Raw genomic sequence first — 72,089 nt, forward strand, 5'->3', positions numbered from 1 at the left:
CGCCAGAGGTAGCCTGACTGCCATTAGGTACCGAGATGAGATCCTCAGACCCCTTGTGAGACCATATGCTGGTGCGGTTGGCCCTGGGTTCCTCCTAATGCAAGACAATGCTAGACCTCATGTGGCTGGAGTGTGTCAGCAGTTCCTGCAATAGGAAGGCATTGATGCTATGGACTGGCCCGCCCGTTCCCCAGACCTGAATCCAATTGAGCACATCTGGGACATCATGTCTCACTCCATCCACCAACGCCACAGACTGTCCAGGAGTTGGCGGATGCTTTAGTCCAGGTCTGGGAGGAGATCCCTCAGGAGACCATCCGTCACCTCATCAGGAGCATGCCCAGGCGTTGTAGGGAGGTCATACAGGCACGTGGAGGCCACACACACTACTGAGCCTCATTTTGACTTGTTTTAAGGACATTACATCAAAGTTGGATCAGCCTGTAGTGTGGTTTTCCACTTTAATTTTGAGTGTGACTCCAAATCCAGACCTCCATGGGTTGATAAATTTGATTTCCATTGATAATTTTTGTGTGATTTTGTTGTCAGCACATTCAACTATGTAAAGAAAAAACTATTTAATAAGAATATTTCATTCATTCAGATCTAGGATATGTTATTTTAGTGTTCCCTTTATTTTTTTGAGCAGTGTATATTTTCTGCATGCCCCCCTTTGTCACGCCCTGACCTTAGAGATCCTTTTTATGTCTCAATTTGGTTTGGGCAGGGTGTGATTTGGGGTGGGTATTCTGTGTTCTATTATTTGTATTTCTATGTTTTGGCAGGGTAAGGTTCTCAATCAGGGTCAGCTGTCTATCGTTGTCTCTGAGAACCATACTTAGGTAGCCCTTTTTCCCACCTGTCTTTGTGGGAAGTTGACTTTGTTTATGGCACTTAGCCTTTAGCTTCACGGTTTGTTTTGTAGTGTTTATTGTTTTGTTCCGCGTCTTTTCTAATAAAAAGAGAATGTACGCTCACCACGCTGCGCCTTGGTCCTCTTCTTTCAATGGCCGTGACACCCTTTGTACCTGACGTGACACTAGCGCCATCATAACATAGACAAATTATATTTTCTGCATGCCCCCCTTTGTACCTGACGTGACACTAGCGCCATCATAACATAGACTAAGTACATTTTCTGTGCCAAGGCCAACCTTTGTTAGCTCGGTAAGAACAAGGTGTGTAAATGATAAAGAATCACAGTATTTTGTGGTTGCCATTGGCAGCAACCGCTCTCACATGTTGTTTTCATCCAGGTAATGAGTGACAATGGCTATATTTTCACATCCAGCAGGATCCTTGGTCCCGTCTACCTTCAGTGTGTACCAAGATTCTCTGATTTCTTTAACTATTTCCTCAGCGACAATCTCTCTCATGAGCGATGTCATTTTGAATATCATGTTACGTGCATGAGGCATTGTGGGGCATGGGGCTAAACACTGTGGCAAGTTCCTTGTCTTTCAGAGTATATACCATCATAGACAGAAAAACGTCTACTGCCTTCTTGACACTAACGCGTCCAATGTCCCCCTCAGTGGTTGCTGGTTTGAAATAAGGAACTCAATGATGACCACAATCGCCGACAAATACATGTGATTTCTTTCCAGCTGCCCATCATTAACAAGCGTTGATACCAATGTTCCCAAGCACTTCAAACTAGGTTTATCTTTCCGCAGTGCATTTCAAACGGTCCTTGCTTGATGCGTGCCTAGCGAATCCTTTGGTACAATCAATAGAATTCTTCCAGTTAGAATACCCAGCTTGGGTGAAGGCCTTGTCTGCATTAGCATTGGACCCAACACAGAACTTTCCACATGTGAAACGAAATGCAGCATATGCAGTATCCGAGTATTACTGCCACTTTCTTCCTATGAAGCAGTTTCTATTAAATGAGTGTTTTTGGACAGAACCTGCGGCTAGGGTATGATTCTAGGCCAACCTGGTCTGGCTCCTCTGTTCCAAGATAATCAGGAACAGTCGGAGGTGGAGGCTACTGTGAGCCATTATGGCGGCGTTTGTAAAAGGGTGGGTAGGCTCTGCACATGGAACTAGCTGGAGCTCGGCAGAATTATTACTGTTGGGCTTTGCAGCGGCCTCGGTGGCTGCTGCTGCTGCTGCTCGTTGCTCTCCTTCTCCTTTGTTTGATATCCATCGTGGCAGATTAGCTGGTTCGAGCTAGCTAATAACACTAAAACATTTTACAGCTATAGCTAAGAGGGAAGCAGCTTCAACTGTAAACTGGTGCATAAGAACAGCCCTTAGGCTTGGTATATTATATAAAGCAGAGCGTGTGTGGTATGTCGGCCATATACCACAACCCCTGAGGTGCCTTATTGCTATTATAAAGTGGTTACCAACATAAATAGAACAGTAAACAAGTATTTTTACGTCATACCCGTGGTGTCTGATACAGTAAACACATGGCTGAAATGCTGTTTCAGCCACTCAGCATCCAGGACCCAAACTACCTGGTTTTTAATCTGTATTACACAGAAGCTTTAGCCATTACTCTGTCATGTTTGCTCCCGCTCTTCCCTTCCCCTGGCGCTTGAGGGCGCCAGATTACCCTGCATCACACGCTCCTGCCATCCATCACCCACACCTGCCTTCTCTCGTCACTCGCATCAGCGTTAATGGACTCACCTGGACTCACTTATTACATGTTAATTTCCTCCCCTATATTTGTCTGTTCCCTTGCTCTGTTCCCTGCTGCTGCATTGATTGTTTCTTGTCTAAGTTTTTGTTTGCTGACGCTGTGCTTGTCTCGTTATATGTCCGTCATTTATTAAATGTTACTCCCCGTACCTGCTTCGTCTCTCCAGCGTCATTTTGCGTGACATACTCCCTGTCTATTCTGTTGTTTGTTACCAACATGGCACTTATCATACAGACACATTTATATATTTAGACTTATATTGGACAAGAAGGATTAGCTATGCAAATCACTGAATGTTTTGGTTTTTCTGTGTTCTTGGTCAGATTTGACATGTTTTGGTTTTTCTGTGTTTTTTGTCAGATTTGACATGTTTTGCCAGTCTAGTTCACAGCTTTGTAGAGGAGCACACCACTAGTGTGTGTATTGTATTATTCTGATTGACATTAGACACTGCTTACTCAACATCAGGTGCAGTAATTAGTTTATACTCTTTATTCATTCTTTATCTCATGGAGACGACACATTTTCACATGAGGGACCTACATGTAATATAGTTATTGTAGTTATTGTAGAATTACATTCCTAAATAAAACATCATTAAATGTGTATTGTGCACTAGGCTAGGTCATTTCTTTCACTGTTCAAATCCATATCTACTGAGGTTGAATTTCTCAAAAACACAGGTGTCTTCCAAGATTCAGTGTTGAGCTGATACATTGTACTGAGACAGTTGTATCTCTGATAAGACTGTGAGAACCAGGACTCAGAGTGTATGTGTGTCTTTGGTTGTGAACCAGATGACAGCACCAAACATCTGTGCGTGTGTGTCAGAGAGAGAGCTACTCACCTCTATCACAAGGACACTCAATAACCCATGTCATACACAACATTGCATCTTCAGAAAGGCAAAACACACACACACACACACACACACACACACACACACACACACACACACACACACACACACACACACACACACACACACACACACAGAGGTACTCACAGAAGACCATAGGATTACTGAAGAGTGGTACGAAATGATATAGTCCTTTAATTCCAGCAATTTAGAAAGTCCTGCAGAGAGAGAACCCCACTACAGTCATGGGGTTACAGAGAGAGAGAGAGGGGGGGGGGGGGGGGTATGAGTGTGTTTGTGTGTGTATATCTGCATGCATGTACAGTATGTATGGTATGTGTGTTATGCCTTTCTGAAGATACAGTGTAATGTATCACATGGGTATGGGTTATGGGGAAGGGTGGGGTTGATCAGTCCGTTATACTTTCTAAACCTCGGTGTCGTCCCACCACTGAGTCTGTTCCTAACCCAACCCAGAGTTGCCCTAGTCAGCACCTTCTATTTACAATATCCATCTATTCATTTATGTTCTAAATAGAAGATTCTGGCCCCAGTGATTCCCAAACACTGCAGCCTTTACAGCCATGCAGCCTCTCTCTTAGACTACTCATTCACCTATCAAATCAACACAATTCACAACATCAAATCAACATACATCAGTTATTACTCAAAGCTAATTAAAGAGATGCTACTCTGTGGTGAGCCTGGCTCCTGATTTGTTACTATGTCTTGAGCTTGGCTCTTGATTGGTTAAGGCCTCCTATGTTTGGGCCCCTGCCTGAGGGCAGGGGGTGTGAGGTGTGTGAGGTTCATGAGATATTAGGCACCACGCTGTTCTGTTCGTTAACTTAGCCGCTAATCTACCGCGGTTAGCGCTGAAGCTCTACTGGCCCGAGGCAAGAAAAAAGAATTAACAAAAAAAGAAAATAAAATGTGATAAACAATTACAAAAACAGCGAACTGAAACAAAATGAAATGAAAAATAAACACCTTATTTATAGAATAAATATAGTATGTACAATTTGCTTTGTGTGCATCTAAAAATAAATAGACAAAGCATTCCTTCCCCCCTGAAGAAGTATTCACAACCTCTGGCCCGTGCTGGGGCAGAAAGCTGGCACAGGTTCACTAACATCCAGGCTTCTGCTTTAAGAATCCAGAGGACTTTCTAGAATAGAATCTTGGATACAGGTTCTAGAATCCAGAGGGTATAGATTCTATAATCAAGGATACAGGTTTTAGAATTCAGAGGAAAGGTTCTAGAATAGAATCTTGGATACATTTTCTAGTATTCAGAAGGTATAGATTCTACAACCAAGGATAAAGGTTCTAGAATACCCAGGTTCTAGAAAAAAGAAGATACAAGTTCTAGAATCTAGAAAAAACAGGTCCTGGATAAGAATCTTGGATACAGGTTCTAGAATCTAGATGAAGGGAATGGTGAACAGAGAGGCGATCAGCACTGTCTCATATTCACACATGACAATCTCTCCATCTGGTGTCTATGTGTATACTACAGTACTTTCCACACAGTGACACTATAATCCACTTGGGCTGCCTCAATTATAGACATGGCATAATCATTCTCTATGACCAACACACAAGATGACAGAAGGATTAGGAAAAATAATCAAGTTAAAGAAAAATCTAACAGACTCAACTTTGTAAAATGGGTCACAAACCTAAGCAGGAAAAAATTATAATTTTAAAGAGAAGGAAACTTAATACATAACACACAAGTTTTGCATATTCATATTATGTGCCCTGCACATGCATTCTGCTGGCCCCTTAAAAACATAGAAATCTAACAAGCACCTGATAAGGAAACATCAGATGATAACACATGCATTTCACCATCAAGCTGGGCTCTGCTGCTTAGAGAATTAGTGTCTATACTGACAGTAGTAGGTTGGTGAGGGTTGGATAAGAGACCATTTTGAAGCATGGCGTCTATCTGGCAGATATTGTAGATCAGCTGCACATTGTGTGTGACGTTGTGTTTTTACCATGATAGAGAGATCGAGAGAGACATGACATTTTGTTACACGATATCCCTAACAGAGAGATCGAGAGAGACATGACATTTTGTTACACGATATCCCTAACAGAGAGATCGAGAGAGACATGACATTTTGTTACACGATATCCCTAACAGAGAGATCGAGAGAGACATGACATTTGTTACACGATATCCCTAACAGAGAGCGAGCGAGAGAGACATGAGATGTTGTTACACGATATCCCTAACAGAGAGCGAGCGAGAGAGACATGAGATGTTGTTACACGATATCCCTAACAGAGAGCGAGCGAGAGAGACATGAGATGTTGTTACACGATATCCCTAACAGAGAGCGAGCGAGAGAGACATGAGATGTTGTTACACGATATCCCTAACAGAGAGCGAGCGAGAGAGACATGAGATGTTGTTACATGATATCCATAATGGTGGGAATATTGGCTTGACAAATCATCCTTCAACAAACTGCAATTTTTGATAACGTTCATCTCACATCAGTTGACATCCTGTCTTTCCTCACTAACCATTGAAGCCCAGTTAAGCCTTCCAATCAGAACACACCAAACAAGTAAAGCCACCTTTTTACAGATTCTCCTAATTCCTTGCGCTGGAAAAAATGTCATACAATTTGGAGAGCAGATTTCACCTAGAATGGCCTCTTTCTCAATAAGAGCTGTCTCTACCCTCTCTGCCCTCTTTCTGGTCTCTCTCTGGCCTCTCAGTAAGGCTACTCTAACCTCGGTGAACCCTATGTGCGCATGGCCGCAGGAAGATGTTTTGGGGTGGGGGTGCTTGTTGACGGGGGGAGGAGGCAACGAATACACATTAACATTTAAAAAAAAATCTTATTTTAGTTTTCTCAGATTTATCAGGGGGTGCTGCAGCACCCTCAGCACCCCTACTTCCTGCAGCTATGTTTGTGCATAACCGTCATCCTGCCAGAAACTTCGGCAGGCCGGACAAACATAGAGACAGAATTTTGGGCTAAGTGTTTGTGTGGAAAAAAAGTAAACAAAGAAGAAACAACAATTTAATTGAAGACATTTCACTATCATAGCCCTTTAGGGGGTTTAGGGGAGAACAAGGAAGTGTTGACACTTAGTTGTGGAGCGCTGCCGCCTCAGGGACCACTAAGGACAGGGTTGACACTTAGTTGTGGAGCGCTGCCGCCTCAGGGACCACTAAGGAAGGGTTGACACTTAGTTGTGGAGCGCTGCCGCCTCAGGGACCACTAAGGACAGGGTTGACACTTAGTTGTGGAGCGCTGCCGCCTCAGGGACCACTAAGGACAGGGTTGGCAAGAACTGGGCTGACTTTAATTCAAGAAACAACCCTCCAACTGAGTGTGAAACATGATTGTATATAGAGGTTCCTGGCACCACGTTAGTGACCTCTGTCCACAGAATAGTTTGAAGTTGCCTCTCACTGCTGATACATGGTCAGGTATGTTTTCATCTCTCCCCAATGGTTCAGATTAGGATTTGGGAAGGGTAAGCTGATCCAAGTTCTGTGCTTAAAGGGCAACTTCTACCCAGAGATGTTAACACTTCCTGTTTCTGTTCAGGTTAGTGTTCAGATGTCTACTGACTGGGTTGGAAGGTTGTTACCTAAGTGGATTCAGGTCTCTACATTCTGGTCCGGGTCCCTGTGCAGCAGACCCCACTGAATCACTACTCTAAAGGCAAGGCAAATTGGGATGGTCATTTAAGGCCCTGTGCACTCCCCTTCATCAAACATTATTCACATAGGGACCGATTCCGACTTAGGAAATGAATGCCTTTGATACGCGCGCCTTTCCTACGCACTTCTCAGTAGTTGGTATTCAGACTTACCTTATGCAGGTAAGACAGACGTGGTTCCCTTGAGCGTGCTGAATACATTTAATTAAACTGCTAAAACCCTACCGCTAGCTGGCCAACAGATTTTCTTGTGCTGTTTTCAATCAACGCGGTTTCCAGTACATTTGTCTTAAGACATCCCTTAAATACGGTGTATTTGAAATTTGAATTTTGTCAACCGACTAATTAGAATACATCGGTTCAGAATAAAGGGATCAATGAAAGAAAGCCATCTAAATACACTACCTGTCAAAGGTTTTAGAACACTTACTCATCCAAGGTTTTTCTTTATTTTGACTATTTTCTAAATTGTAGAATAATAGTGAAGACATTAAAACTACGAAATAACACATATGGAATTATGTAGTAACCAAATAGGGCTATCTTCTGTATACCAACCCTACCTTGTCACAACACAATTGATTGGCTCAAACGCATTAAGAAGGAAATAAATTCCACAAATGAACTTTGAAAAAGGCACACCTGTTAATTGAAATGCATTCCAGGTGACTACCGCATGAAGCCTGTTGAGAGAATGCCAAGAGTGTGCAAAGCTGTGCCTTGACAGTTGGTATACAGAAGATAGCCCTATTTGGTAAAAGAGCAAGTCCATATTATGGCAAGAACGACTCAAATAAGCAAAGACAAACAACAGTCCATAATTACTTTAAGACATGAATGTCAGTCAACACGGAAAATGTAAGAACTTTAAACATTTCTTTAAATTCAGTCTCAGTCTCATTCTCTGAAGAATCTCAAATCTCAAATATGTTTTGTTTAACACTTTTTTGGTTACTATATGATTCCATATGTGCTATTTCCTAGTTGTGATGTCTTCACTATTATTCTACAATGTAGAAAATAGTAAAAAATAAAGAAAAACCCCTGAACGAGTAGGTCTTCTAAAACATTTGACCGGAAGTGTATATGCATATTCGTCTCCTTTTCAGCACCAACTGGTAGATTTAGAAATACTGTGATCATGTAGATTATTTGGGCACATTTTAGGGTTAGGAAAGTATGTATGAATCATAAGAAAAAAAATTTTTTGGAGAGCCTTTACACACTAAACATATTGATGAATCAAAAATACAGTAGTTTGATTTATCCTGAATCAAGTACAATCCATTAAATATTGGAAGGTGGCCTCCCGAGTGGCGTAGTGGTCTAAGGCAGTGCATCGCAATTCTAGCTGTGCCACTGGAGATCCTGGGTCGGGTCCAGGCTCTGTCGTAGCCGGCCGTGACCGGGAGACCCATGGGCCAGCGCACAATTGGCCCAGCATCGTCTGGGCTAGGGGAGGGTTTGGCCGGCAGGGATGTTCTTGTCCCATCGCGCTCTAGCGACTCCTGTGGCAGGCAGGGCGCAATGCACGCTGACACAGTTGCCAGGTGTACGGTGTTTCCTACGACACATTGGTGCGGCTGGATTCCCGGGTTAAGCGGGCATTGTGTCAAGGGTTGGCTTGTGTTTCGGAGGACGCACGGCTCTCGACCTTCGCCTCTCCCGAGTCTGTACGGGAGTTGCAGCAATGGGACAAGACTGTAAATATCAATTGGATACCACAAAATTGGGGAGAAAAAGGGGTAACAGAAAAATAAATTTAACATTTAATAACAAATATTGGAACTGGTCCGAGTTCGATAATGATTCAAATAGGCTACATGTCCCTAATTATTGGACAGCCTTAACCTAATATGATCCAGTAATGCTAGCGACCCTCAGGAACAACTTCACGGATGTGACGGAGGAAAGAAAGGTAAACGGAATGGAATGATGCAAAGGGTAAGGTACAAATTGAAGAACTAACACTAAAGTGACAGTTATAAATGTATGTGAGTATTACTGACTGTGGCTCCCGATAGTGGCTAATATTTAACATGATACAATTGTAAAATAAAATGGAGAAAAGCCGGGGCATATAATTAAAACATTTTAAAGCACTTATATCAACTGGGCAGGTTCAGCCCTACAGAAGCCTATAGCTTGGGTCTCCAAATTTAATCTACGCAAATTATGAGGGCACTGTCACGACTTCCGCCGAAGTCGGTCCCTCTCCTTGTTCGGGCGGTGTTCGGCGGTCAACGGTGGCCTTCTAGCCATCGCCGATCCACTTTTAATTTTCCATTTGTTTTGTCTTTGTTTTACACACCTGGTTTCAATTCCCCAATTACATGTTCATTATTTAACCCTCTGTTTTCCCCATGGTTTTTGTGCGTGATTGTTTTATGTATGTTCGGTCCGTTATTGTGGGCTCGGCATTACGGCATGTTATTGGAATATTTGAGTAAAGTTACTTGTGTTACTCATCTCTGCTGTCCTGCGCCTGACTCCTCTGCACCAGCTACATCCAGACCATTACAGACACACAATAAAACTGTGGAATAACTGCACATCTATTTATAGCCTACTTCACAGTGGAAAAGGGGCCACAATACATGTCATGTTGATATGATTTTCAGTTTGCTTCCATACGACTGGTTTCATATTCGTCTCCACGGATCATAAGGAAAAATCCTCTAAAACAATTGCTGTGTGTATTTACATTCCCCTTCTCCAAATGGATTACTCATTTATCTAGCTCTTATCAACAACTCGTATCAATGTATCAATTATAGTGCATGGAGAAAGCTGTTATTTCTATTGGAAAAAAGAAAGTAGACGCTTTTTCCACTTGGAACCGGCGGGTTCGCTCAACCTTACTGCTGGTTTCCTCGCGCGTAAAGGTGGTGAAATGATGAGGGAATTAAGTCAAGGTCAGAATACGGTGTAGACACCTCCACCACACCTTCATTTCTTAGATCTCCACCCTGAATGAATAGCGGGTGAATATCATGCTATTCTCATGCTTAAATTCAAGGTCAGAATACGCATACAGAGAAAAGTGCATAAAAAGGAAATTAACTTCCATTTACTAGCGCTTAACTCGGGTCGGAATCGGCCCCATATCTCATCATTAATTAATCTCTTTATATATATATAGCACTTGGTGATAAAGCATTCTAGGCTTGTGTGAGTTTTTTTGCTGTCTGTCTTCATTTCAAGCCCTAAAAATATATCTCATCTTTACAAATGCGGCCAACGTGACTGGCCCAAGGGAGAATGTCCCCATTGAAAATAATGAGGATTAATCTGCCCAATGATAAAACAGATATAGATTCATATCAAATTCACTATTACCAATAATAATCATAATCATTGTAGTAATAATAATAAAAAACAATAGTAGTAGAACTCTTATTTAGTCAAATAAAGAAAGAGTGGAGTAGTCTGAGACCCAGTGAGGGGAGGGGGGAGGAGGTTGGGGGTCAAAGGGTCAGGGGTTAGGTCTGGGTCTGAAAGTCATTCAGCTGGTCTGTGGTTCAGATGTCTAGAGGGAGATACTGTACAGTTCCGTTGTTCAGGTTGTTTCCGGTGTTCTGGCGTTGATGCCGTGTATGTATGCTGTCCAGGTGTGTGTGTGTTCAGTCTCCCACGTCGGTGTCTCTGTCTCCAATGAGCCAGAGGACATGGAAGCAGAGGGCCAGGAAGCCGGTCCCCAGCAGATCTCCCAGGGCCGTCAGGTAAGGAATAGAGAAGTTATCAGGGTTCATCCCCCTACTCCACATCCAGTGGACCATCCAGTCAGCCAGGTACAACAGGATCAACACCTAGAGACAGAGAGGGAGAGTGGTGAGGAGTGGTGTGTGTGTGTGTGTGTGCGTGAGTGGTGCGTGTGTGTGCGTGTACCTGCAGTAGAGCAGCTGCCATATAAAAGGCAATGAATGTGGATGTTAGAGTGGTGTGTCCTCCCTGCATGGAGTTGATGGTGTAGAGGAAGACCAGGTGACCTGGAGCAACCAGGAGGAAGAGCACCCGCGCTGAACGAGAGTTCACATCTGAGAGAGAGAGGGGCAAGAAACACGTGTTTACATAATAACACTCAACAAACCACCATTTTGATTACAATCTTGCATCAGTAAACATTTACCCTTAACATAAAACCAATCAATACTCACTGGATCCGAAGAAGGAGGTGCAGGGAGTGGGGCATTTCCTGGGGTTGGGGTCAGGTTCTCCCATTGGGATACCGTTCATGTGCAGATAGGTGGAGATTCTACTGGCCTGCACTGCAACCAGGTTACCTCCCACACCTGGCAGAGCACATCACAGTACACGTATGAGACAGACAGGCATAGTCTATGAGGGGTCTCGTATCAGTGGTTGTGTATGAGTGGTTATGTGCTGGGTATTTCAATGCCAGGAGTCTCACCATTGATAACAGGAGTGAAGACAGCCATACCAGCAAAGTTGGGGTTGGACACAGTCTTATCTAGGATCAGACCCCCAACACTAAGGAGAGTACAGAGGAGGGGAGGTGAGACACAGGACAGACACAGGTGAGACAGAAGAGATGAGAGGTAGGTGAGACAGGTTAGAGAACAGACACAGATGAGAGGTAGGTGAGACAGGTTAGAGAACAGACACAGATGAGAGGTAGGTGAGACAAGTTAGAGAACAGAGAAACAGATGAGAGGTGGGTGAGACAGGTTAGAGAACAGATACACAGATGAGAAGTGGGTGAGACAGGTTAGAGAACAGTGACACAGATGAGAGGAAAGTTAGGCACAGAGAGAGGAGAGAAGGGGCGAGACACATAAGAGACACAGGTGAGAGAGTGGCTCAACATAGGTCTTGTACCTGCTGATTGCCATGGCGATGATGACAGGTTCCCAGCCTGAGTAGAGCACCTCCCTGGTGGACGGGATCCTCCGAGCGATCAGCACCCACAGAGGGGTCATTGCCACAAACACAGCACACACCAACGGGTTGGCATAGTCGTTAAACTCTATAAGAGAACACACACACAGGGGTTAACATCATTGCTATGCTATATAACACACACTTCATCAGCTCAATATAGAAACTCAGACTGGGTGTGAATGGGAAATCGTGAGTGTTTCCATGTATTTATGTGTGGTCGTGGGGGGCAATAAAAAACACCTTATTCTGAATCACATGCCGCAGAGTGTGGTGATGAGCTAACACTAGACGGCATAGCTATGGGGTCACAGTCAGACATACATACATCCCCTACCACTGTGAGGTCAGTGGTGGAGTCAAACCTCAAGTAGGCCGATGTTAAAATAAGATCCTTACTTTAAGAGTCTAGCAGTTATGGGGTGAGTTAAAGTGTTTCTAATGGGACTTTTACTGCCACACTCACACCCTGGGGTGAGACAGATAGGTGTAAAGCAGGGGTGGGGAACTCCTCCAGGGCCTGATTGGTGTCACACTTTTTCTCCATCCCTAACAAACACAGCTGATTAATCAAACTGAATTCTAAACTGAAGATCATGATTAGGTGATTATTGGAGTCAGGTGTGTTAGCTGGGGCTGGGGCAAACCGGTGACACCAATCAGGCCCTCGAGGACTGGAATTGCCCACCCCTGGTGTAAGGCAAAGTGGGTGTTTGTGATGAGTGTGTTTGAGTGTGTGTGTATCTGTATCTCAAGCATAGAGATACTATGCACTATATATACATGTTCTATTTAATTCTGAGATCACAAGTGTGTGTTTGTGTGTCTGTGTTTGTATCTGTATCACAAGTGTGTGTGTGTGTTTGTTTCTGTATCTTTCGTGTGTGCGTGTGTGTGTGTGTGTGTGTGTGTGTGTGTGTGTGTGTGTGTGTGTGTGTGTGTGTGTGTGTGTGTGTGTGTGTGTGTGTGTGTGTGTGTGTCGTACCTAGCTCCTTGTACAATCCTGTGCTGATGCCAGCCAGCAGAGAGAGTGTGATCAGGTCTCCCAGACTGGCAGCGATGGGCGTGGCCACGTTGTCAGGGTTGATGCCAACCTTCCTGGCTGCAATGATCACACCGATCATAATGATCCCTGCAGACAGAAAGAGGGGCTTAATGTTAAACCCACCAATCATAATGATCCCTGCAGACAGAAAGAGGGGCTTAATGTTAAACCCACCAACCTTAATGATCCCTGCAGACAGAAAGAGGGGGTTAATGTTAAACCCACCAATCATTATGATCACTGCAGACAGAAAGAGGGGCTTAATGTTAAACCCACTAAATCAGTTTTATGGAATTTGTAACATAAACTCAGCAAAAAAAGAAAGATCTCTTTTTCAGGAGCCTATCTTTCAAAGATAATTCGTAAAAATCCAAATAACTTCACAGATCTTCATTGTAAAGGGTTTAAACTATGTTTCCCATGCTTGTTCAATGAACCATAAACAATTAATGAACATGCACCTGTGGAACGGTCGTTAAGACACTAACAGCTTACAGACGGTAGGCAATTAAGGTCACAGTTATGAAAACTTAGGACACTAAAGAAGCCTTTCTACTGACTCTGAAAAACACCAAAATAAAGATGCCCAGGGTCCCTGCTCATCTGCGTGAATGTGCCTTAGCATGCTGCAAGGAGGCATGAGGACTGCAGATGTGACCAGGGCAATAAATTGCAATGTCCGTACTGTGAGACGCCTAAGACAGCGCTACAGGGAGACAGGACGGACAGCTGATCGTCCTCGCAGTGGCAGACCACGTGTAACAACACCTGCACAGGATCGGTACATCCGAACATCACATCGGCGGGACAGGTACAGGATGGCAACAACAACTGCCCGAGTTACACCAGGAACGCACAATCCCTCCATCAGTGCTCAGACTGTCTGCAATAGGCTGAGAGAGGCTGGACTGAGGGCTTGTAGGCCTGTTGTAAGGTAGGTCCTCACCAGACATTACCGGCAACAACGTCGCCTATGGGTACAAACCCACCGTTGCTGGACCAGACAGGACTGGCAAAAAGTGCTCTTCACTGACGAGTTGCGGTTCTGTCTCACCAGGGGTGATGGTCGGATTGAGCGTTATACCGAGGCCTGTACTCTGGAGAGGGATCGATTGGTGGAGGTGGAGGGTCCGTCATGGTCTGGGGCGGTGTGTCACAGCATCATCGGACTGAGCTTGTTGTCATTGCAGGCAATCACAACGCTGTACGTTAGAGGGAAGACATCCTCCTCCCTCATGTGGTACCCTTACTGCAGGCTCATTCTGACATGGCCCTCCAGCATGACAATGCCACCAGCTATTCTGCTCGTTCTTTGCGTGATTTCCTGCAAGACAGGAATGTCAGTGTTCTGCCATGGCCAGCGAAGAGCCCGGATCTCAATCCCATTGAGCACGTCTGGGACCTGTTGGATCGGAGGGTGAGGGCTAGGGCCATTCCCCCTAGAAATGTCCGGGAACTTGCAGGTGCCTTGGTGGAATAGTGGGGTAACATCTCACAGCAAGAACTGGCAAATCTGGTGCAGTCCATGAGGAGGAGATGCACTGCAGTACTTAATGCAGCTGGTGGCCACACCAGATACTGACTGTTACTTTTGATTTTAACCCACCCTTTGTTCAGGGACTCATTATTCAATTTTTGTTAGTCACATGTCTGTGGAACTTGTTCAGTTTGTCTGTTGTTGAATCTTATGTTCATACAAATATTTACACATGTTAAGTTTGCTGATAATAAATGCAGTTGACAGTGAGAGGACGTTTCTTTTTTTGCTGAGTTGATATTATCAATTTTCCGCTGTCAAATCGTATCTAGGGTTACCATGTGCATATGAATAATTAGAGTATGAAAAAAGTGAATCAGTATTATTGATTATTGTCTCCTATCCTCCTAGTGGTACCTAGTATCAGAGAGGCGATGAATGCGGTAGCCACACTGGAGGCACACAGCAAGATAGCATGTCCCAGTCTAAAGTTCCCCTCTGGGATCCAGCCAAAGATCACTGCTGCGATGGATGCCAGGAACCCTACTACTGTGGCCTGGACCTAGGAGGCAGAGAAAGGGAGGGAAGGGTTACTGTAAACTGTACTGCACGTGTGTGTGTGTGTGTGTGTGTGTGTGTGTGTGTGTGTGTGTGTGTGTGTGTGTGTGTGTGTGTGTGTGTGTGTGTGTGTGTGTGTGTGTGTGTGTGTGTGTGTGTGTGTGTGTGTGTGTGTGTGTGTGTGTGTGTGTGTCAGTTTCCTGTAACCCCCTGGTGAGCTGACCCAGCACACAGTGATCCATCTAGCAGGTTATGTGACTGTCGGGGATCCAAAGTCTGGGGTTGAGAGGTTCCATGAACCACAGATTCAGCACTTTTACATCTGACACTGTCCATGTATGGTAACACAATGATAGGGCATATTTTGTTTTATATCTGTGCCCTGTTTTGTTTGGGAATATGTTGAATGTTGTTCTGTGTTCCCCAGTGTTCCATCCAGGTGTTGTGGGATGTTCCAGAGTGTTTCGTACCTGGATGAGGGCGAGGTTTCCAACGATCATCTTCCACATGTCCTTGGCTGAGTCCATCTGACCAACATTAGCCTGCACAGAGAGACACACACACAGAAGACCATAAGAGACCACGACCAGAACACAACTATAACACAACCACAACACAACCATAACACGACCACAACACAACTATAACACAACCACAACACAACTATAACACAGGAGACCATAAGAGACCATGACCACAACACAACCATAACACAGCAGACCATGAGACCATGAGTCCACGACCACAACACAACCATACCACGACTATAACACAGGAGACCATGAGCCCACAACCACAACACAACTATAACACAACTATAACACAGGAGACCATGAGTCCACGATCACGACCACAACACAACCATAACACAACTATAACACAGGAGACCATGAGACCACAACCACAACACAACTATAACACAACTATAACACAGGAGACCATGACACCATGAGTCCACGACCACGACCACAACACAACCATAACACAACTATAACACAGGAGACCATGAGTCCACGACCACGACCACAACACAACCATAACACAACTATAACACAGGAGACCGTGAGTCCACGACCACAACACAACCATAACACAACCACAACTCAACCATAACACAACTATAACACAGGAGACCATGAGTCCACGACCACGACCACAACACAACCATAACACAACTATAACACAGGAGACCATGAGTCCACGACCACACTACCATCTGACTGGCCACGGTTTGAATCCAGGAAAGGTAACCAGAATCATGATGTTTCAAAAACGTAGAATGTGTTCGACTGAGTGTGAACGTGTACATGAACACGTGTGTGTTTGAGTATGTGTGTGTGTCAATGTGTATGCTTTAGTGTGTGTGTGTGTGTGTGTGTGTGCGCGCTGTGCCATTGGCCCTGGCTTCTGTCAGAACAATCAGGGGTCAGTTCTCTGGACAAAGGAGCTCTGGAGTTCTGACCCCTTCACCCTGTGGCCGACTCCAATTATCTCATCTCTCTCTCTACACACACACACACACACACACACACACACACACACACACACACACACACACACACACACACACACACACACACACACACACACACACACACACACACACACACACACACACACACACACACACACACACTTGTACAGCTAACCTTGTGGGGACACACAATTCAGTCCCATTCAATATCCTATTTTACCTAACCCCTAACCCTAAACCTAAACCTAACCCATACTCTTACCCTAACCCTAACCTTAACCCTAACCCTAACCCAAAAACCTAACCTTAACCCTAGCTCCTAAGATTGGACTAAGAAGCATTATCAATGGAGGATCTCAAATGAAAATACTTCTCCGTCCAAGACTAGGCTTAATGTGTCGGGGAAAAGGCCCTTAGAGTTGTAGCAGGACAGGTGTTTGTGTAGCAGGACAGGTGTGTGTGTAGCAGGACAGGTGTGTAGCAGAGAGCTGATCGTGGAAGACTGAGTCAGTGGCTGTGTTTGAAACCCATCTCCCTCTACTTCCTCTCGTTCACTGATCCTTCCATTGATTACCCAGCTATGTAGGAAAAAAGATGACATGATGAAAAAGTGATCGTTACTGTAGATGCTCTTTACAGACTTGTTACACAACTATACATACAACTGGATGAGCTATGCAAATGAATGAATATCATATTAGATCTGTGATTAGGCTACTTCTCTGAAAGGCAGAAGGAAGGATGCTTTTTCTAAGTATTCAAACAGGGTGAAATGCTGAGTATCTTCCCCCCCACTCCCAACACTACATCAAGCTCTAGTGACTAGCCACATGACTGCCAAAAACAGAGAGAATGCTTTGGAAGGAGAGAAAAGAACATGTTTGAATGAGAGAGCAGAGAGCGAGAGTGAGAGTGAAAGTGAGTATAGAGAGAGAAAGAGAGAGAGAGAGAGAGAGAGAGAGAGAGAGAGAGAGAGAGAGAGAGAGAGAGAGAGAGAGAGAGAGAGAGAGAGAGAGAGAGAGGGGGGAGCGAGAGATGAAAGAGAGAGAGAGCGAGGGGGAGCGAGAGATGAAAGAGAGAGAGAGAGAGAGAGGGGGAGAAGGTTTGAATGGAGAAATTGGCTGAGAGCCAGACCACATTGGCATCTAGGTCTCAGCTTGAGCTTCTGTTCCCAATGTGAACACACATATGGGACTAGTACTAAACACTACTGCCACTCATGTGACCCTGATTCAGTTACAGAAACTCTGCCTCAGTATCAGCATGGCAGTATGTGTGTGTGCCTGTGAGTATCCGAGTGTGTGTGTGTGGCAGAGAGTTAAGAGGAAGACTGAGTCAGCAGCTGTTTTTGAAACCCATGTCTCCTTCCTTCCTCTCTTCCACTAATCCTTGCATTGATTACCCAGCTATGTAAAAAAAGACAAACAGATGACATGATGCAGTAAGCTGGCTCTCAACACTATGTGGTAGCTAATGCGATTATGCCTGCCTGCAGTCATTCACTAAATATGATTATTCCAAAACTTATAGTCAATTAGGGTCACAAACAAGGATCATAGAGAGTTACAAAAACAAATGTTTGTAAGAAGGAAAAAGAGAGAGGGAGCGAGATAGAGGGGCAGAAAGAGAGACAGAAAGAAAGAAAGAAAGAGAGAATTATACTAGCCTAATTTCCTCTCCTATTCTTTAAACAGAGATTACAAGTTACAGCAGACCAAAATAACAAGCCATTCAGGGAGAAGCGTGGTCATGTGTATGGCATTCTGCCTTAGCCCCTGGCAGTTCTTTTTTCTTTGATAAGTGCATTAGGAAACTTACAGTGGGCTTAATCTGCTGATAATTAGTAATGCCATGGAAAGAAACGTGGCCCACCGTGGCCAGCCAAGATCCTCAAAGAAAAATAATAACTCTGGGCGAACGGGGAGTATATCATACCATACACATTACATACTCAGGTCACCTGCCACACAATACACACTAAGCTCTCTTGTCATCAAGCCTCAGCAAAGAAACAGCCTCGACAAGGAAACAGCCAGGAAACGCAATGGAGAAGCTTCTCATCCTGGAACGGGGTACGTATGCCCACCACAGTAATATCAATAAACATATGGGGGGGGCATGATTTCTTAAGCAACCCTATAATGAATTGCGTACTACGTCATACTGTATATGTGCAGATATGTGCACCACATCATTGCTCTCTCTCTCTCACTCAACTGTTTGTGCATCTTGCTAGCTGTCACTCAAATGCAGATGGGCTGAACCTCATTGGCTGGAACTTCAAATGCTAGGGGGCTGGCCCACATGGGGGAAAATGTAGGGAAAATGGCGCTGTACAGCTTCCAGTAAACAGTCGCTTTCAAACTAGGGATTTTGTGGCTAATTGACATAAAACAGGAATTCTGCTCATAGAACTACACATTGACACATCCAGTCCAAAGCGGGAGGTTTAAAAATGACTCACTAGTCGCCAAAATTCCGGTGCATGTCTTTAATAATCAGGACAGGAAAGAACTTGAAAAGCTTATCACATTCTGCTGTGTTTGTCAGCCTGTTTTCCCACAAGCCAATGGAAGGAATGTGTGGATTGGTGTACTTAAGAGCAGCAGTGGGCTAATTCGCATTTAGCACCACATAGCTCCAGGGGTAGGAGGCTAGGCTAGCTAGCGCCTCCTGTTAACAACACCAGTGTCCCAATGACCCCTCTGCCTGCTGCCTACAATGGACAATAGTGTTGTGTTGTTCTAATGGTGTTGTTAGCTGAGTGTTAGCTCATGAGCTAAGAGCCTAATAGAGATTGAAACACTTGCCTGGTGTCAGGTACAACAGACCCAGGGCTTTGGTTAAACTTTGAGCAAAGTCAGAGAAATCAGTTTAAACCAGAGAAATAACAGGAAAGCTGGGATCTGTTAGGGTTAGTTAGCCAGTCAAATGTCTTACAAAACCAGACACATACAGTACAAAACTCAACTGACTGAAGTCTAGTGAGAAAATGCAAACAACACTTGGTTGGTAAGTGTTGTTGTTGATAAGGTGTATGTGTGAGATATTCAGCCTTTCTGAAAATATTTTCCCATTGACACAATCCTTCAGACGTTGTTACGTCTGGAGAGGAGACAGGTCAACAGGTGTCCAAACTGATTAGTGGAAAAGTACACCAAACTCAAACACACTCCCATACACCTAGGGCAGGTTGACGCTGGATCAGATAGCGGTGTTGGATCAGTAGAGCAGGGGAGTGGAATGTTGGCTTGAGGTCAGGTCACAACCCAAGATAAATAGGATTTATGGAGAAGCTTCCCATCCTGGAACGGGATACGTATGCCCACCACAGTAATATCAATAAACGTATGGGGGGGACATGATTTCTTAAGCAACCCTATAATGAGCTCTATACTCAATTCACCTGAAACACAAGAGATTCTCTGGTACTTTTGTGTACTTTCTAGCCAGTAGTTCTGAAAGTAGCGTTCACAAGCTAAAAGTGGTCCCCCAAAATTGCGTACTACGTCATACTGTATATGTGCAGATATGTGCACCACATCATTGCTCTCTCTCTCTCACTCAACTGTTTGTGCATCTTGCTAGCTGTCACTCAAATGCAGATGGGCTGAACCTCATTGGCTGGAACTCGAATTGCTAAGGGCCCATGTGGTGGAAAATGGCACTGTACAGCTTCTAGTAAACAGTTGCTTTCAAACTAGGGATTTTGTGGCTAATTGACATAAAACAGGAATTCTGCTCATAGATTATGCATGTATGAACTACACATTGACACATCCAGTCCAAAGCGGGCGGTTTAAAAATGACTCACTAGTCGCCAAAGTTCCGGTGCATGTCTTTAATAATCAGGACAGGAAAGAACTTGAAAAGCTTATCACATTCTGCTGTGTTTGTCAGCCTGTTTTCCCACAAGCCAATGGAAGGAATGTGTGGATTGGTGTACTTAAGAGCAGCAGTGGACTAATTCGCATTTAGCACCACATAGCTCCAGGGGTAGGAGGCTAGCTAGCGCCTCCTGTTAACAACACCAGTGTCCCAATGACCCCTCTGCCTGCTGCCTACAATGGACAATAGTGTTGGGTTGTTCTAATGGTGTTGTTAGCTGAGTGTTAGCTCATGAGCTAAGAGCCTAATAGAGATTGAAACACTTGCCTGGTGTCAGGTACAACAGACCCAGGGCTTTGGTTAAACTTTGAGCAAAGTCAGAGAAATCAGTTTAAACCAGAGAAATAACAGGAAAGCTGGGATCTGTTAGGGTTAGTTAGCCAGTCAAATGTCTTACAAAACCAGACACATACAGTACAAAACTCAACTGACTGAAGTCTAGTGAGAAAATGCAAACAACACTTGGTTGGTAAGTGTTGTTGTTGATAAGGTGTATGTGTGAGATATTCAGCCTTTCTGAAAATATTTTCCCATTGACACAATCCTTCAGACGTTGTTACGTCTGGAGAGGAGACAGGTCAACAGGTGTCCAAACTGATTAGTGGAAAAGTACACCAAACTCAAACACACTCCCATACACCTAGGGCAGGTTGACGCTGGATCAGATAGCGGTGTTGGATCAGTAGAGCAGGGGAGTGGAATGTTGGAATGTAGGATTTAGCAATCATGACCTCTGACTTTTGACTGTTGACCAACCAATTGAGAGATTCCAAGTGAGTGATAAAAATAACAAATGTTTCCCTGAATGAGTAAAAACCCTTTGGGAATCTAGTCACCACTGAGCATTATTTTGTTTTCCATGGGGTTCTAGATACATCAAACAGAATGGAACAATTCATTACGTTTCCATGACAACAAAGACAAAGCTCTTTCAGACACTGAGGTGAGCGTGAACCCCTGTCTCGTTAAGACACGTGATTAGTGCTTGTTCACCTGTAGCCCACCTGCAGGCCCCTGTTAGTCAAACACTCTACAGTCGTGGCCCAAAGTTTTGAGAATGACACAAATATTTATTTTCACAAAGTCTGCTGCCTCAGTTTGTATGATGGCAATTTGCATATACTCCAGAATGTTATGGAGAGTGATCAGATGAATTGAAATGAAATGAAGTCCCTCTTTGCCATGCAAATGAACTGAATCCCCCCCCCCCCAAATTCCACTGCATTTCAGCCCTGCCACAAAATGACCAACTGACATCATGTCAGTGATTCTCTCGTTAACACAGGTGTGAGTGTTGATGAGGACAAGGCTGGAGATCACTCTGTCATGCAGATTAGGTTCGAATAACAGACTGGAAGCTTCAAAAGGAGGGTGGTGCTTGGAATCATTGTTCTTCCTCTGTCAACCATGTTACCTGCAAGGAAACATGTGCCGTCATCATTGCTTTGCACAAAAAGGGCTTCACAGGCAAGGATATTGCTGCCAGTAAGATTGCACCTGAATCAACAATTTATCGGATCATCAAGAACTTCAAGGAGAGCGGTTCAATTGTTATGAAGAAGGCTTCAGGGCGACCAAGAAAGTCCAGCAAGCGCCAAGACCGTCTCCTAAAGTTGATTCAGCTGCGGGATCGGGGAACCACCAGTATAGAGCTTGCTCAGGAATGGCAGCAGGCAGGTGTGAGTGCATCTGCACGCACAGTGAGGTAAAGACTTTTGGAGGATGGCCTGGTGTCAAGAAGGGCAGCAAAGAAGCCACTTCTCTCCAGGAAAAACATCAGGGACATACTGATATTCTGCAAAAGGTACAGGGATTGGACTGCTGAGGACTGGGGTAAAGTCAGTTTCTCTGATGAATCACCTTTCCGATTGTTTGGGGGCATCCAGAAAAAAGCTTGTTCGGAGAAGACAAGGTGAGCGCTACCATCAGTCCTGTGTCATGCCAACAGTAAAGCATCCTGAGACTATTCATGTGTGGGGTTGATTCTCAGCCAAGGGAGTGGGCTCACTCACAATTTTGCCTAAGTACACAGCCATGAATAAAGAATGGTACCAACACATCCTCCGAGAGCAACTTCTCCCAACCATCCAGGAACAGTTTGGTGATGAACAATGCCTTTTCCAGCATAATGGAGCACCTTGCCATAAGGAAAAAGTGATAACTAAGTGGCTCGGGGAACAAAACATCGATATTTTGGGTCCATGGCCAGGAAACTCCCCAGACCTTAATCCCATTGAGAACTTGTGGTCAATCCTCAAGAGGCGGGTGGACAAACAAAACCCCACAAATTCTGACAAACTCCAAGCATTGATTATGCAAGAATGGTCTGCCATCAGTCAGGATGTGGCCCAGAAGTTAATTGACAGCATGCCAGGGCGGATTGCAGAGGTCTTGAAAAAGAAGGGTCAACACTGCAAATATTGACTCTTTGCATCAACTTCATGTAATTGTCAATAAAAGCCTTTGACACTTATGAAATGCTTGTAATTATACTTCAGTATTCCATAGTAACATCTGACAAAAATATCTAAAGACACTGAAGCAGCAAACTTCGTGAAAATTTATATTTGTGTAATTCTATTTGTGTCATTTAACTGTATTGTTAAAACCAGTGGGTCTGATTAATCTGACAAGAACATTATGATAATGTAATGGTTTCTAGTGTTACACTCTGCTGCTCCTGATTAATCCAAACACTATAGCAACACAATGGTTGCCAAATGTAGAGACCACAACAAAACACACTCACTGCTGTTGACAGTCTGGAGGCCAATGTCATCTCCAGGTTGCCCTTTAACCCCAGCAGTGCCGGGACCAGGATGAAGACCTCTGTCACCTCCGTAAACACCGTCCAGTGCTGCAACACAACAACACACAGTTACACAACTACACACAACACAATACCAGGTGTGTATTCATGGATGCCAAGGGAAGCCAGGCTTCCCCAAAAATGTGATCATTAAAACAATTTTTATTATATAACAACTTCTCTTTCGTCTCTCTGTGTATTCATAATTTTCCTTCAATTCTCACCAGAGAATTCATCCGAGCAAGGGAAACAGCGCCCCACTGTCTCAGTATGTGTAGCCCAAGTATATGATGCTGTCTGGACAAAAATAGTATGACATGTTGCCACCGTAGCATTTGATTAATTGATTCCAGCAAGCATTTGACCTTCATTCATAAAAAATATATAAAATAATTATCCAATCAGTGTTGAGCTGAGCTCAACTGTGGGTGGTCCTGGCGCAGCTAACTTAGCTGGTTCATTAATACCCAATCGAGGAAGTTAGGCGCCTGGCAAGTGTTTTAGCCAGCTAGCCTAGTCTAGCTAGCCTAGTCCAGCTAGCCTAGTCTAAACTAAAAGTGTGTACTATTGTTTGACAGTCATAGACTGTTTTGGCAACATAAAAGAGAGGACAATTGCTTTGGAGTTCATCCAGTCTACAAGTAGGGTGAGTCAACAACATGTTTTTAAAAACTTTTTCCCCCACACATACAGAAAATCAGTACCACAGCCACATGATATTTTGTCATGTTGATTGGACTAAATTGTCTTTGGTGTGTTTAAGTTTATTTTCACAGCCTCCCGGGTGGCGCAGTGGTCTAGGGCACTGCATTGCAGTGCTAGCTGTGCCACCAGAGACTCTGGGTTCGAGCCCAGGCTCTGTCGCAGATGGCCGTGACCGGGAGGTCCATGGGGTGATGCACAATTGGCCTAGTGTCGTCTGGGTTAGGGAGGGTTTGGCCAGTAGGGATATCCTTGTCTCATCGTGCACTAGTGACTCCTGTGGCGGGCCGGGTGCAGTGTGCGCTTGCCAGGTGCATGGTGTTTCCTCTGACACATTGGTGCGGCTGGCTTCCTGGTTGGATGCGCGCTGTGTTAAGAAGCAGTGCGGCTTGGTTGGGTTGTGTTTCGGAGGACGCATGGCTTTCGACCTTTGTCTCTCCTGAGCCCGTATAGGAGTTGTAGTTATGAGACAAGATAGTAACTACTAACAATTGGATACTATGAAAAGGAGGTATAAGTAAAAAATGTTTTAAAAGTTTGTTTTCACTGTATTAGGATAAGTATATATAGCCTAGTTGATTTGGTTACGTTCAAGTTGAAACCCACTGGGCACAAATGTAATTGGATTTAAAAGTTGGGTGATAAAAAGAAGCCCTCACGTTGATGACTTTCTGCAAATCCAATCAGTTTCCCACGTTGATTCAACGTCATCACATAGATGTTTGTTGTTTAAATGATGTGGAAACATTGTTCATTCAAACCGTTTTTGCCCAGTGGGGATGATTCTGGAATAGCAGAGGAAGTGCTCTAGTTGTCTTTGTGCTGACTTGCTGTAACTCTCCGTGGTTCTAAATCAGTAATTGTTTAGTAAACTGTCAGAAACTTTAACTTGCTTGACCACTGTTTGTTAGACGGAATACTTTCTATTGTGAACTTCACCGGACGGATGTTGCTCTCCGGTTTCGTGATGAAACAAACGTATGTGTGGTTGAATTTATTCCGCCACTGTGTGACTGTTGTCTGTTTGTTGTCTCTGCCTTATTGTACTGTATATGACAGAGGCGTATGAACAAATGGGTTAACTGCACAAACAATGCAGTTATCATAACAGGTTGCAATGTGGCTTTTTTCCTGGCTTGGCTTCCCCAGTGAATTTACCCACGCACCACTACTGCACAATACAACACATCACCTACACAACAAAATAACCTTTACTGACCTATAAAGTAGTATAAAGTCTGATTTCGAATTGTGATAAAACAGTTATCGTGATGCAGTTATCACTGAATTTTCATGCTACAATATCCCATTATATTACAAACCCAACAGCGTATCACACTGGCAACTGCTGAGGTCGACAATGTCTTGCTGATATTGAGTTTGATATTGATTCAATCTGAAACCTGATCTCTGTCTCATCTTAGTAATATTCTATTTGTCGAGACCGTGTTGAGATCAGATGATCTTATTCACTCTGGAGAGGAGCAAGGTCATTTTGACCTCACACTGCAACAATTCACCACCCTCTTTCTGCCACTTATCTCTCCCTCTTCTCTCAACCTCCACCCGCGCCTTCTCTCTCTCTCGCTCTCTCCACCAGCCTCTCTCTCTCTCGCTCTCTCTCCACCAGCCTCTCTCTCTCCGCTGTCCTGAACAACAGTGGACAAGAGGACATTTTATTATCACCTTTCATACAGTACTTGCAACCCACAGTGTTTTACTGTAACCCTCCATCTGCCTGCTACCTCTGCCTCAGCACAAATACTCTCTGATTCTGTGCCAATTACCCTACCTTTCCACAGCGAACAACTTGAGGCAAAGTCAGCCAGGAGCAAGAGCAGCTATACTGAACAAAAATATAAACAAAACATGCAACAATTTCAAAGATTTTAGTGAGTTACAGTTCATATTAGGAAATCAGTCAATTGAAATAAATAAATGAGGCCCTAATCTATGGATTTCAAATGACTGGGCAGGGTGCAGCTATGGGTGGGCCTTGGAGGGCATAGGCCCACCCACTTGGCAGCCAGGCCCACTGACTGGGGAGCCAGGCCCTACCAATCAGAATGAGTTTTCCCCCCACAAAAGGGCAGAAATACTCCTCAACACCCTGAAACATGGGACCAACACTTTACATGTTGCATTATATTTTTGTTCAGTGTCAATCTGAAAGGTAATTTAGGCTTGTGAAAATAAATAAATCATACACACAAATGCATGTGCTCACGCAGCTAAGGTGTTATAGAATCAAATGGAAATTCACAGTGGATGACTCTGTGGTACTGGAGTTGATTACTGGCCCATTTTGGCCCCCACTTTGGCTGTTTTCCAGCCCTTGAGATGGTCTCTATGAGTCCCTGAACTAATGATTTTGTGCTCCCGAGTGGCGCAGTGGTCTAAGGCACTGCATCTCAGTGCTAGTGGTGTCATTACAGACACCCTGGTTTGAATCCAGGCTGCATCACAACCGGCTGTTGGGGTATGGGGTATGAGGATGAGTTTGGGGTAAATAGCTAGGGATGGGCTGGGTTAACCTAGAAGGCTGGGACGGGGGTATAAGGTTGGGGCTGAACATTGATCCATCAACAGAGAAAGTGCTGATATTTAGAGCCAGTCCCACTGGCCCCAGCAATTACAGCTCAGCCCAGCCAGCCCACAGCTTAATCAATACTGAGAGGCTGTCAGAGAAAGGAGAGGAGAGAATGGAGAGGAGGAGAGGAAAGAAGGAGGGAGGAGAGAAGAGAGAATAGAGAAGAAGAGAAGGAGGGAGGAGAGAAGAGAGAATAGAGAAGAAGAGAAGAGAGAATGGAGAGGAGGAGAAGAGGGAGGAGGGAAGAGAGAATAGAGAAGAAGAGAAGAGAGAATGGAGAGGAGAAAAGAGGAGAGGAATAATACCTAGATGACTTTATCCAGCCTACAGATCCCTACAGTATGTGAGAGATAACAGGGCTTCATTCTGGGTGGAGGTAATAGCCCACTGGGCAAAAACTGGTTGAATCAATGTTGTTTCCACGTATTTATTAACAAAATAATTTGAAATCTGATTGCATTTGCCAAAAGTCATCAACCTAAGGGAATTTCATCTGTTTTTCAACCAACTTTTAACCTAAATCCAATGACACGGTGCAATTTTTGGTTGATTTCACATTGAATTCATGTTAGTTGAACATCTATTTTGTAAATCCAAAATAGATGTTGAACTGTCTGTGCCCAGTGGGAGGTTAACACTGCTGCTCTCTGTCTGTCAGCAGCCTGGGCTCTTTAAAGCAGCCGACTCCGCAGGGACCCCACCACCCTACCTCCTGGCACTCTGCCACCCCAGCTCTGATTCCCCTAGTGCCCCTAGACCCCCCCCTGTCATTTCTACCCTCTAACCCAATTCACTCTCTCGTTCCCTTCCTATCTACCCACAATCCTTTCCCCAATCTCTCTATCTTCCCAACCCACTTCTCTCTCTCTCTGCCTCTCTTCCATAAACCCCCTTTTCCTTTCCTTACCCACCTTTTACCCTCTCCTCCTCTCTCTGCCTCTCTTCCATAAACCCCCTTTTCCTTTCCTTACCCACCTTTTACCCTCTCCTCCTCTCTCTGCCTCTCTTCCATAAACCCCCTTTTCCTTTCCTTACCCACCTTTTACCCTCTCCTCCTCTCTCTGCCTCTCTTCCATAAACCCCCTTTTCCTTTCCTTACCCACCTTTTACCCTCTCCTCCTCTCTCTGCCTCTCTTCCATAAACCCCCTTTTCCTTTCCTTACCCACCTTTTACCCTCTCCTCCTCTCTCTGCCTCTCTTCCATAAACCCCCTTTTCCTTTCCTTACCCACCTTTTACCCTCTCCTCCTCTCTCTACTCTCTTCTCCAGCTGTGATATATGTTGTTGTCTCCAATGGAACAGTGGAGCCCAGCCAACAACCCCCTCACTCCCCAATGACCAGCCCCAGTTCTGCGAACTCTGTGGACAGTCAGTATCATGATGTATCAGAGGCATCCAGGCTGTGGTATGCCGTCCAAGGGGTCAGGTTGCAGAGTTAGGTAACGCAGCCCTGTTTGCCCACTGTTGCTTATATGAAACTGCTGTGCATATAGAGTGCTGTGAAAAAGTACTTCCCCCCTTTCTGATTGTATCTATTTTTGCATATTTTTGATACTGAATGTTATCAGATCTTCAACCAAAACCTAATATTAGATCAAATGAACCTAAGTTACCAAATAAACTAAATTGATACTTATTTCATTTAATTGAATTAACAAAGTTATGCAACACCCAATTCCCCAGTGTGAAAAAGTAATTGCCCCGTTACACTCAATAACTGGTTGTGCCACCTTTAGCTGCAATGACTCCAACCAGACACTTCCTGTAGTTGTTGATCAGTGTCTCACGACACTGTGGAGGGATTTTGGCCCACTCTTCCATGCAGGACTGCTTTACTCAACAACACGTGTGGCTTTTCAAGCATTAACTGCTCGTTTCAAGTCCTGCCACAACATCTCAATTGGGATTAGGGGTCATGGGTCCCATTATGCCTGGCGAAAACCAAACACTGAATTCTACAGTAAAACCCTCATACCAACATTCAAGCGTAGTGGTGGTAGTGTGATAGTTTGGGGATGCTTTGCTGCCTCAGGACCTGGATGACTTGCCTTAATAGAAGGAACCATACATTCTGCTCTGTATCAGAGAATTCTACAGGAGAATGTCAGTCCTCAAATCAAATTTTATTTGTCACATGCGCGGAATACAACAGGTGTAGATCTTACAGTGAAATGCTTACTTATAAGCCCTTAACCAACAATGCAGTTTTAAGAAAAAAATCTAAATAATTAAGGAATAACAATAAAATAACCGGAGTGAGGCTGTATACGGGGGTTCCGGTACAGAGTCAATGTGCGGGGGCACCGGTTAGTCAAGGTAATTGAGGTAATATGTACATGTAGGTAGAGGTAAAGTGACTATGGATGGATAATAAACAGAGACTAGCAGCAGTGTAAAAATGGGGTGTGGGGACAATGCAACTAGTCCGGGTAGCCATTTGCTTAACTTTTCATGAGTCTTATGGCTTGGGGGTAGAAGCTGTTAAGGAGCCTTTTTTGACGTGAACTTGGAACTCTGGTACCACTTGACTTGCGGTAGCAGAGAGAACAGTCTATGACTAGGGTGGCTGGAGTCCTTGGCCATTTTTTGGGCCTTCCTCTGACACTGCCTGCTTTAGAGGTCCTGGATGGCAGGAAGCTTGGCCCCAGTGATGTATTGGGCTGTACGCACTACCCTCTGTAATGGCCGAGCAGTTGCCATACCAGGCGATGATGCAACCAGTCAGGATGCTCTCGATGGTGCAGCTGTAGAACCTTTGAGGATCTGAGGACCCATGCCAAATATTTTCAGTATCCTGAGGGGGAATAGGCGTTGTCGTGCCCTCTTCACGACTGTCTTGGTGTGTTGGGACCAGGATAGTTTGTTGGTGATGTGGACACCAAGGAACTTGAAGCTCTCAACCTGCTCCACTACAGCCCCGTCGATGAGAATGGGGGCGTGCTCGGGCCTCCTTTATCTGTAGTCCCCAATCATCTCCTTTGTCTTGATCACGTTGAGGGAGAGGTTGTTGTCCTCGCACCACACTGCCAGTTCTCTGACCTCCTCCCTATAGGCTGTCTCATCGTTGTCAGTGATCAGGCCTACCACTGATGTGTCATCCAGCAAACTTAATGATGGTGTTGGAGTCGTGCTTGGCCATTGCAGTCATGGGTGAACAGGGAGTACAGGAGGGGACTGAGCACGCACCCCTGAGGGGCCCCTGTGTTGAGGATCAGCGTTTCAGATTAATTGTTAACTACCCTTACCACCTGGGGGCAGCCCATCAGGAAGTCCAGGATCCAGTTGCAGAGGGAGGTGTTTAGTCACAAGGTCCTTAGCTTAGTGATGAGCTTTGAAGGCACTATGGTGTTGAACGCTGAGCTGTAGTCAATGAATAGCATTCTCAAGTAGGTGTTCATTTTGTCAAGGTGGGAAAGGGCAGTGTGGAGTGCAATAGAGATTGCATCATCTGTGGATCTGTTGGGGTGCTATGCAAATTGGAGTGGGTATAGGGTTTCTGGGATAATGGTGTTGATGTGAGCCATGACCAGCCTTTCAAAACACTTCATGGCTACAGACGTGAGTGCTATGGGTCGGTAGTCATTTAGGCAGGTTACCTTGGCTAAATTACTACCGGCCCATCTGTGAGCTGAAGCTGAAGCGCAGCTGGGTCATGCAGCAAGACAATGATCCAAAACACACAATCAAGTCTACATGAAAATGTCTAAAAAGCTAAACATTCATATTTTTGGAATGGCCAAGTCAAAGTCCAGACCTAATCCCAATTAAGATGTTGTGGTAGGATTTGAAACAAGCAGTTCCTGCTTGAAAACCCACAGATGTCGCTGAGTAAAGCAGTTCTGCATGGAAGAGTGGGCCAAAATCCCTCCACACCGTCGTGAGACACTGATCAACAACTACAGGAAGTGTCTGGTTGGAGTCATTGCAGCTAAAGGTGGCACAACCAGTTATTGAGTGTAACGGGGCAATTATTTTTTCACACTGGGGAATTGGGTGTTGCATAACTTTGTTTATGAAATAAATTAAATATGTAATTGTGTTATTTGTTCACTCAGGTTTCCTTTATCTAATATTAGGTTTTGGTTGAAAATATGATAATGTTCAGTATCAAAAATATGTAAAAGTAGAGAAAATTAGAAAGGGGGCAAATAATTTTTTTACAGCACTGTATGTACAGTCAGGAAATAGAACCCAGTGGCATACAACACCAATGCAACGTCGATGACTGTGCAGTGACACCAAAGGTCAGAACACCTATGACATCACAGGCAGTATCTCTGATGGCACACAGCAGTGTTTCTCCTAGATTTTATTTATCCTATTGCTGGCTGCAAAAAATAACATTTTAAATTGAAACGAATTGATTCTGAATGCTTTTAGGCAGACAGCCACTGAGCTTGGAGGGGAAGGGGATCCGCCTCAGTAATGGAGGAGGCAGGTAGCCTAGTGGTTAGAGTATTGGGCAAGTAACCGAAAGGTTGCTTGATCGAATCCCTGAGCTGACAAGGTAAAAATCTGTTGTTCTGCCCCTGAACAAGGCAGTTAACCCAGGCTGTCTATATAAATAAGAATTTGTTCTTAACTGACTTGCCTGGTTAAATACATTTAAAAAAATGTAGGTCAATATTGCATCACAGCAACTCAGATGATGACAGTGACCTCCAATACTGATGAGTGCAAACAGAATGCTCCTGAAAGTTCTAAATCCTCCTATGGATGCGGAGTAAAATATTAGCTAGGGCCTTTAGCCACACAATAGCAGGCTAACCCGCTAGCAGGCTAACCTGCTAAAGCCTTCAAACAATCAGCCAGTCAATGATTGACAGGATATAGCATTGTTAGCAGGCTACTGCACATTTAAATGTGGGATTTGGATGGATGGAAAATCCACGTCACTTCAGAGCATGTTTTAGAATTACATTTGGGAGGGTGTTGTTGCACAAAGAAAAAGGTACCACTCCAGAAATGACAAAACAATTAAGACAGCTAACCCAAGGTGAGAGGGGTTCATATGGGCACACAACCCAAACCAGGACTACACAAAACAACACAACCAACACAACATAGTCATCTCCACTGTGCTGAGTAGAGAGACATCCCATCCACCGTGTTGTTTTGTGTACACCTGATTTGTGTTGTGTACTCTTATGAACCCCTCTCACCTTGGGTTAGCTGTCTTAATTGTTTTTTCATTTCTGGAGTGGTACACTCCACCACTCATATTGATTAATCGCTGAAACCTGGCCTCTATCTCATCTCGTATACATACTGTACCAGTCAAAAGTTTGGACACACCTACTCATTCAAGGGTTTTCCTTTATTTTTACTATTTATACATTGTAGAATAATAGTGAAGACATCAAAACTATGAAATAACACATATGGAATCATGTAGTAACCAAAAAAAGTGTTAAACAAATCAAAATATGTATTAATGTATTAATACAACTGTATTAATATAAAATAACATAATTTACCAATATTTTTGAACATACGATATAGCTCAGTGTTTGAATTATTTATTTTATACAGTCATTTTTGCTCATCTTTATCAAGGGTGTCAATAATTTCAGATCCCACTGTATGTATCAGATTATCCATTCTGGAGAGGAGCAGGGAGTTCAAATGTGGGACGGTGCTGCACTGCACTCTAACCTGGCTTGGTCTCAATAAACTAAACAAGCTTCCTTTCCTTGTGCCCATTCCTCAATGATCTCTGATCTGGCAAAAAATGTAAGTTTAAAGCAAATATTTCGTGGAAATAAGGAAAGCACGTGAAGGGAGGGAGGTGATGAGAGGCAGCCATGAAAGAGACATCCATGTTGTCATTCATGATAGTGTGTGTGACAAGAGCTGAGCAGATCAATTAAATGACTGTTAGCACCATACAGATTATACCTTTATTATCTTCTGTGGATAACATTCCCAGATTAAAATGAGAGAGACAGCTGGATTTACCAGATTATGAGGCTAAATCAGATCCACAGGCGACCAAGCCCACACTCTGGTTTCACACTGGCTCCTGTAGAAACCCGACAACTGGATGTGGTTGACCGAAAATGGCCTCCCTTGGGCAGAAAGGGCTTGGCTGTTGTGAGGCCTTTGTGTTGATTGTGTTTTCCTGTTTACGGTTTCCTATATTTTTAGATTGCTTGTCTGTTTTTGAGGCACTGAGGCTGAAGCCATGTCTCGCCTTGCTGTTCTTTATTGGTCATCTGCACATCATCCGATGCCACAGTGTAAGGCAGACAGAAAGACGGATGAGAGACAGATAGCTAGGATAAATTCCACAAAGCAACAGACAAACAAGTTACCACACATATTTACACTATCTAACCTGTGAATGTCAATAAACTGTGTCTAACACTATCTGGGGTGGGGAGTTGTCCCTTTCTACTGGAAGCATCCCCTCCTTCCAGACTAACAGAAAAACAACCACTGCACCAGTCTTGACCTTTGACATTCCTAGGAATGTAAACACAAAAATCACATCCAACGAAGAACAAATCTGTGACCTGTCCTCTCAATGACCTACAGTAACCAGTGGTGGAAAACGTTCTCAATTGTGACACTGGAGTAAAAGTAAAAAGTAGAAGTAGATGCTATACAGTGAATCAAATTCCTTCTTTTTTGGGCACACCAACACTCAGACATAATTTACAAACGCAGAATTTGTGTTTAGTGAGTCCTCCAGATCAGAGACAGTAGGGATGACAACGTGTTATATTGACAGGTCTGTGACTTGGACCATATTGCCGTCCTGCCTGGGCTTTTAAAAATGTAAAGAGTTGTTTTGGGTGTGAGGCAAAATGTATGGGAGTAAAAAGTAGATATTTTATTTAGGAATGTAGTGGAGTAAAAGTAAAAATTTTCAAAAATATAAATAAATAAAGTACAAATAGCCCAAAAAACTACAGTACTTTAGTAGTACTTCCAAATATTTTTACCACTGACAGTAAGTGTCCATTTCAGAGGACCATTTCTGGACACTGTGTCTTGAGGTATGGGGTTGAAAGACAGTACGGAACCAATGACGTTTATAAACCATGGTTTGTTGATGCAAAATTTTGGCCATTGAAAGGCTTTAAAGCCATGAGTCGGCCATATTGGCACTCCCCAGTAGGAGCTGCCTCCATAGTAATTAATGGAATTCTATAGTATTTAAATTAAATGATTCAAGTATTTAAGCATTGTTGTTGTTGTAGTGGGGACAGTAACATTCCTAATCTCTCAAAATTATACTTTAAGGAAAATTATTTAATATATATATATTTATTTTAATGTTTTCTTTTTTTAAGGTTCTTTTTTAATGTTTAGCACACATAATATAATTGAAATGTATGCATTAAGGTGGCTGTAATAAAATACAGTGGCAAGAAAAAGTATGTGAACCCTTTGGAATTACCTGGATTTCTGCATAAATTGGTCATAACAATTGATCTGAACTTCATCTAAGTCACCACAATAGACAAACACAGTCTGCTTAAACCAATAACACACATTATTGTATTTCTCTTGTCTATATTGAACACAACATTTAAACATTCAGGTTGGAAAAAGAATAGGTTGGGAAATGTATGTGAAGGGTAGGTTGGAAAAATGATGTGAACCCCTAGGATAATGACTTCTCCAAAAGTTAATTGGAGTCAGGAGTCAACTAACCTGGAGTCGAATCAATGAGACTAGATTGGAGATTTTAGTTAGAGCTGCCCTGCCCCATAAAAAATACTCACAACATTTGAGTTTGCTATTCACAAGAAGCATTGCCTGATGTGAACCACGAGTCTACAATACGTAAAACACTAAACAAGAATGGTGTTCATGGGAGGACACCATGGAAGAAGCCACTGCTGTCCAAAAAAAACATTGCTGCACGTCTGAAGTATTCAAAAAGAGCACCTGGATGTTCCACAGTGCTACTGACAAAGTATTCTGTGGACAGATGAAACTAAAGTTGTGTTGTTTGGAAGGAACACACAACACTATGTGTGGATAAAAACCGGCACAGCACACCAACATCAAAACCTCATCCCAACTGTAAAGTCTGGTGGAGGGAGCATCATGGTTTGGGGCTGCTTTGCTGTTTCAGGGCCTGGACAGCTTGTTATCATCGACGGGAAAAATGAATTCCCAAGTTTATCAAGGCATTTTGCAGGAGAATGTAAGGCTATCTGTCCGCCAATTGAAGCTCAACAGAAGTTAGGTGATGCAACAGGACAACAACCCAAAAGACAGAAGTAAATCAGCAACAGAATGGCTTCAACAGAAGAAAATACACCTTCTGGAGTGGCCCAGTCAGAGTCCTGACCTCAACCCGATTGAGATGCTGTGGCATGACTTCAAGAGAGCGGTTCATACCAGACATCCCAAGAATATTGCTGAACTGAAACAGTTTTGTAAAGAGGACTGGTCTAAAAATCCTCCTGACCGTTGTGCAGGTCTGATCCGCAACTACAGAAAACGTTTGGTTGAGGTTATTGCTGCCAAAGGAGGGTGAACCTGTTATTAAATCCAAGGGTTCACATACTTTTTCCAACCTGCACTGTGAATGTTTACACAGTGTGTTCAATAAAGACATGAACAATTATAATTGTTTGTGTGTTATTAGTTTAAGCAGACTGTGTGTGTCTATTGTTGTGACTTAGATGAAGATCAGATTAAATTTGATGACCAATTTATGCAGAAAACCAGGTAATTCTAAAGGGTTCACATAATTTTTCTTCCCACTGTAAATGTGGCAAAAACGAATGTAGACATTAATAAATGTATTTCTATAGCTTCTAAAATATTTTTTGCAACGGTGGGGGAGTGCCAAGATGGAGGCATGGCGGCTTCAACACAGCACCCACTACCAATCATCTAGTGTATATATAAATCAGTCCCTTCCTTTTTCATACTGTCCTGTGTTGTCTATCCTGGGCAACTCTGGCAGATTCGGGCCAGAGACAGGGTGTGTGTGCATATGTTTGTGTGTTTGTGTGTAAAGGGGGAAACTAAGTGAAGTTAAAGAGGTGGGTCACATTTCACACAGACATTGTAGCGAACGCTGTTGAGAACGTGTACATGCATCACCCTGGGCAACCATTACCTTACTCCAGAAGCTGAGCCAAGGGGCAACACACACACACACTGAGGGGCTGAGATATTTTGCATCTACCATACATCTGAGTCAGAGCCAGCTTGCTTAATCAGAAAGAACATATCTGAGAGAGAGAGAGAGAGAGAGAGAGAGAGAGAGAGAGAGAGAGAGAGAGAGAGAGAGAGAGAGAGAGAGAGAGAGAGAGAGAGAGAGAGAGAGAGAGAGAGAGAGAGAGAAGAGCGAGACAGAGAGATAGAGAGATGTAATTGCCTCCTGCAAGGGCAGAAGGGGATTAGCTGAGTTAGCTGAGTTAGCAGTTAGCAGTGTCAAGGGAGGGGAATTAGAATGCGATAGAATCTACTAGACAAGCTTCTCGAACCATTCACTATACTGACAACATTGTCATTATTATGTCTCTTCACACAGGGAATGATATAACTTTCTCTTATCTTTATCATCACAGCTGTTGTTATTGACTCTGAGATCAACAATTGCTTAGATGAATCAGCATGATATGAACAAATTAGAAAATGAGAGAGGTAGACAGACAAGGAGAGAGAGAACTTCTGAAGTGAACAATTCCTGAGCGCTGGTTGAACAATTCCTGAGTGAACAATTCCTGATTAGAGGGCATGACATGGGTAACGGCATGAGAGTGCAGGCTTTAAACCACAGTAAGGCACTAATCTGTCCTTATAACAACAGTTATAACACTAGAACCACTCCCACCTCACAGGTAAGCACTTTCTCTCTCTCTCTCTCTCTCTCTCTCTCTCTCTCTCTCTCTCTCTCTCTCTCTCTCTCTCTCTCTCTCTCTCTCTCTCTCTCTCTCTCTCTCTCTCTCTCTCTCTCTCTCTCTCTGTGTTCATTCCACTCCCTACTTACCCCTCTCCTCTCCTTCTCCCTCCCTCCTTCCCCCCTCTCAGCCTTCCCTCTCTCTCTCTCTCTCTCTCTCTGTCCAGAGTTCCTGGGGTACACCATGTTGGCATCAAAATGGGCAGTCAGAGCCAGCGCTTGGTCTCCCAGCAACCAGGCACCTCCAGCTTTATCTGTAGCAGAGGCTGACCTTAAAGAAATATATGACCTGTCAGGCGCCCAGGACTGTATTTTTACACTGCACACACTTGTACGCAAGTGTTCACACACACATATGTACCAACAACAACATCCACACCATGTTCACACACACACACACACACACACACACACACACACACACACACACACACACACACACACACACACACACACACACACACACACACACACACACACACACACACACACACACACACACACACACACACACACACGTACCAACAATAACACCCACACCCAGTTTACACCAGGCAAGTCAACAGGAAAGTGGGAAGGAGAGTAATTATAAGTTAGTTTAATTGTTTTCCCTGTGGCTCTCAGAACCCAGCGGTTCTGTTGTTGGTCTCCTTTGGGTTACAGTCAGCTACAGTGGCTGAAATTAACACTGTACTTTACAGCTGCATGCACATACTATCCTCTGCTCCACTCTATGTGTTATTCTATTCTGTTCTGCTATATTCTTTTTTATCAGAACCATGAGGATCTACCTATGTGTTTGAGTCTCTGTCTCAGCAGTATTCACAGATATGTCAGATCAACAGACAAGTCTTTATTAAACGGCCCAGCTGTACCCTCTACCTCCTCAACCTCCCCCTCCCCCTTCCAAGAACAGACTGTGTTCCAACATGTGCCAGATGGGCGGTGAAGGGGTCATATGTTACGTAGATACCCCGATGGTCTCCGATAACCTCCCATTCTGTCCATCATCAGAGCTGAGCTGTCACATTGGCTGGCAGGAAAGTGATTGACAGGTGCCCGGCCAATTTGACTCGAACCAACCAGTTCATTCAAACATGCCCAAGACCAGCCCCTTAGTAGTCATCACTCATCATCACACAATGACAGCAGCTTAGGCCAAACATTGCAATGCTATTTAGTTTAGGTTTAGTTATGCATACTAATATAATAATATATGTGACTAAATCAATCAGACAGACAACAGTGTCTATTCCACTTCCTCCCTCCCTTGTGTCAGTGAAAAGCATGACTAACAACCGGACTGTAGCAATAGGCTGAACACTGGGCCCTTATTGTCTTAATAGGACTGGGACTGTAGTGAGTACTAGATTGTGGATGAGGTAGCATAAGCACATTACAGTACAGTTCCTGACACAGGGACTAGTGTTGTCTATAGCCTACAGGTGGAACAGAACTATGTCTCAACACTCTGTTTCTTAGTCCATACTGCAGATTGAATCAGTAGGTTCAGGAGTTTTTGTCTGACCATGTGATCTGTCACATCAGAAATAAATTGGTGTGAATCAAAACAGGGTAGACTAATCAGAATCCTTGGGACAACCCTACCCTAAACCCTAACCGTTTAAAATGTCTTCTTCAATGGGGTGGCGTCGGAGTTAGGTCGTCCCAAGCATCCCAATTAGCAATAAACATCAAAATAGTCTCTCCTCACCTGAACGATGTCTAGCACCATACCCGCCGCCACCGTCCCGAACCCGGCCAGCAGGAACGGTAAGACCACCTGGAGGCCAATAGAGAAGGAGGTCTCCTTCAATGGCGCCGGTGGCTCTGGGCTCTGGTCAGTGCTTATGTCGTCACTCTCATTGCTCTGGCTGGCGTTCTCCAGGAGAGCGTCCTCCTCGCGCTGGCCCTTGGCATTCGCCCTACAGTCTATCACCACTATCTCCCGCTCCTCATCTCCTGGTTCAACAGACCTGTCCGCGACGGATGTCACCTCAGTGAGCTCGTACTCGCCCCTCTCCTCAGGTCTCATCTCTTCGGGGTCCTCGGTGAGGATGGCTGGGTGAACGGAGCCGTTGGAGTGGAGGTATGCTGGTGGCACCACCTCCTTCTTCATCTCTATCGCCCCGGATGACATGTCAGTGTCCGACGGTTTGTCTTGCTCTTTCGACCAAAGTACCATGCGGAAGCTTTTGGGGACAGTAGACTGAATGAGAAATATAGGCTATGGCCAAAAGGTGTGGGACGTTTAATTGAGTTTAGATTTCCCTTGATCGGTTTTTAATAACCTGATCTCACAACATAATTTATCCCATTAAAAAATGCTGGTGAGTGGCACTCAGGTGTGGTCACGAACGCGAATTTATGTGGTAATAAAAAAACGATTCAAGGGCGCAACTAGGCTACTCTTGCGTCTGCAAAGGCAGGTGTGAGTCGCCGCTCTCCCCCAGGCGTGCTTACCCTCTTGCCGGTGCTTCGGGAGAAGCTCGAGTATGTTCTCCATTCACTGCGTGCTCAAGGTAGACAGATGGATAGAAGAATGAAACATATATTTTCCAAAAAATATATCAAAAACAAAGAAACAAACAAATTGTTATCTGGTCAATGTTCTCTGATAGCATAATCTGGTCAATAACGTCTGGTAGCCAAAGGGTATTAAAAAGTTGGTCTTAAAAAGTAAATGAAGTAGCCTAGGTCCAGTAGTTATTTTCAGAAAGTCATCCAAGAGCGCAGTCCAGTCCTGCACGCACTCTGACAGTCCTCTCAGACTAGCTCGCGCCAGTCGGGGTGTCCGGGGCTGGGAAGGTCTCACCTTACACCACGTGGTTATTTTATGAGGAGTATTTAAAGATCTGCAGCACGGATAGGGTTACTGAACTGCGGAAAAGTACTTATCCTCCAGCGCTCTGGCCACGGTTCTCCTAAAAGAGAAGAGATTAAGAATAACGTTTATGCATAGGCTACATGCTCTGTCTCTTTCACATGAAATATTAGCTTTACAAAATTGATTCAAACTGTTTTATTGGCTTTTGTGGACATTTGCCTTTAAATGGCATTATTGCGCGCAACTGTCTACAATGGAATGGACATGGCAATACTGAATTTATTTGGTAGGCACTGGTGAGGTATTTAAAAATACAATTGTAGGCTGTTTGCCTATGTTATCCTCAAACGGGTGATATCCATATCAATAGGTCTACATTGTTACCTAATTCCACAGCGGCATAATTTCTTGACATGATCATGATCTCTGGATGAACAGAACCCTTAGACACTTAGGCTCTAGCCCACCTAAATCAGCCTTTACTTTCAGCTGTCTACTTCAAGATGAGTTTACTAAGGGTCGGCTAACCGTTAAAAGCGGTGTTTTGTGCCAACAACTCTCCATGCTTTACACTCTTGTTTGGCGTTATGAAGAGGGGTTGCCTATAGGAACGTTTACAAACGGGTATATATATATACAGGATACAGCGCCAAACATGTAATTTCCTCTGACCGGCTATAAATAATCTGCCTTCAGTCAAGGTGTACATCCTCTAACGCTGATTCTCTCCCAGCATGTTATGACATCCGCAGAGGATACGCTGAAACGTCAGTGCGCATTTGGTTTCCCCCCTGGTCCTGGAACAATCCTTTGCTCTGTTTAGTAGTCAAGACCAATACCCCGCAGCCCAACATGGCAAAGGCGTAAATTAGTACAAGCTTGGTCGTAGCTGAATAGGGGGAACCCTCCTGTTTTAGTAATAATTCCAACACGATCGCTGTATTAAATGACAGATCATGTGGATTTTTTCTCTCCAAGTGTAGCCAGCCCAGTTATGTATAATGAAATAGTTCAAGCAACTGGCTTGACAGATAAACTAGCCTTAACGTAACGCTAACACGAGGCAGGAAATATTCTCTGAAGTGGCCATGACAACAACAAAAAATATTCCCTTACCGATATTAAACATTTATTCACACACACACACAGAGAGAGAGCGATAGAGAGAGAGAGATAGGAAGTGCAGTGAGTAATAAAACATGAAAATAGTCTATGCTCAGCATCCCCCATCCAATAGGTCTGGATCGGTACCAGCACATCAGGTATAACAGACAGTTCTTTACCTAAAACGCGTAGGTCCACAGAGGAGACGAGAGAACTCAAAACAGAAGCAGAACAGAGGGCACTGCTGAACGCCACACAACGGTTGTCTCATATCCTGCACTCGGTTATAATGTGTGCTGCAGCCTGTGTGGGCGCAGGTGTGCATGCCTTATGTACGGTAACGGCCCGTACCAGGCTTAATCGTTAACCCCGAGTGGTTAAGGCTGTCACTTTCCGACCGTCACATTGTTCCATTCAGAAGAACCATGCGAGCCGCTACATGCGCATCTACAGTATAAACCACATCCTGGCATAGGAAGTCACAAGGCGGGTCCACCAGAGATGACGTGAGCACGTGTGCGTGAGAGCCCCCTCATGTTTCTCCCTGTTTTTAAATTAATGTTTATATTTTCTCCATGAATGGTTGAGCCACGTCTCTGTCCGATAAGCACGGAGTGATTTGATCTATCCCTACCAATAACACCCATGGAGCGAAGAGTTGGGATGGTTATAGACTGGATTTTTCATTGTAACTGAAGGGGACTTTCAGATAACCCATTCACCAACACATCCTTATATAACTGGATTGGTCTTCACCCCACCATGCTCATTCAGAAGTACACATAAACAATGCAGGATTAGGATGATATTCTAATATCCTTATAGTACACTAGTAGAGATCATAGATGATAGCACAGGGGAAATGGTATTGAGCCCAGGTCATCTGTACTTTCCAACACCTTGAAAGTGAGCTAAAACGTAGGCATTCACAGAATTACATCAACTATAATTTGACCTCAGCAACTGATAGGCTAGATATCAACTGTGTGACTCAGGTCAAGGCACCAATGTGACCTGTTTTCACCAATGTGAAGTGGACTGACTAGGTATTGATCTTGGGTAATCTGTTTCACTCAAGATGACGTTTACCCACTGAGCTAAAGCCCATATAGGTGTTAGTGCTGGATTACACTCAGGGTTTTCACAATGGTAGGCATGGGCCCAGTGCTGTTTCCTGTTGTTTGCTAACTGACTGGTTTTCCTATTGAAGTTGGGGTTGTACCAGGATGGAGATGTAACAAGAAATACATAAAGTGTTAGCTACAGTTAGGGTTGCACATTTTGGGGAATATTCAGAGGTGGAAACTTTCCGTGAGAATTAATGGAAATATATGCAAATTAATATTAATACCATTTAAATGTAGATGTTTTTTTGCGTTGTATATATTTACCATGTCATATGGAGACAGAAACATAAACCTTTCACCTCATCATAAGTAGACATAATTGCAAATTATTAAATCCTTCCAATATAAATAAATAAAACAATTTAGTTACGGATTGAACTAATTAAATGAGTTGACTCTTCACATGGGATGATTTCACTAAACAACAAAAGCAAGGGAATATTGAATGCTCCCCAATGATCCATCACGTCTCCCAAAAACGTTTTCAACATACATCTGTAAAATTATAGTCTAGAAACTAAAGCTTTGGTTGTCTTTCTCTCAGGCTTCCATGTCTTCTCCATGGACCTCCTCAATGTCCACCTCTTGACCATCAGACTCTGAGACCTCATCTTCACTGTCACTTTCACAACACTGTATGCCAGTGTTTCTTGACCACCTCTCCCACTTTTCGCGAGTGTAGATTATTCTGACGTTTTTCATATGATGTACCCAATGACTAATGAACTTGCTATGTCCTCATTGAGATTATACAGAAGTGTTCAATACGCCTTATTTATACACTTTTGTAATATTTATGAAATGCACATTGTTATATTTGGTAGCACTTATTTATTTTCCTTTGCCTCCAACCCCCTTCGATGTGTAGAACGGATGTGGGTGGGGCCAGGTCTACATAAGGGTGCAACTTTCAAAAAATCCCAAAAGCTCTGACGAAGGCCGTGTGGCCGATACGTAAGCTTATTAAATATCGGTGATACTATCAAGAGCAGTGTGCGGTTTTCCTTTTTCCTTCATCCTGTAAAGATTAGAAAAAGGAGTAAAAAACAAAACAAATACAATTCCATGTACAGATAAATAGTTAAGCAGTTAGATTAAACAATTATTTTGTAAGATAAATGTCTTAAAATTAAACATGTATGGAAACAGGTGAATTAACACTCCTCAGTTAGCAGGCTCAAGCAAGCTAAAATCCACATGGTAGCAAAAATGAACTATCAGAAATGGTTAACAAATTAGAAATGACTTAAACACACTTTGCTGTAGGCTACTATTTACTAACGAAAAATAATGTATGTCATATAAAATATATTCACCCCACCCAGTGTTATAATCAAAACTTACCAGAAAGCATGTAGTCCTTGGCTCAGACAGTGTAGTAGTGTGGGCTCAATAGCATCTCATTAGTGTGCAAGATCGGGAGAATCAGCTGTACATGTGAGGGTTGCAATTCCATTGAATTGGGGATAGTTTAACCAAAATATGCCACAAGACCTATAATTGCCTTATGTGTATCGCACAAAAAAGGTTCACTGTTATAAGCTAACTTTTTTGATGAATTTAAGCAAAATTCCCCAAATTCACAGGCTTAACTTCCCATGGAAAATATCCGGAAAAATTAAGGAAGGACCCTTTGTAACCCTAGCTACAGTATTGCGTAAAGTACTTAAGTAAAAATGATTTAAAGTACTACTTAAGTCGGGTTTTTGGGGTATCTGTACCTTACTTTACTATTTATATTTTTGACTACTTTTACTTTTACTTCACCGCATTCCTAAAGAAAATAATGTATTTTTTACTCCATACATTTTCTCTGACACCCAAAAGTACTTGTTACATTTTGAATGTTTAGCAGGACAGGAAAATGGTCCAATTCACGAATGCTTCTTTTGTAAATTATGTTGGATTTTCAAAATACCGAAATCATCCCCTTATGATGCATTTTTCATCATGTGATGCAGCGTTTCTGCATCTTAAGAGACAAAATGCATCATACGGGGATGATTTCTGTGTTTTGAAAGTTACATATCTTGGAAACTTGAGTGCTGACAAGCAAAACATTTTGAGACTATGTCAAAAATAGACTACTGAAACAAATACAAAAGATCGTTTTGGGGTGGAGTTTTCATTTAAGTTAGTGAAGCATAGTGCTAAAACCTTTGGAAAGCACAGGTAAGAGAACATTTTTCTGATTCAAGATCTGTGTAGTAGACAGTGTGTAATCCCATGGGTAGGGTTTGAGTGCTGTATAAATAAGTTGAGGAGGGGAAACCAAATTCGGGAGAGAGAGAGAGAGAGAGAGAGAGAGAGAGAGAGAGAGAGAGAGAGAGAGAGAGAGAGAGAGAGAGAGAGAGAGAGAGAGAGAGAGGGAGAGAGAGAGAGAGAGAGAGAGAGAGAGAGAGAGAGAAGGAAGGAAGGAAGGAAGGAAGGAAATAGAGCGGACATAGAGGCAGACATACTGTACCTGCCTCCCATTCCCACCTTTCCCCCTTCTTCCCTCCCTTCTTCCCTCCCTAGGGGAGCCCAGCTAATGAGTTCCCCAAACTAGTATCACCACAGGGATCAGGGGGCTTAGCAGCAGCAGGAATGATGGAGGCTTACTGTTTATCACCACATCTCAGGCCTCTGGTGCTGCTGGTGCTGCCTGGCAGCCTGTACACCTTAGTGTACACACACCACGTCAAACCATCTCCTGGAATGACGGTGACTGGCACCAAATAACACAAGGACAACAAGGCTAATGATGTGTTTAGCTCACATGGAGAGCCTGTTTGGGGAGTGTGTGTGTACACGTGCATGCACAGGATTAACCACCACTCCTCTGCGTTGTGTGCATGCATTTATTTTATAAAGACTAGATAAGGCCCCTTTTGAAGGCCCTCAGATCAATTTCACCCCCAAAAAGTATATAGCATAATATGGAGTTGGTCCTCGCTTTGTGCACGGGTGCATTGTCATGCTGGAACAGGAAAGGGACTTCCCCAAACTAATACCACAAAGTTGGAAGTACAGAATCGTCTAGAATGTCATTGTATGCTGTAGCATTAACATTTCCCTTTACTGGAACTAAGGGGCCCGAACCATGAAAAACAGCTCAAGACCATTATTCCTCCTCCACCAAATATTACAGTTGGCGCTATGCATTGGGTAAGGTAGCCTTCTCCTGGCATAGACCAAACCCAGATCCGTCTGTCAGACTGTCAAATGGTGAAGCGTGATTCATCACTCCAGAGAATGCGTTTCCACTGCTCCTGAGTCCAATGGCAGCGAGCTTTACACCCCTCCAGCTGACGCTTGGCATTGCACATGGTGATCTTAGGCTTGTGTGCGGCTGCTCGGCCATGGGATCCCATTTCATGAAGCTCCCGACGAACAGTTATTGTGCTGACGTTGCTTCCAGAGGCAGTTTGGAACTCGGTAGTGACTGTTGCAACCGAGGACAGACAATTTTTACTCGCTGCTCACTTCAGCACTCGGCGGTCCCATTCTGTGAGCTTGTGTGGCCTACCACTTCTCGGCTGAGCCGTTGTTGCTCCTAGATGTTTCTACTTCACAATAACAGCACGTACAGTTGACCAGGGAAGCTCTAGCAGGGCAGAAATTGCGAACTGACTTGTTGGAAAGGTGGCATCCTATGAGGGTGCCATGTTGAAAGTCACTGAGCTCTTCAGTACAGGCCATTCTGTTCCCAAACAAGGACCAGACAATTGCATGGTTGTGTGCTCCTTTTTATATACCTGTCAGCATCGGGTGTGGCTGAAATAGCCGAATCCATTACTTTAAAGGGGTGTCTTGGCCATGTAGTGTGTATATACAGCACAAGTCAAAAGTTTGGACACACCTACTCATTCCAGGGTTTTTCTTAATTTTTTACTCTTTTCTCCATTGTAGAATAATAGTGAAGGCATCACAACTATGAAATAACACATATAGTAATCAAAAAATGTTAAACAAATAAAAATATACAGTTGAAGTCGGAAGTTTACATACATTTAGGTTGGAGTCATTAAAACTCTTTTTTTTTCAATCACTTGGCAAGTCGGTTAGGAGATCTACTTTGTGCATGACACAAGTAATTTTTTCAACAATTGTTTACAGACAGATTATTTCACTTATAATTCACTGTATCACAAGTCCAGTGGGTCAGAAGTTTACATACACTAAGTTGACTGTGCCTTTAATTAAACAGCTTGGAAAATTCCAGAAAATTATGTCATGGCTTTAGCAGCTTCTGATAGGCTAATTGACATAATTTGAGTCAGTTGGGGGTGTACCTGTGGATGTATTTCAAGGCCTATCTTCAAACTCAGAGCCTCTTTGCTTGACATAATGTGGAAATCAAAAGAAATCAGCAAAGACATCAGAAAAATATTGTAGACCTCCACAAGTCTGGTTCATCCTTGGGAGCAATTTCCAAACGCCTGAAGGTACCACGTTCATCGATACAAACAATAGTACGCAAGTATAAACACCATGGGACCACGCAGCCATCATTCCGCTCAGGAAGGAGACATGTTCTGTCTCCTAGAGATGAACGTACTTTGGTGCGAAAAGTGCAAATCAATCCCAGAACAACAGCAAAGGACCTTGTGAAGATGCTGGAGAAAACAGGTACAAAAGTATCTATATCCACAGTAAAACGAGGCCTATATCAACATAACCTGAAAGGCTCAGCAAGGAAGAAGCCACTGCTCCAAAACCCCCCCAAAAAAGCCAGACTACGGTTTGCAACTGCACATGGGGACAAAGATGGTACTTTTTGGAGAAATGTCCTCTTATCTGATGAAACAAAAATAGAACTGTTTGGCCATAATGACCATTGTTATGTTTGGAAGAAAAAGGGGAATGCTTGCAAGCTGAAGAACACCATCCCAACTGTGAAGCACGGGGGTGGCAGCATCATGTTGTGGGGGTGCTTTGCTGCAGGAGGTACTGGTGTACTTCACGAAATAGATGGCATCATGAGGAGGGAAAATTATGTGGAAATATTGAAGCAACATCTCAAGACATCAGTCAGGAAGTTTGGTCTCAAATGGGTCTTCCAAATGGACAATGACCCCAAGCATACTTCCAAAGTTGTTGGAAAATGGCTTAAGGACAACAAAGTCAAGGTATTGGAGTGGCCATCACAAAGCCCTGACCTCAATCCCATAGAAAAATGTGTGCAGAACTGAAAAAGTGTGTGCGAGCAAGGAGGCCTACAAACCTGACTCAGTTACACCAGCTGTCAGGAGGTATGGGCCAAAATTCTGATTGTGGGAAGCTTGTGGAAGGCTACCCGAAACGTTTGACCCAAGTTAAACAATTTAAAGGCAATGCTACCAAATACTAATTGAGTGTATGTAACTTCTGACCCACTGGGAATGTGATGAAAGAAATAAAAGCTGATTTAAATCATTCTCTCTGCTTTTATTCTGACATTTCACATTCTTAAAATAAAGTGGTGATCCTAACTGACCTAAGACAGGGAATTATTACTAGGATTAAATGTCAGGAATTGTGAAAAACTGAGTTTAAATGTATTTCCAACTGTATTTTAGATGATAGATTCTTCAAAGTAGCCACCCTTTGCCTTGATGACAGCTTTGCACACTCTTGGCATTTTCTCAACCAGCTTCATGAGGTAGTCACCTGGAATGCTTTTCCAACAGTCTTGAAGGAGTTCCCACATATGCTGAGCACTTGTTGGCTGCTTTTACTTCACTCTGAGGTCCAACTCATCCCAAACCATCTCAATTGGGTTGAGGTCAGGTGATTGTGGAGGCCACAGCATCTGATGCAGCACTCCATCACTCTCCTTCTTGGTCAAATTGCCCGTACACAGCCTGGAGGTGTGTTAAAACCTAGAATTGCAGGGAATTAGCTGTAAAACAGAGCATTTTCCTCCTGGCCCCATGCCAAAATGAGCAGAATTGCATGAAATTAGTTAGGAAATTGCTAAATCTTCTCTGAGCCTCATGGCAAACTGTCTAGAATTGCAGCAAGCTTGCTTTGAAGCTGCAACATTGTCTCTACGCCTAATGGCAAAATGTGTAGAATTGCACAAAATGTATTCTAAAATGTAAAAATGTTCTCTCCGCTGTCAAGAGGGGGGCTGCTAAATGTGGGTACGCAGACCCATGAGCAACTGCAGCCCCTCATGATGAGTTCAGATTTTTTGTGGCCCCACCCGAATCAAAGTTGCCCGTCCCTGGACTAGAGAAACAGGAGCAGGGTGTCTCTGTGGTTTGGATGGTGGCTGCTTGGGGACAGATTGATGTGATGTCATCATGTCACATGTCAATTACCTCTGCCAAATCTGCCAGGCTAGATATGCTCTCTGTGCATTGTGTGTGTGTGTGTGTGTGTGTGTGTGTGTGTGTGTGTGTGTGTGTGTGTGTGTGTGTGTGTGTGTGTGTGTGCGTCTGAGGTGAGAGAGGGACAGAGGCAGAGGGGCAGAGGAGGGGGTCAGTGAGTCTAGACATGCTGAACTGAGCTGAGAGCAGTGGGACAGGAAGCAGAGACCGGCCCGACCGGCAAGACACACACACGCACGCACGCACGCACGCACGCACGCACGCACGCACGCACGCACGCACGCACGCACGCACGCACGCACACACACACACACACACACACACACACACACACACACACACACACACACACACACACACACACACACACACACACACACACACACGCACACGCACACACACACGTTACGAGGGAGTTTGAGTTGTAACATTATTCAGAAATTAAACTTCAACGTGTGGGTCAATCAATGGTGTGGATGTATCCGGGGCAAATGTGCGTCTGTAGACTTCATTCAGTCAAGTAGATTTCCATTTGGAATGTATTCAGGCATATGGGGGCCTGATAGACCTACTTGACACACATTTGAGTACTTGCAGGAATGCAGAGAATATGGAAACTCACAGGGTTTCCCTTAATCTGCACATTTAAGAGGATTCAGCTTTGGATTTAGAGCATGCCATTCCTTTCATACTACAATTATGGTCACATTCTCCCATTTCTGAGCTTTCATCAGACACCTTTTATATATAGGCCATTTGTTCAGCAGCAAGAGAAAGAAGGCACTGAAATGTACATGAAACATCATATTAACAAATTAGAAATTTGTCTCTGTCTGGAGTTCCAGCATGTGAAGTCGTGGGTCTCTAATATAAAATAATTACTGTTCTATTAATGACTATCTAGTGATTCCATTTCTATGGGGCCTCCTGTAATTGCATCGCTGTTGCTCCCTGGCCTATCAGCCACAGGCCCGGTGGATTGAGGACATATCTTGACACCACAGGGTCATGGTTAGAGAGTGAAACCTCTCCGAACAGACACAGAGAGTATGGAAAGATCTGGCCCGGGTCAGTCTGTTAACCAGTCAATACAACTACTGGAGGTATGCAGGGCTTTTCTTCTTTCTTCAAAGCCTCCATTTCACAAAAACCTGCGCCATCCCTCTGTCTGCCCGGTTACACTGGTGTATGGATGTTTGTTTTAGTACAGCTAAAAATAATGACATTTGCTGCCAGAGGACAGAAATAGGTAACCAAAGTGGATGGTGAGACTGTAGAGATGGTGAGATGGTGCTGGGGGGTTCTGGTTGGACAGTAGGGGCACTCAGAGGGTTAATGATTCTCTTCCTTCTTTTGTCTCCTCCTTATTCTCCAACAGGAAGTGAGGTGGCAAAGGGACAAAAAACAGCATTCACCCTGGCAACGCTTCAGGAAAGCGCTTCTCCGTAGCAACCGTGGGGCAGTCTGTGCCAGTTCTGTGCCAGTTCTGTCCTTGCGTTTCTTTGAGCCCAGAAGAATGTCAGGGGAGATTTGGAACCTTCCCTTGGGCCTGGGTGAATAGCTGTCCGCTGACCTGCCCCCCCCCCCCCCCTTCACTACCTCCTTTAAAAGTTGAGAGGCCCAAACAAGCAACTTCAACCATCAGGTTTGTAGATCATTTTTGTCTCTCCCTGCACAATCTGGCTGAACATACTTGCTTGTGCTCTTTCAAAGTTTTGATGTGCTTTTACATGACCTTTATTTAACCAGGCAAGCCAGTTAAGAACAAATTCTTATTTTCAATGACAGCCTAGGAACAGTGGGTTAACTGCCTTGTTCAGGGGCAGAACGACAGATTTTTACCTTGTCAGCTCTGGGATTCGATCTTGCAACCTTTTGGTTACTAGTCCAACGCTCTAACCGTCCAACGCTCTAATCGTCCAGCGCTCTAACCGTCCAACGTTCTAACCGTCCAGCGCTCTAACCGTCCAACGCTCTAACCGTCCATCGCTCTAACCGTCCAGCGCTCTAACCGTCCAGCGCTCTAACCGTCCAGCGCTCTAACCGTCCAGCGCTCTAACCGTCCAGCGCTCTAACCGCCCAGCGCTCTAACCGTCCAGCGCTCTAACCGTCCAGCGCTCTAACCGTCCAGCGATCTAACCGTCCAGCGCTCTAACCGTCCAGCGTCCAGCGTTCTAACCGTCCAGCGCTCTAACCGTCCAGCGCTCTAACCGTCCAGCGTCCAGCGCTCTAACCGTCCAGCGCTCTAACCGTCCAGCGCTCTAACCGTCCAGCGCTCTAACCGTCCAACGCTCTAACCGTCCAACGCTCTAACCACTAGGCTACCTGCCGCTTCACTGTAACTTCGTTAAAAGGAATCACTTAATACGATAGATTGGTAAAAATGTACAGTCATTCAAATCTGAACACTACATAAAAACTAGCTAGCATAAAACATCACAATTTCAAGCAACCCAGGCCACTTCATCACCAACCACATACAGAGCACAGTACAGTAACTGATGGATCTACAAATCAGTCAGCCAGTCAGTTAGTCAAGATGGAAACTTGGAAAGTGGTTATGTCTATAATGTACGTTAGGGTTATGTCAGCGATGAAACATTTACAGTGGAAAACATCACTCATTCACACCAAACTCACTGACAAGACATTATGCAGCTTATCAACCTGCATCATGTAATATGTTAGAGATTAACAAGGAACCTCACCCATTAACCACCACACCTCTCTGTGTGTGTGTGTGTGTGTGTGTGTGTGTGTGTGTGTGTGTGTGTGTGTGTGTGTGTGTGTGTGTGTGTGTGTGTGTGTGTGTGTGTGTGTGTGTGTGTGTGTGTGTGTGTGTGTGTGTGAGTGAATAACTTAATTTATGCATCTCATAACCATTCACCTTCTTACCGTCAAGGAAGCAGAATCATAGATGACCGTTAGGGGTTGGTCCTAGGGGGTGGAGGGGTGTGATCCTTAACCTTAGTGGATGAGGACACACTCTGCCCTCACTCAAGAATGAATGTCCTCTCTTCTGTATAACCTCAGGGAATATATAGAACACATTTTGTTGCATAAGTATAGGATGAGTGGTGACTGTCCCGTATTTCTGTATCTGACCCATGTTTCAGGGTCAGGTGTGGGCTGCCATGTACCTGGCAGATGTAAACCCAGGGCAGGTACAGGACACAGAGATGGAACCTACGGTAAAGGTTGATCTGATGAAGAAGATCTCATACTGTATGTTCCATAGCCAGGTGGGATGTTGCACGGTGCAAATTGTGATTAAATAATTATGCATATATATAAACTCAGCAAAAAAGAAACATCCCTTTTTCAGGAGCCTATCTTTCAAAGATAATTAGTAAAAATCCAAATAACTTCACAGATCTTCATTGTAAAGTATTTAAACACTGTTTCCCATGCTTGTTCAATGAACCATAAACAATTAATGAACTTGCACCTGTGGAACGGTCGTTAAGACACTAACAGCTATCAGACGATAGGCAATTAAGGTCACAGTTATGAAAACTTAGGACACTAAAGAGGCCTTTCTACTGACTCTGAAAAACACATTGTGCCTATCCACTGTCGCTGGACCAGACAGGACTTGCAAAAAGTGCTCTTCACTGACGAGTCGCGGTTTTGTCTCACCAGGGGTGATGGTCGGATTCGCGTTTATCGTCGAAGGAATGAGCGTTACACCGAGGCCTGTACTCTGGAGCGGGATCGATTTGGAGGTGGAGAGTCCGTCATGGTCTGAGGCGGTGTGTCACAGCATCATCGGACTGAGCTTGTTGTCATTGCAGGCAATCTCAATGCTGTGCGTTACAGGGAAGACATCCTCCTCCCTCATGTGGTACCCTTACTGCAGGCTTATTCTGACATGACCCTCCAGCATGACAATGCCACCAGCCATTCTGCTCGTTTTGTGCGGGATTTCCTGCAAGACAGGAATGTCAGTGTTCTGCCATGGACAGCGAAGAGCCCGGATCTCAATCCCATTTAGTAAGTCTGGGACCTGTTAGATCGGAGGGTGAGGGCTAGGGCAATTCCCCCCAGAAATGTCCGGGAACTTGCAGGTGCCTTGGTGGAAGAGTGGGGTAATATCTCACAGCAAGAACTGGCAAATCTGGTGCAGTCCATGAGGAGGAGATGCGCTGCAGTACTTAATGCAGCTGGTGGCCACACCAGATACTGACTTACTTTTGATTTTGACCCCCCCCCCCCCCCCCCCCTTTGTTCAGGGACTCGTTATTCAATTTTTGTTAGTCACATGTCTGTGGAACTTGTTCAGATTGTCTCAGTTGTTGAATCTTGTTATGTTCATACAAATATTTACACATGTTAAGTTTGCTGAAAATAAATGCAGTTGACAGTGAGAGGACGTTTATTTTTTTGCTGAGTTTATGATAGTATGTTTGTGAAGGGGATTGTTTGTCCCTGCAGTCTATAGACAGTAGTCTGTACTTTACCCAGATGCTTAGATCACACTGACAGCATCATTGCATGTTGGTACACCAGAATTACATTCATTTCCAATGAAACGCTGGGTTTGCCTTGCAGCATTGCGTTGCAGAGGTAGTTGCAGTGAGTTCGGTGAGGTGCATATGTTGGATTTATCAAATGTATGTGTCAAACTGTGTGCGTAGACGGCTTGACAGAAATGGCAGCAGAAGGTGAATGTTGAACTTTTGTTGCACACATATCCAGATGATGCTGCGACTATTTTGCGCAACGACGCTGTCGGTGTGTTGGGAGTGAGACAAACACACACACAGCTCACTCTGTCTCAGAATTCTATCAGGAAATGCCGCAGAGATGGGTTTATAATTTCACTTTTAAAATAATGATGCGACATGTCTATTTGACATTCTGGTCAAATATGATATTTTCAAAGAGCCAGGAGCAAACTGACTACTAAAAATGTTCAACCACTCCCGGAGGACAATGGAAATTCAATAAAAGTGCATGTACTGTAGACAGTACTACTAAATACAGTATTACTAAAGACCAATGCATTTCAGACAGAAATCCTTTGTCAGGCAGAAGACAAGGTTAAGATGAAAGTTTAAAGACCCAGGAACAGACGAGACCAAAATATTCAGATATCCACAGACAGCACAGAAAGTAAGCATTTCACGGAAAGGTCTACTACACCTGTTGTATTCGGCGCATGTGACAAATAAAATTAGATTTGCTGAAAAACAGCAAACAGGTGAAACAAAGTAATTCTTCTCACTTCACTGAAGATCTGGGATGGGCACCAATGTAATCCCGGTCCTGGTCTATATGCCGCCCTAGGTGAGACCAAAAAAATGCTTCCCTCCTCCTATTCCTGCAAAGTAGAATTGTTGCCTAGGCTATACAGTGTCGGCTGCAATCCACTTTTATGAATGCCTATCCATGTGGTTTGTAAAACAGGCAGTTGCATTGGCTTCAGACTTAAGACTGATCATGTTGGCTATTCAAACTATGAATATCAGCTGCCTACCATAGGCAGTGTAGTGTGTCCTAAAGTAAATTGAAATGTATTTGGCAAAATTATATAATTGCTCCTGTCTTTACAGAAATAAATGAAATCATTCAAAATACTTCACCAGAGAGCATGACTTAGCCCCAGAGGATCATTAAAATACTTCCCCAGGGAGCATGACTTAGCCCCAGAGGATCATTAAAATACTTCCCCAGAGAGCATCACTTAGCCCCAGAGGATCATTAAAATACTTCCCCAGAGAGCATCACTTAGCCCCAGAGGATCATTAAAATACTTCCCCAGAGAGCATCACTTAGCCCCAGAGGATCATTAAAATACTTCACCAGAGAGCATGACTTAGCCCCAGAGGATCATTAAAATACTTCCCCAGGGAGCATGACTTAGCCCCAGAGGATCATTAAAATACTTCCCCAGAGAGCATCACTTAGCCCCAGAGGATCATTAAAATACTTCCCCAGAGAGCATCACTTAGCCCCAGAGGATCATTAAAATACTTCACCAGAGAGCATGACTTAGCCCCAGAGGATCATTAAAATACTTCCCCAGAGAGCATGACTTAGCCCCAGAGGATCATTAAAATACTTCCCCAGAGAGCATGACTTAGCCCCAGAGGATCATTAAAATACTTCCCCAGAGAGCATGACTTAGCCCCAGAGGATCATTAAAATACTTCCCCAGAGAGCATGACTTAGCCCCAGAGGATCATTAAAATACTTCCCCAGAGAGCATAACTTAGCCCCAGAGGATCATTAAAATACTTCACCAGAGAGCATGACTTAGCCCCAAAGGATCATTAAAATACTTCACCAGGGAGCATGACTTAGCCCCAGAGGATCATTAAAATACTTCCCCAGAGAGCATGACTTAGCCCCAGAGGATCATTAAAATACTTCCCCAGAGAGCATGACTTAGCCCCAGAGGATCATTAAAATACTTCCCCAGAGAGCATGACTTAAAAAATGCATGTATTTCTGTAAATGCATCACAGTCGTTTACCATTCTCATTCTCAGAGTGGAAACGTTGTTTGCAGAGCTCACAACCAGCTACACTTGTGAGAAACGAGTTTTTGTTTATTTCATAGCATCATTTAGGCCCTATGAGTTTTGTGTCTGGTTTGATTCTCTGTCCTGTTAATGTGAACAGTGTGCACGCCTGCGCAAGCATAAAGTAGGCTACCTGGCCTGCTGTGCGCAAATGTTAGAAAGTGCCCATTTGGGTTTGTCTGATATCTGACCACCACTAATAATAAGCTGAGCTTGTCAGTCATTGTTTTCTTCACCTCACACAGTAAGTCAACAATTTTTTTTACATCCACTGCGAACGATAAGCTAATAGTTCCTCACAGTATTTGAAAAATCTTTCCAACACACTCCCCCTCAATAATCACCAAGCCTCAGTGTGAAAGAGCAAAATGTCATATATCCAGTTAAAACATCATAAAATGCCTGAACACTTTCCCCTTGTGTAAAAACAGCTCTGTCTTGAGCTCACTGGTGTGGAAACTCTGAGGGCCCAGAATAGTTGATACAATGTTGCAAGTTCGCTAGCCAGTTGATTGATTTGATGCAATGTTGCACTTCACTAGCAGTAGCTCAAGTCAAGACAGATAGAAAGGGAGGCAGACAGGCGGAGTAGATAGATGAATGTGATTGAAAGAACCTGAATTTTCATCAGGATATTTTCTACTGTTTTTATTTGTCAGTTTTATGTATTTTTACTTAGTTGACAATGGGAGTTATAGGCCTACTGCTGAATTGGCCAAGTTGCCAATAGGCTATCTCTGAGTTCCATGCGCTCATTTCCAATGGCTCGTGGTTTAGACCTATCAATAAGGCAGAGGCTGGTGCTCTCGCATTAGTTGAATTTGAACTTTTAGATTTTTTATAATTTTAATTCAGATTTGTTTGATTAACCACGTAACAACGATTTTGTTTAAGAAAAACCTTATATTTGAAATGAAACTTCCACGAAAATGCAAATATTAGAATCATAATTGTCACACAGATGGTAGAAATGGTAGAATAAATTCTTAGCTTCCCCAAACATGAAACTCACGTGTCACGCCACCTACTGTATGTCAGCTATTGGCCTACCCAAGTTTATCAGGCATCACTTTTTCTTGGATAATGCGGTTCGTATTTTCTTCTTCGCCATGATCAGCTAAGAAATTGATGATTAAGCCTACAAACCTGAAATTGCTAATTATCATGACAGTTTAGCCCAGTGAGTGAAACTCCGGGACAGCAGTCATGAGTAGCCTAATTTCATTCCATAGGCTATTGTCCATTTTACTTTGTCCTGTTTTTAGGATATGGTGTGTTTGTTAACATGTTAATTCATATCCACAACGATGCAAATGTTTATTTGCTATGGCGCCATTTAGGCTATTTGATTGGAAACACACATGATGTAAAAAGTGTCTGTCTCATGACATTGTCATAAATTCGGTTGCCCTGTGGGCTACAGAAAAGGCCACATAGGCCTTCTCTTTCTACCATAAGTTATATCTGCTATATGATTTACATTGACCGGCCAGTTTATTAGGACACTCATCTACTACCAGGCCGGGCTTCCCTTTGCCTCCAGAACAGCCTGAATTATCCGGGGCGTGGATTCTACAAGTCGGAAACATTCCACGGGGATGTTGGTCCATGCTGATGTGATGGCATCACACAGTTGCTGCAGATTGGACGGCAGTACACCACCACCACCAGCAGCATGAGTCCATGGCAAATCTTGACTCTGCCATCAGCATGATGAAACAAGAACTGAGATTCGTTGGAACAGGCAATGTTTTTCCACTCTTCAATTGTCCAGTGTTGGTGATCGTGTGCCCACTGGAGCCGCTTCTCCTTGTTTTTAGCTGATAGGAGTGGAATCTGGTGTGGTCGTCTGCTGCAGTAGCCCATCTGTGACAAGGATCTACGAGTTGTGCATTCCGAGATGCCGTTCTGCACACCACTGTTGTACTGCGCCGTTATTTGTCTGTTAGCTTGCACAATTCTTGCCATTCACCTTCGACCTCTCTCATCAATGAGCTGTTTTCACTCACAGGATTCCCACTGACTGGATGTATTTTGTTTGTTGCACCACACTGGGAAACCCCAGAGACTGTTGTGCGTGAAAAGCCCAGGAGGGCAGCGGTTTCTGAGATAGTGGATCTGGCGTGCCTGACATCGATGATCATACCACGCTCAAAGTCGCTTAGGTCACTCGTTTTGCCCATTCTAACGTTCAATCAAACAGTAACTGAATGCTTTGATGCCTGTCTGCTTGATTTACAGTATATAGCAAGCCACGGCCACTTGACTCACTGTCTGTAGGAACGATCCATTTTCGTGAACGGGGTGGTACCTAATAAACTGGCCAGTCAGTGTATGTTAAGTCGCTCTGGATAAGAGCGTCTGCTAAATGACTTAAATGTAAATGTAAATGTATGTTAGATGACTTTGATGGAGTGTTGGTTGAGCGCCGCAATGCTCTAGGTGGCGGTCTACTCCTGCCTAGTGGGCGGGCCGGCCCTGGGCACCATTGTTAGCAACGTTACATTGAAATCCTCATGGCAGGATGGCTGTGATGTTCTGACCATATTGTTACTTCCTGCTGCCAGGGAAACACTTCCTGCCTTGGTCACATGCTCTCAACCAATCATATTCTGACACAGACGAGCTGAAGGTGAAGCCATGACTTCCTTCCTTCCCTACTTTTCTCCCTCTATCTGACCGTGATCAATTGAAAGGATACAGCAGTTATGGATCCTACCCATATCATGGGCTGTTGGCAGCAGTCACGAATGAACAGTTAATCATGCGACTAGTCTGAACTGAAACTGTCCCTCTGTCCATCATAATGTCTCTTTCTCTCTCTCTCTGCTGCAGGGCAGGGCCATAGAGGCAGGCCAATTACCCTGAGTTAATAATGTGGAAAAAGCACAGGGGAGAATACAGTGGTCACAGAAAACAGTCGAGCCTGGGACACGCAACTTCTCTCCTCTGAAAGCAAACAAACCATTAGGCAGTGGTGACTCAGTGTGTGTGTGTAGGGGCAAAGAGGGGTCATGGGGTGAATTTAAACCAAAAATGGACACCAGCAGTCATCACACACAGGAAGTCTAAGTTACAGCATTAGAATTAAAAGAACGCACGTTTCCATTCACAACAACTCTCCGCTGTGGTGGATGAACAAGAGGAATGTTAATGTAATTGATGCTTATAACATGTTTATTTCAACTGTTCACAATACATTCTAAAACTCCATTTCACTCCAACATTCTACAATGGTTCATTTCAACATTCTAGAACTCTTGCTTTTGAATCGATGGTGTGTCAAACAGGGCTTGTAAATCAGTGCTTTAAAAATGTAAGAGTAATGCTTATGTGTCACCTATTTTTCGCAGGTTAGCATTTTTCGTCATGAATCTTGTTCAGGAGGCAGCTCTGCAGAAAGTTTACTAGCTGGCACAGCCACAAAGTCAGAAAATCTGATTTTAAACCTAACCATAACCTTAAGCCTAACCTTAACCCTAGCCTTAAATTAAGAACAAAAAGCACATTTTAGATTTTTTGAATTTTTACAATATAGCCAATTTTGACGTTGCAGCTGGCCTATCTAGCGGAAATCGTTCAGTTCTGACTCATCCCAGTAAATGTCAACCTGCCTATTTTTCTCACCTTGGTGAGGAATTAGTATTTTATAAAGACAAGTGTTTCAGGGCACAGTTATAAATTCACTGGGTCATTGAGTTTGAGGGAGAAGGTACAAAACTGAGCGTGTGTTTGCATAGTTAGTGTGAACTTGGATCATTTGTTTTATCATGCTTTGACCTATTGCCAGGGGCCCCAGGCAAAGGCCAGCCTGAGCCCAGCCCCCCACCCCTCCCACCTCTTAATGTGCCATGAACACAATCATGAGGTTTTCATCTGATTGTCAAACAAATCACTTCAAAAGTAGGCTACCTTCTCACATTCATCCACAATAATTCCAGTATCCAAACATCCGAGTGAGCAAAACAGCGAAACAGCAAAACAGCGCCCCCTGTCTTACTATATGTAGCCCATGACATGCCATACTCCTTTTGACCTGACAGCATCAGATACATGTTCTATCAGCAGCACTTGTCTTTTTACTAAAGAAATGCATTAACTTAGGTCATTCTTCTGTTAAAATCAAATCTTTCTTTTTCTTTTCTTGGCCCCGCTCTGAAAACACCTCATTGAAAGTCCCATTTGCAATCATATCATGTGAAACAATGCACGGGAACCCTGTCGGGGGGGGGCCTTGAGATGGAGCATGGCGGGGCCTCAAGCAGAGAAAAAACAAACATTACTAGTATAATTTCACGAGACCCCTTGATGATGTGAGGCCTGAGGCAATTGCCTCTTCTGCCTAATGGTAAATCCGCCACTGCCTATTGATACTGTCAAACCAAAAAGACTGTTGAACAAAAGGATACGTACACCATAAATGGTGGCTATGTATATGGTGCCAACACTGTGAGGATTGTAAGCCTGTTTAGAATGTTTGGGTCAATTCTGTGCTAGAGATGAACTATCTCCCACAGTTTATAGTTTATATGTTGTTTAATTGCCATCTAGTGGTGAATAGTGAGATTGCAACACCAACCAGATGCAGAGAATTGATAACAATTAAACAAAAATGATATAGATATAAGCACACTAGATACAGGAAGGAACTGGATGCACTCTATGGATAAAAAAAAAACTTGTTGTTTTATTTTCTAAACAAGTTAGAAGAATATCTCATTGAACCCATACTGACTGTAGAAGTATCCATCTACTAGTTTGTGCTTATTAAATCACATCCTGAGAATGAAGCTATTCATGAATGATATTTCACATCAATCAATTGCCAATACACAGTGCACTAATGACAAACCCTAACATATGAACCAAAGAGTATTATTGCAGCTATGAGTATAACATATTTTCTAATACTGGGATGTTAAAGAGCACTTTCTCCCAAACAAAACTTAAATAAGATTGAATAACACAACTGAATATAGACCATTTGATATATACACTATATACTCATTGACTAATATTTGAAAGTATGATATCACACCAATAGAATTCATATTGCCATAGCCAATACAAAGGCTACACTATCAAATGTGTGGGAACAGTCAACTTTGGATAATTGTTTCCGTACAGTGTAGTTTTTCAGATACATGATTTGGACCAGCTCAGGATATCTGCATGCTGCAGTTAAGTGGAGCTGGAAACAGTGCTTGTATTCATGCCAGTCCAAGCAACTGCATACTGTACGTCAGGAGTTGACTGTACTTTAGGCCCTAGAAATGGGTGGACACTAACATGAGGTCATTTGCATCTACAGTATGAATAGCAAACTGTTGACAAACTGCACACATTTCATATACAGTGATCCCTCGCCACTTCGCGGTTCACTTATCGCGGATTCGCTATTTCGCGGATTTTCATAATGCATTTTTTTTTTTTTTTTGGTGCATTGTGCTCTGCATTCTGATTCGCTAAAAACTCACTCCCGCTTCTTGTATCAAAACATGCTACGAATTGTGCTATCATTTTGTCGTCTCGTGCAGTTATGTGTACGTACATAAAACAGCTTGGCAAATTTACATTAAGTTGGCCAGGAAGGAAGGAAGGACTAACGCTTGGTCGCTTAGCAACCATGGTGCGAATGGCCACTGAACTTAAGCGAGTAGCTGAGGAATGGGACCCTTTGATGAGCCGTTCATTACAGTTCTCCAACGTAATCGATGGTGGCATGTCGGTGTACAAGGATCTTTTTGCAAAGAAGAAAAAAGAGCGACAACAGCTGCCTATCACTATGCTCTTCTCCCGAACAAACACACCTGCACCGCGGGCTTCAGAAGAAGAGAACACTGCAGAGCGCAGTCAGGATGCAGCGGCCCAGTCTGAAGAGCAGTGAAACGGCCTACACGTGAGTCACTGTATTTGTATACATGTAATAGTTGCTAATTGTAAAAAAAAAAAGAAGTTTTCTATTTCGCGGATTTCACTTATCGCGGGTCATTTTCGGAACGTAACCCCCGCGATAAACGAGGGATTACTGTACAACTAATATATACATAGAACTCTAAGTAACAAAACAAACTGTTTTACCTTACTTTAGCCTTTACTTACTGTTAAGATCCCATCTATATTTCCTGTCGAAAACATTTAATGCAAGGCAATCAGCAAGTCTACAACAATATATGTAAAAGTTAAAAACATTGAAGACCTTTCTAAGCTTTCTAAGATAATTCTAAACCAGGGTTCTCCAACCCTGTTCCTGGAACGTTACCGTCCTGTAGGATCACTCCAACCCTGTTCCTGGAGAGCCACTGTCCTGTAGGTTTTCACTCCAACCCCAGTTCTAACTGGGTAGCCCTCCAGGAACAGGGTTGGAGTGAACCTACAGGACGGTAGCTCTCCAGGAACAGGGTTGGAGTGACAACCTACAGGACTGTAGCTCTCCAGGAACAGGGTTGGAGTGAACCTACAGGACGGTAGCTCTCCAGGAACAGGGTTGGAGTGAACCTACAGGACTGTAGCTCTCCAGAAACAGGGTTGGAGTGAACCTACAGGACGGTAGCTCTCCAGCAACAGGGTTGGAGTGAACCTACAGGACTGTAGCTCTCCAGAAACAGGGTTGGAGTGAACCTACAGGACTGTAGCTCTCCAGGAACAGGGTTGGAGTGAACCTACAGGACTGTAGCTCTCCAGGAACAGGGTTGGAGTGAACCTACAGGACTGTAGCTCTCCAGGAACAGGGTTAGAGTGAACCTACAGGACGGTAGCTCTCCAGGAACAGGGTTGGAGTGAACCTACAGGACTGTAGCTCTCCAGGAACAGGGTTGGAGTGAACCTACAGGATGGTAGCTCTCCAGAAACAGGGTTGGAGTGAACCTACAGGATGGTAGCTCTCCAGGAACAGGGTTGGAGTGAACCTACAGGACTGTAGCTCTCCAGGAACAGGGTTGGAGTGAACCTACAGGACTGTAGCTCTCCAGGAACAGGGTTGGAGTGAACCTACAGGACGGTAGCTCTCCAGGAACAGGGTTGGAGAGCCTTGCCCTAAAGGGATATCACACACACAGTGCAGAGGAATCTTCTCATTACTAAAACTCGTATATATAACTTATTTACAGAGAAAACCAGCTCCTCGTCTGTGTAGAGTATATTTGGATGCTGTGAGTCAGTATGGTTATTATTGGGATCAATTCTGTGTGTGGGATCTAATCTGTGTTTGTTTGAGTGTGTATAGACAACCCAGCAGAGAGCAATGTTCTGTGTTTGTGGCATGACTTCCCCTTCCTTACTATTCTGCTGTAGATCTTTGGAAAATATTGCACTTGTCCAAGACCAGCAGCCATTCTGAAAAGCACTGGAGCCACTGATCTTGAATAGAATGTTCCAGGAATCTTCTTGCTGTCTTCCTGCTGTCTATCATCATGTAAGGGACATGTCCTTGAGCCTACAGACACTCCTCCTCTTTCACGTACAGGATCTCATGGGCTGAACTAGGGACCTTATAGACAGACAGAGACAGATAGTCAAAAAACAAGTGTGTGTAACGGTGACGAACTCCATTCCGTACAAATCTGTGGAGGAAAGTTGAAATAACGGACCCCTCTGACACTGTACGTTAAATTGTGACGTGTTATGACGTAACGCACAGCACGCACAATGCAACTCATTCTGTGTCTTACAGCCTCTCTCCACCAGGTGTAGCGCTTCTCTCGCAGATTAAAAACAAGAAAGGGACAGGGACAGGGACAGGGACAGGGACAGGGACAGGGACAGGGTAAGTGGGGATATCTAGTCATTTTTTGCTTCATCACTTGCAAGCCATCATGACTCTCAAAGCCACTGTTAACTTCTGAAGATAACTTTAGCGGTGCCCTAAAAACCAGATTCAAATTCGACACAAACCTTCAAATAGGTATGTAATGACATATTATATAAACTCTTTATAGTGTTTTATTTACATTTTAGAGGTGATAAGTTGGACAGATCGGGTGAGAAAAGCCGTTTCCCCACACTACATATCTGTCCTTCTCACTATCACGCAATAGGTTTTGCTTCCCCACCCGCCATTTTTAAAAAGACCCGACGGAGCTCATTGCCATATGGAATCATGCGGAGATGGGCATCATGAAGGTCTCGTCATTGATTTTGTTGGAAAGGGGAGAAATTGTGCTCTACAATGGTATTGATATTACAGTTGATCTGGAAGTATTACATTTTTTGGGCGCTAAAATAAGGTCAATTGTACAGACCAGCGCGATGTACAAAAGTGAATTAGTTAACGTTATGTGTGTGACAACATGCAGAGCAATATTCCAGCACCTGGTTAACTCCTCCAACCACCAGCAGGCGGTCCCTGATGACGATGGAGGAGGCGGAGCATCGTGGCATTGCCATAGGAACCAGTCTCTCCCACTTCCTCTTCTGAGGGTGGAAGGCTTCCACCGTGTCGAGAACTGAGGGTTGGTGACCTGGGGACCACACCCAGCCATCACACGTTGTCAAGACCAACTAGGTGTCAACAAAAACACACATATACAGGCACATATACACACACATTCACACTCCCTCCCTCACCAAGTCCTCCTGCTACAACCATCCTGCCCCTGAGGAAAGCTGAGGCGAAGTCAGCCCTCTTAGTCTTCATGGCCACCGTGTCCTCTGACTTCAGCCATGACCCTGGGGGGACAGGAGAGGATGATGTTAACATTTATGTGTGCAAGTGTCAACCACTTTTTAGTGGAGGCATTGAAGTGTTGTAAAATCCACTTTGACCACTGCATAAAACATTTTTCTTTGTTCTGCCAATTCTGCAAGCTACAATTTGGTGTTCTTGAATGCTGGTGGCATCACAACTCAGTAATACTGTGCGCACCATGAATACAAATGTCCTCGCACACACACCAAACTATCAGGTCAGGGCCCAAGATATTGGAAATAAGAAGATAGAGACAATTTCACTTTGAAACCACCCAGTCGGAACATTTTAATTGCTTCAAAGGAGAAAAACAAGATATTTCCCTCCTGCAGTCTGGCAGGAGATGACCTTTGGAGTAAAATTGCATATTATTTACACTTCTACTTAGGCAAACACTTGTGCGGCTAAAGACAGTGAAACTATTTCAGAGAAACAGCAATTAGGGAGGATACACAGTACGTTTTTCAAGTACTCTTTTTAAGCTTTTATGTTGTGCCTCATCTGTCTGTAGGAAGTTAAGTATTTCTGGCATCACAATCAGCTCCACAGCTCCACAGAGAGAGACAGAGGGAGAGAGAGATTGAGAGACTACAAGAGAGAGAAACTGAACCAGCAGATAAAAGCACTGTGTTAATAAAGTGTTTTGATGCCAGCCCAGACTTGAACTTGAAAGGGAATAAGGCAGAGCACAGCTGGCGACGGGCACACTCCTCTGCCAAGGCCTTTGTTGTTGAAGTGGTGGCTGGCTGGCACTCTCAGGGGTTTCCTCTAAATAACTTTTTAAAACATATCATATTCAGCAGTAAGTAAGTTCCCTTCAGATTTAGAGTGAGGGGAACACACTAACACACTAGCAGGAAGACAGATCAGAGAGTTTAGTTGCTCTACTACAGATAGCTAAACTAGCAGGGACTGGAGATATTATAGTAAGTGGTGCAGTTAATGTACAGCACCAGTCAAACGTTTAGATACACCTACTTATTCAAGGGTTTTTCTTCATGTTTTACTATTTTCTACATGGTAGAATAATAGTGAAGACATCAAAACTATGAAATAACACATATGGAATCATGTAGTAACCAAAAAAGTGTTAAACAAGATTCTTCAAGGTCGCCAGTCTTTGCCTTGATGACAACTTTGCACACTCATTCTCTCAACCAGCTTCATGAGGTAGTCACCTAGAATGCATTTCAATAACAGGTATTTCTTGTTAAAAGTTAAATAGTGGAATTTCTTCCCTTCTTAATGCATTTGAGCCAATCAGTTGTGTTGTGACAAGGTAGGGTTGGTATACAGAAGATAGCCCTATTTGGTAAAAGACCAAGTCCATATTATGGCAAGAACAGCTCAAATAAGCAAAGAGAAATGGCCGTCCATCATTACTTTAAGACATGAAGGTCAGTCAATACGGAAAATGCCAAGAACTTTGAAAGTTTCTACAAGTGCAGTCGCAAAAACAATCAAGCACTATGATGAAACTGGCTCTCATGAGGAACGCCACAGGAAAGGAAGACCCAGAGTTACCTCTGCTGCAGAAGATAAGTTCATTAGAGTTAACTGCACTTCAGATTGCAGCGCAAATAAATGCTTCACAGAGTTCAAGTAATAGACACACCTCAACATCAACAGTTCAGAGGAGACTGCATGAATCAGGCCTTCATGGTCAAATTTCTGCAAAGAAACCACTACTAAAGGACACCAATAATAAATAGAGACTTGCTTGGGCCAAGAAACACAAGCAATGGACATTAGACCGGTGGAAATCTGTCCTTTGGTCTAATGAGTCCAAATTTGAGATTTTTGGTTCCAACCGCCGTGTCTTTGTGAGATGCAGAGTAGGTGAACAGATTATCTCTGCATGTGTGGTTTCCACCGTGAAGCATGAAGGAGGAGGTGTGATGGTGTGGAGGTGCTTTGCTGGTGACACTGTCTGTGATTTATTTAGAATTCAAGGCACACTTAACCAGCATGGCTACCACAGCCTTCTGGAGCGATATACCATCTCATCTTGTATGCCCTAGTGGGACTATCATTTGTTTTTCAACAGGACAATGACCCAATACCTCCAGGCAGTGTAAGGGCTATTTGACCAAGGAGAGTGATGGAGTGCTGCATCAGATGACCTGGCCTCCACAATCACCTGACCTCAACCCAATTGAAATGGGTTGGACCGCAGAGTGAAGGAAAATCAGCCAACAAGTGCTCAGCATATGTGGGAAAAGCATTCCAGGTGAAGCTGGTTGAGAGAATGCCAAGAGTGTGAAACGTTGTCATCAAGGCAAAGTGTGGCTACTTTGAAGAATCTCAAATTTAAAATATATTTGGAATTGTTGAACACTTTTTTTGTTACTACATGATTCCATATGGTATTTCATAGTTTTCATGTCTTAAGTGTTATTCTACAATATAGAAAATAGTAAAAATAAAGAAAAACCCTGGAATGAGCAGGTGTGTCCAAACATTTGACTGGTACTGTATGTGCTGGGCCATATGGGAGTGTGTATGGGTGTGATGTGTTTTCTACAATTCTGTAGAGAGTCTTTGGTAGTCAGGGGTTCCCTTTCAGTCAGTCAACTTCGGGTACAACATACAATGGGCAGTCGCACTCTTGCAACTTCGGTTGAAGGATCTACAATCACGCCTGACAAGACCAATGAAATCCGCACCTCGCTGGAAGGCTCGCCTTTCACAGGTGATAATCATGAGGCTCGGATTCATTACTTCAAGCCCCCAGTCATGCGGTTATAGCATTTCTCTGAAAGATACAAACAATCTATGTGTAGTTTGTCTCGGCTTGTAGCACGCTCAGGTGGCCCCTCGCTCCAACCAGTCTGTGGGCACATTGCCACGTACTGCGTACAAACTCCCTTGAGGAAGCTTGGAATTACAGATGGCAACTTTCCTTTCCTGGATGCTGGTACCTTGGCTGGGACCAAGGTGCAGAAAGCAGGAGATGGATTGGCTGGACGGAGCAAATGTCTTGTCTGCATTGGAATGGGGTATGCGGTGGCTGCCTGAGCCCAACCCATCTCCTGTGTGCTCTGTCACCGGTTAGGGGAGGCTACTCGAAGAGAGAGGGCGGCCAGATCTGGTGCTACGTGGACTTTCGAGACCTGGCTAGCTAAACGAGTACTGCATAGGCAAGCTAGCTATTACCAGCTATTACTGCCTCCTCATGATGGAGTTGCTGGGGCAGCTCTCTTGTTTAGTATACGTTGTGTTAAGTTGCTTGGTTATTCTAAACGGACTGTGCTGTGGTCAAAAAGGTTAGCTAGCCTATCTTATGCTAAAAAGCCTCCTGGCTAACTTTGGCTAGCATTCTTAACTTCCAGGAGTGAAACTCACTAGCTTTCCCTCTGCGTTATGGAAACACAAAGTTCCTTGAGTTGGAGGGAGTGAAGGAAACGGGGTTTGGGTGCATCTCAGATGAAAAAGCAGCCTCCCGAGCACTTGGCTGGGGTAACCCCCAAAGCGGGAGGCCTTGGCACGGGTTTGAGTGACCAGTGCGCCCCTCCACCAAAACATTACTGTGACAACAGTGCCCCATGTTTGGCAAACGGGGTATTACGTCAGCCGTTGCCGAAGCCCCCTGTGCTGTAAAGAGGCCAGGCTTTATGCAGGCTATACAGTCTCACGGAAGCACAACGTATGTTGGAAGCTTGGCCATGTTTAATGCTGCCCCCTTTGTTACCCCGCCTTCCACAGTATTCACAGCGTTCAAGGGGAATATCAATCTCCCCAGGGTGAGTGACAAGATGGGACACTGTCCACAAGGGGGCGCCCCTCCCCCATAGGTGGCTCATTACTGTGATTAATTGCTGATTCCTGTCTGTAGCTCACTAGTCCCTATGAGGTGTCTAGTGATACAGGTTATGGGCTCTGTAGGCGTTTAGTTGTTGGTAGCGGAGTCGCGGGAACGAGGAGGGTTGGACACGACCGTGCTATTATCCCACACACTGGGGTCTCTGGGGTTCATATGAGCCCCCAAATGAGCTGTCTGTTAAAATAGAAAGGGTCACTGTTTCAGAGCTGTCTGTCCCATTCCCAGCTAGGTTACAAGGCGCTTTGTCGCCAATACCTATGACTGGTCGGTAGGGTAACCTCCATGATAATGTTTTTTTTCTGGGTCTATTTTTAATGCATGCGGTCCAGCGCTGGGTGCCAACCGGTTACCGGCAAGCATCTTACCGCCTAAACCAATGAGGGTATGTCACTGGTCACAGGACCCAGAGTGGGCCGATCGGTAGGCAAACCTTGGCACATAAACACCGTTTTTTCAACAGAGTTCCACAGTGTTCACCATTGTTTGAAGTGTTTCCTCCTGTATGTGAGTTAGATGAAAAGTCTTCCTTCTCCAAGTTCAGACACACGGCCGTCAAGAGTGGTGCGAATGGAAGAAGAACCAATCTCTCCCAGTCACTTCAGATAACACTTCACAGGATTATCACTGTCTGCTCCAACCAATGGCTGGCATGCGCAGTGTCGCCCTGGATCATGTGAAACAGTGATGTCAGGGTACAGGCTACAATTGGTTGTGCGTCCCCCACACTTCTGCAGCGTCGTCATGTCGACTGTTCCCGAGGCCTCAGTGCCCGTTTTGAGGGAGGAAATATCCTCCATCTCCAGAAGCAGGCAATCTGAGTGGTTCCTGTGTCGAAGATATGGGACTGCTGGTACTCCTGGTTACAAAAAGGGGACTTTGTGTCTCATTCTAGAGAATGTGCCCTCAACAAGCATCTCCAGAATCTACAAACAGAATGTTCACGAGCCGCCGGCTATTACAGCGATTGACTGATGGGAGCTACTGTCCCGTATTCAGTCTCTAGGCTTCATAAGAAACTAGAAAAAGAGCTGTCTGACTCAGTGCATTCTGTTTCTGGGTCTCGAGCTAGACTCACGGACGGTGTTCGGGTTCCGGCTCTGCTTAGCCAAATTTTGTCTGGGTCACAGGGCGTTTTCACCAGTGCCTGCTGGGGATGATGGCTTCTGTGATGGAAGTTGTTCCTATGGGCCTAATCTGATGACTAGGGGTTTACCTCTGAAAGTTATTGCTACCATTCAGTCTGCAAGGACGCCCTCCACGAGAGGGCTGTATGCGTATAAGTGACAAGCGTTTGAGCTCTGGTGCCAAGATAAAGGACTTTTCACTGCTCTGAGGGGCATACTTATGTTCTTATAGGGGCTTTACAAGCATTCTCCACTTTAAAAGTGTACATGTCCGCTGTATCGGCGTGTCATGTGGGAATTGATGGAACCTCACCGGGGGCTCACCCCCTGGTGGTGTGGTTCCTGAAAGGTGTACGTCGTCTCGGTATTGTGTGTAGATTGATGAGGGAAAAAAATCAAATGAATCCATTTTAAAATAAGGCTGTAACGTAACAAAATGTGGGAAAAGTATAGGGGTCTGAAGAGCAACTGAGGTTACATGCCCTGTGTTCGGTGCTTTACGCAGGTACATTGAACAGACACAGGATATCCGGTTATGTGATCAACGTTTTGTCTGTTTTGCTAATCCAGCTCGCGGCAGGGCACTCTCTAAACAGCGCCTCTCCCACTGGATTATGGATATCTTTTGTGAGGTTTTATCTCTTGGATGTCACTTCTCCCAGTATAGCTGTTCTTACGGCTGGGACAGGGGAAAGTCACGAGGCAGCGCGCCATGTGCTCAACACCCAGACTGATGCATCTGGCGGGGTCAGTTCAGTTCTGCCATGTGCCGTTTAATTTAGTATCCTTTGGGGTCAGCTTGGTACGTGATTATATTTCTCCATAGTACAGCGTTTCTCAAACTTAGACCTGGGCACTGGGTGCTGATTTTTTTTGCTATTTTGCACACTGATTTTCAGTCAACATTCTCTAAAGACATTAAAGAATGGATAAGTATAGCAATGACTGCGATACAGGGTATAATATCCCAGATTCTCTGTGTGTGAGTTGTAGACTCTGTGGGGAAAGGAAGATAATAAAGCAATCTGTTTCTGAATCCTGTAATTTAAACATCTCCCTCCTAGCTATAGCTGGTCTCCCATCTCATCTCCACTTAGATTAGATTGGGGGGGTGTGAATGGGTCTTATTGTTTACTGTGTGTGTGTGTGTGTGTGTGTGTGTGTGTGTGTGTGTGTGTGTGTGTGTGTGTGTGTGTGTGAGGAGGGTAGAGTAAATGAATGTATAATATATCTGGAGTAAAACACAGACAGGCAGACGGCCACACCGACATTCTCACTGAGGTGTTAGATTAATATTCAGACTCCTACTGCTCCTTTCATTTGGCTTCGTTTGGGAAAAATACAAAAATACAAATGCGTGACAAAATACCCTCCTGTCTGAAATTACTTATCGATGTTTTTTAAACTGGGTATGGATCTCGTTGTTTTCTTCCTGGTCTCTTCTCAATTTGATATTTTGTTATTCAGAGATTTCTTTATGTGAGACGAAAAATAAGTCATTTTTTCCCAGGAATATGAGATGTGTGTGTGCAGCATGCAGCCAGCAGGGACAAGCTTTTTACATTTAGAGAATGATTTTTCTTTGGGGAGAAATTCAATAAGATGACTGTCTGACAGGCACCTTTAAAATTAATAGGAGACACTATCAGTATAATACACACACACACACACACACACACACACACACACACACACACACACACACACACACACACACACACACACACACACACACACACACACACACACACACACACACACACACACACACACACACACACACACACACACACACACACACACACAGGATTAAACATAACAGGACTAAACCATGTAATTGTGTTGTAAATTCTACATGTAGAGAGTGATGTCTTTCTCCTAACTCTCTCTCAGATTTGCAGTGTGGCTTTTAAAATAGAATAGAGTAGAATAGTAGTGGAATAGGACTTTATTGTCTTCCTGGAGAAGGAAATCAGTGCACTTACATGTGTGTTTGTGTGTGTGTGTTCTTGGTGGTTTATACCCTGGTTAGTATCAAAGATGTTGACGTTCTTGGTGAATTTGGAGCTCTGGTGGCCTCCTCCCTTCCTCAGCCCCCCCAGCAGACACAGCCTCCCCAAACTGTCCCAGAACATGCCCCCGTACGAACGTTTGCACGGCATGTTGGGTAGTGTAGTCCAGGAGCGTGTCTCTGAGTCGTATACCTCGAAGACCTTCAACGTGCGTTTACACTGACGCCCACCTAGAGAGAACACACACACTTAGTATACTCTGCGGGCGCTGATGATGTGGACGTCAATTAAGGCAGCCCCCCGCACCTCTCTGATTCAGAGGGGTTGGGTTAAATGAGGAAGACACATTTCGGTTGAATGCATTCAGTTGTGCAACTGACTAGGTATCGCCTTTCCTCCTTCCCATTACACATGCAAACTTTCAAACATGCACACACACACACACCCTTTCCCTACCTGCCACGTAGATCTTGTTGCCCAGCAGGTGTGCGGTAGCGTCATACCGCGGTGTGGGCATAGGGGGCAGTAGTGCCCACACGTCCTTCCTCATGTCATACTGCTGCAGTATACTACGGGGGAGCAGGTCTGCACCCATACCCCCTACAGCCAACGCACGTCCATCTACAGAGAGGTGAGAGAGAGACAGAGAGACAAAGACAGAGAGAGGGGGGTCGAGAGAGAGGAGGGAGGGCAGGAGGTAAAAACTGAGCCAAAAACATGTTTCTGGTCATGTATAGAATGTGCAACTAACTATGAACAGTGAGTAACCCCCACCCTACACACCTTTCACAATGATGGCCACCCCCATCAGTGCTTCTCTGAGGGCGCTCCTCTTCCTCCACCTCCCCTCCTCTGTGTTGTACACCTCTACCACCTTCAGAGGGCGCTGGTCATCCCCTACACCGCCCACCACCAGGATCTGCTTGCCCAGCACCGCCACGGCCGTACCCGCCCGAGGGGTGGGCATGGGGGGAAGGCTCAGCCACCGATCCCCCTGATAACAACAATCAATAAAGTGTAATTACATGGTTGTTTAGTCCTGTTATGTTTGAACTGTGTGTTCTTTGTTTAATTCTGTGTGTGTGTGTGTGTGTGTGTGTGTGTGTGTGTGTGTGTGTGTGTGTGTGTGTGTGTGTGTGTGTGTGTGTGTGTGTGTGTGTGTGTGTGTGTGTGTGTGCGCCAACCTACCTCTGGAGAGTAGAGTTCTAGGGCTGGGGAGGGCCTCCCTGCAGCATCACAGCCCCCCAGCATGTACATCTGCCCCCCCACCTCTGCCAGGGAGTGGTAGACACGCCCGCTGGGCAGCCGTGCCAGGCTCTGCCAGTGAAACTCATGGGCCGAGGGCACAGACATCTCTATCTCAGCCCAGGGAAGGGAAGGGTTGCTGGGGGAGAGGTGAGGGTGAAGTGGGTCCAGGGAACCAGAGGGAGATGGACAGGGTTAGCACCCCGGGGTATAGAGCCGTGTCTTGGGGAAGAGCTAAGAAAGTGATGTTGTCAGGAGATCCAGTGACCCAGGTGGAAAGATAGGAGGTAAAGCAAGGTCCGCAAAGCTCAGGCAGAGGCTCTTCCACTGGAGTTGACAACTGGCTCAGACTGGGTCCTGCAGGAAATGAGAGAGAAGGATGGTTAGTATGGAACAGGAAGAACATAAAGAGTCCTTATCTAATTTCCCACTGACTCATAATATGGTCATTGAGCAGATGCTTCTAATCAAAGCAACCTACAGCCAGTGGCGATCTGTCATTCACTTGTTTTTTGGCTTGCCTGTTTTGCATGTTATTTTGGCATTAATACGAGTCACATATCAGTTTGCAAACAATGTAAAAAAATGTATATATAATTGAGTTAATAAAGCCGCATACAAACATGGTCTCTTTGTTGTTTTCTTGAGTAAGGCAGCTCCAAATTGCAGGTGTTTTATCCTAGCTCTGTGCTTTCTATGGTGGTGGGGCAAGCCAGCAGAAAATACGGAGCGTTGCGCCGTGATTGGCTCAGTGTTCTGTCACTCATGGGGACACTACGTCACCGCCAACTC

At 44.2% G+C, this 72,089-nt stretch overlaps 2 protein-coding genes across 11 annotated transcripts in view; both read right to left on the reverse strand.

The window, feature by feature from the left end:
* Positions 1-3,685: 3,685 nt before the first annotated feature.
* LOC139559072 (solute carrier family 41 member 1) lies at positions 3,686-40,912 on the reverse strand. The gene is made up of 11 exons (XM_071374748.1): positions 40,638-40,912; positions 38,242-39,451; positions 23,302-23,409; positions 15,661-15,732; positions 15,050-15,194; positions 13,096-13,242; positions 12,051-12,198; positions 11,623-11,702; positions 11,369-11,503; positions 11,100-11,248; positions 3,686-11,020 (listed from the first exon to the last, which is right to left on the reverse strand). The coding sequence occupies exons 2-11, from the start codon at positions 38,710-38,712 to the stop codon at positions 10,835-10,837; spliced, it is 1,641 nt and encodes a 546-aa protein (XP_071230849.1). The 5' UTR covers positions 38,713-39,451; positions 40,638-40,912; the 3' UTR covers positions 3,686-10,834.
* A 19,532-nt stretch (positions 40,913-60,444) lies between these two features.
* The window catches only part of LOC139559078 (kelch domain-containing protein 8A-like), a 76,032-nt gene continuing 64,387 nt past the window's right edge, over positions 60,445-72,089 (reverse strand). For all 10 annotated transcript variants that reach the window (XM_071374827.1, XM_071374833.1, XM_071374785.1 and 7 more), the window contains 7 exons: positions 71,241-71,654; positions 70,836-71,046; positions 70,509-70,673; positions 70,064-70,282; positions 62,973-63,074; positions 62,718-62,866; positions 60,445-61,896 (listed from right to left, as the gene is read on the reverse strand). In XM_071374827.1, the coding sequence (XP_071230928.1) occupies positions 61,843-61,896; positions 62,718-62,866; positions 62,973-63,074; positions 70,064-70,282; positions 70,509-70,673; positions 70,836-71,046; positions 71,241-71,405 (1,065 nt within the window). In that variant the 5' untranslated portion in view covers positions 71,406-71,654 and the 3' untranslated portion in view covers positions 60,445-61,842. The remainder of the gene's footprint in view (positions 61,897-62,717; positions 62,867-62,972; positions 63,075-70,063; positions 70,283-70,508; positions 70,674-70,835; positions 71,047-71,240; positions 71,655-72,089) is intronic.

Source organism: Salvelinus alpinus, chromosome 2, assembly GCF_045679555.1.
Source record: "Salvelinus alpinus chromosome 2, SLU_Salpinus.1, whole genome shotgun sequence".
Classification (NCBI taxonomy): domain Eukaryota; kingdom Metazoa; phylum Chordata; class Actinopteri; order Salmoniformes; family Salmonidae; genus Salvelinus; species Salvelinus alpinus.

What these genes read in the sequence shown, in the direction of transcription:
- LOC139559072 (XM_071374748.1), bottom strand. Translation starts at nt 38,712, where the DNA reads ATGGTACTTTGGTCGAAAGAGCAAGACAAACCGTCGGACACTGACATG. An exon ending in TGGTGCTAGACATCGTTCAG is followed by an intron (nt 23,410 to 38,241) that starts GTGAGGAGAGAC and finishes GTTGTGTTGCAG; the next exon opens with CACTGGACGGTGTTTACGGA. An exon ending in CACCTCCTTCTTCGGATCCA is followed by an intron (nt 11,249 to 11,368) that starts GTGAGTATTGAT and finishes TCTCTCTCTCAG; the next exon opens with ATGTGAACTCTCGTTCAGCG.